Here is a 72,089-nt window from a genome sequence, read left to right as displayed (position 1 = left end):
AGACCAGGCAAGCTAAGTGTGACCTGACTAGGTAGGTGTGACCAGGCTACGTAGGTGTGACCTGGTTACCTAAGTGTGACCAGACTAGCTAAGTGTGATCAGGCTAGGAAGGTGTGTCCAAGCTTGCAATGTGTGACCAGGCTAGCTAAGTGAGACCAGTCTAGCTAAGTGTGGCCAGGCTAACTAAGTGTGACCAGAATAGCTAAGTGTGACCGGAATAGCTAGGTGTGACCAGGCCAGCTAAGTGTGACCAGGTTAGACAGGTGTGACCTTATTACCTAAGTGTGACCAGGCTAGCTAATTATGACCAAACTAATTAAGTGTGACCAGGTTAGCTGAGTGTGACCAGGCTAGCTAAGTGTGACCAGGATAGCTAAGTGTGATCAGACTAGGTAAGTGTGACCAGACTAGCTAAGAGTGACCAGGCTAACTAAGTGTGACCAGGCTACCTTAGTGTGACCAGACTAGCTAAGTGTGAACAGGCTAGCTAAGTGTGACCAGCTTAGCTAAGTGCGACCAGACTAGCTAAGTGTGACCAGGCTAGGTAAGTGTGACCAGGCAAGCAGGGTGAGACCAGTCAGCTAAGTATATCCAGGCTAGCTAAGTGTAACCAGGCTAGCTAGGTGTGACCAGGCTAGCTAAGTGACCAGGCGAGCTAAGTGTGACCGGGCTAGCTAAATGTGACCAGCGTAGCTAAGTGTGACCAGCCAAGCCAAGAGTGACTAGGTTAGCTAATTGTGATCAGGCTAGCAACGTATGACCAGGCTAGCTTAGTGTGACCTGACTAGCTAGGTGTGACCAGTCTAGCTAAGTGTGACCTGACTGTCTAGGCGTGGCCAGGCTAGCAAGGTGTGTCCAGGCTTGTTAAGTATGGCCAGGCAAGCTAAGTGTGACCTGACTAGCTGGGTGTGACCAGTCAAGCTTAGTGTGACCAGGCCAGAAAGGTGAGACCAGGCAAACTAATTGTGAACTCACTACCAAGGTGTGACCAGGCTAGCTAAGACCAGTCTTCCTTAGTGTGACCAGGCTAGCTAAGTGCGATCAGACTAGCTAAGTGTGACCAGAATAGCTAAGTGTAACCAGACTAGCTAACTGTGACCAGGCTAGCTAAGTGTGACCAGGCTAGCTAATTGTGTCCAGGCTAGCTAAGTGTGACCAGACTAGCTAAGTGTGACCAGAATAGCTAAGTGTAACCTGACTAGCTAACTGTGACCAGGCAAGCTAAGTGTGACCAGGCTAGCTAATTGTGACCAGGCTAGTTAAGTGTGACCAGACTAGCTAAGTGTGACCTGACTTGTTAAGTGTCACCAGACTAGCTAAGTGTGAAAAGACTAGCTAAGTGTGACCAGGCTAGCAAAGTGTGACCAGACTAGCTAAGTTTGACTAGGTAAGTTAAGTGTGACCAGACTAGCTAAGTGTGACCAGGCTAGCTGAGTATGACAAGACTAGTTAAGTGTGACCAGATTAGCTAAGTGTGACAAGACTAGCTAAGTATGACCAAAATAATTAGGTGTGACCAGGTATAGCTAAGTATGACCAAACTAATTAAGAGTGACCAGGCTAGCTGGGTGTGAACAGGCTAGCTATGTGTGACCAGGATAGCTAAGTGTGACCATGCTTGCAAAGTGTGACCAGACTACCTAAGTGTGACTAGGCTAGCTAAGTGTGACTAGCCTCGCTAAGTATGAACAAACTAATTAAGTGTGACCAGGCTAGCTGAGTGTGACCAGGCTAGCTAAGTGTGACCAGGATAGCTAAGTGTGACCAGGCGAGCTAAGTGTGACCAGGATAGCTAAGTATGACCAAACTAATTAGGTGTGACCAGGATAGCTAAGTATGACCAAACTAATTAAGAGTAACCAGGCTAGCTGGGTGTGAACAGGCTAGCTATGTGTGACCAGGATAGCTAAGTGTGACCAGGCTTGCAAAGTGTGACCAGACTACCTAAGTGTGACTAGGCTAGCTAAGTGTGACTAGCCTCGCTAAGTATGAACAAACTAATTAAGTGTGACCAGGCTAGCTGGGTGTGAACAGGCTAGCTATGTGTGACCAGGATAGCTAAGTGTGACCAGGCTTGCAAAGTGTGACCAGACTACCTAAGTGTGACTAGGCTAGCTAAGTGTGACTAGCCTCGCTAAGTATGAACAAACTAATTAAGTGTGACCAGGCTAGCTGAGTGTGACGAGGCTAGCTGGGTGTGACCAGGCTAGCTAAGTGTGACCAGGAGAGCTAAGTGTGACCAGGCTTGCAAATTGCGACAAGACTACCTAAGTGTGACCAGACTAGCTAAGTGTGACCAGACTAGCTAAGTGTGACCAGGCTAGGTAAGTGTGACCAGACTAGCTAAGTATGACCAGACTTGTTAAGTGTGACCAGACTAGCTAAGTGTGAAAAGACTAGATAAGTGTGACCAGGCTAGCAAAGTGTGACCAGACTAGGTAAGTTTGACTAGGTAAGCTAAGTGTGACCAGACAAGCTAAGTGTGACCAGACTAACTAAGTGTGACCAGGCTAGCTACGTATGACAAGACTAGTTAAGTGTGACCAGACTAGCTAAGTGTGACAAGACTAGCTAAGTGTGACAAGGCTAGCAAAGATGACCAGACTAGATAAGTGTGACTAGGCTAGCTAAGTGTGACTAGGCTAGCAAAGTATGACCAAGTTAATTAAGTGTGACCAGGCTAGCTGAGTGTGACCAGGCTAGCTAAGTGTGACCCGGATTGCTAAGTGTGACCAGGCTAGCAAAGTGTGACCAGGCTAGCTATGTGTGACTAGGCAAGCTAAGTGTGACCAGGATAGGTAAGTATGACCAAACTAATTAAGTTTGACCAGGCTAGCTGAGTGTGACCAGGCTTGCTAAGTGTGACCAGGATAGCTAAGTTTGACCAGGCGAGCAAAGTGTGACCAGACTAGCTAAGTGTGTCCAGGCTAGCTAAGTGTAACTAGGCTATATAAGTGTGACCAGGCTAGCAAGGTGAGACCAGGCAAGCTTAGTATGACCAAACTAATTAAGTGTGACCAGGCTAGCTGAGTGTGACCAGGCTAGCAAAGTGTTTCCAGACTAGCTAACTGTGACCAGGCTAGCTAAGTGTGACTAGGCTAGCTAAATGTGATCAGACTAGCAAAATGTGACTAGGCTTGCTGAGTGTGACCAGATTAGCTAAGTGTGACCTGACTAGCAAAGTGTGACCAGGCTAGCTAAGTGTGACTAGGGTAGCTAAGTGTGACCAGGCTAGCTATGTATGACCAAACTAATTAAGTGTGACCAATGCTAGCTGAGTGTGACCAGGTTAGCTAAGAGTGATCAGGATAGCTAAGTGTTCCCAGGCTAGCAAAGTGTGACCAGACTAGCTAAGTGTGACCAGGCTAGCTATGTGTGACCAGGCTATATAAGTGTGTGACCAGGCTAGCTAAGTGTGACCTGGATAGCTAAGTGTGACCAGGCTAGCAAAGTGTGACCAGGCTAGCTGAGTGTGACCAGGCTAGCTAAGTGAGACCAGTCTAGCTAAGTGTCTAGTCACAGCTAGACACATATTAAGTGTGACCAGGCTAGCTGAGTTTGACCAGGCTAGCCAAGTGTGACCAGGATAGCTAAGTGTGACCAGACTGGCTAAGTATGTCCAGGCAAGCTAAGTGTGACCAGGCTATATAAGTGTGACCAGGCTAGCAAGGTGAGACCAGGCAAGCTAAGTGTGACATGACTAGCTAGGTGTGACTAGGCTAACTAGGTGTGACCAAGCAAGCTAAGTGTGATCTGACTGGCTAGGTGTGACCAGGCCAGCTAAGTGTGACCAGGTTAGCTAGGTGTGACCTGGTTATCTAAGTGTGACCAGGCTAGCTGAGTGTGACCGGGCTACCTAAGTGTGACCAGGATAGCTAAGTGTGATCAGACTAGATAAGGTTAACCAGACTAGCTAAGTGTGACCAGGCTAGCTAAGTGTGACTAGGCTAGCTAAGTGTGACCAGGCTAGCTAAGTATGACCAAACTAATTAAGTGTGACCAGGCTTGCTGAGTGTGACCAGGCTAGCTAAGTGTGACCAGACTAGATAAGTGTGACCAGGCTAGCTAGGTGTGTCCAAGCTTGCAAAGTGTGACCAGACTAGCTAACTGTGACCAGGCTAGCTAAGTGTGACCAGGCTAGCTGAATGTGATCTGACTAGCTAAATGTGACTAGGCTAGCTAAGGGTGACCAGGCTAGCTAGGTATGAACAAACTAATTAAGTGAGACCAAGCTTGCTGAGTGTGACCAGGCTAGCTAAGTGTGTGACCAGGCTAGCTAAGTGTGACCCGGATAGCTAAGTGTGACCAGGCTAGCAAAGTGTGACCAGGCTAGCTGAGTGTGACCAGGCTAGCTAAGTGAGACCAGTCTAGCTAAGTGTCTAGTCACAGCTAGACACAAATTAAGTGTGACCAGGCTAGCTGAGTTTGACCAGGCTAGCTAAGTGTGACCAGGATAGCTAAGTGTGACCAGGCTAGCAAAGTGTGACCAGACTAGCTAAGTGTGTCCAGGCTAGCTAAGTGTGACCAGGCTATATAAGTGTGACCAGGCTAGCAAGGTAAGACCAGGCAAGCTAAGTGTGACCTGACTAGCTAGGTGTGACTAGGCTAGCTAGGTGTGACCAAGCAAGCTAAGTGTGATCTGACTGGCTAAGTGTGACCAGGCCAGCTAAGTGTGACCAGGTTAGCTAGGTGTGACCTGGTTATCTAAGTGTGACCAGGCTAGCTGAGTGTGACCGGGCTAGCTAAGTGTGACCAGGATAGCTAAGTGTGATCAGACTAGATAAGGTTAACCAGACAAGCTAAGTGTGACCAGGCTAGCTAAGTGTGACTAGGCTAGCTAAGTGTGACCAGGCTTGCTAAGTATGACCAAAATAATTAAGTGTGACCAGGCTTGCTGAGTGTGACCAGGCTAGCTAGGTGTGACTAGGATAGCTAAGTGTGACCAGGCTAGCAAAGTGTGACCAGACTAGATAAGTGTTTCAAGGGTAGCTAAGTGAGATCAGGCTATATAAGTGTGACCAGGCTAGCAAGGTGAGACCAGGCAAGCTAAGTGTGACCTGACTAGCTAGGTGTGACCAGGCAAGCTAAGTGTGATCTGGTTAGCTAGGTGTGACCTGGTTACCTAAGACTGACCAGGCTAGCTAAGTGTGACCTGACTAGCTGGGTGTGACCAGTCAAGCTAAGTGTGACCAGGCCAGAAAGGTGAGACCAGGCAAACTAATTGTGAACTCACTACCTAGGTGTGACCAGGCTAGCTAAGACCAGTCTACCTTAGTGTGACCAGGCTAGTTAAGTGCGATCAGACTAGCTAAGTGTGACCAGAATAGCTAAGTGTAACCAGACTAGCTAACTGTGACCAGGCTAGCTAAGTGTGACCAGGCTAGCTAATTGTGTCCAGGCTAGCTAAGTGTGACCAGACTAGCTAAGTGTGACCAGAATAGCTAAGTGTAACCAGACTAGCTAACTGTGACCAGGCTAGCTAAGTGTGACCAGGCTAGCTAATTGTGACCAGGCTAGTTAAGTGTGACCAGACTAGCTAAGTGTGACCAGACTTGTTATGTGTGACCAGACTAGCTAAGTGTGAAAAGACTAGCTAAGTGTGACCAGGCTAGCAAAGTGTGACCAGACTAGCTAAGTTTGACTAGGTAAGCTAAGTGTGACCAGACTAGCTAAGTGTGACCAGACTAGCTAAGTGTGACCGGGCTAGCTGAGTATGACAAGACTAGTTAAGTGTGACCAGATTAGCTAAGTGTGACAAGAGTAGCTAAGTATGACCAAAATAATTAGGTGTGACCAGGATAGCTAAGTATGACCAAACTAATTAAGAGTGACCAGGCTAGCTGGGTGTGACCAGGCTAGCTATGTGTGACCAGGATAGCAAAGTGTGACCAGGCTTGCAAAGTGTGACCAGACTACCTAAGTGTGACCAGGCTAGCTAAGTGTGACCAGGCTTGCAAAGTGCGACCAGACTACCTAAGTGTGACCAGACTAGCTAAGTGTGACCAGACTAGCTAAGTGTGACCAGGCTAGGTAAGTGTGACCAGACTAGCTAAGTATGACCAGACTTGTTAAGTTTGACCAGACTAGCTAAGTGTGAAAAGACTAGATAAGTGTGACCAGGCTAGCAAAGTGTGACCAGACTAGGTAAGTTTGACTAGGTAAGCTAAGTGTGACCAGACAAGCTATGTGACCAGACTAACTAAGTGTGACCAGGCTAGCTACGTATGACAAGACTAGTTAAGTGTGCCCAGACTAGCTAAGTGTGACAAGACTAGCTAAGTGTGACAATGCTAGCAAAGATGACCAGACTAGATAAGTGTGACTAGGCTAGCTAAGTGTGACTAGGCTAGCTAAGTATGACCAAACTAATTAAGTGTGACCAGGCTAGCTGAGTGTAACCAGGCTAGCTAAGTGTGACCCGGATAGCTAAGTGTGACAAGGCTAGCAAAGTGTGACCAGGCTAGCTAAGTGTGACTAGGCAAGCTAAGTGTGACCAGGATAGCTAAGTATGACCAAACTAATTAAGTTTGACCAGGCTAGCTGAGTGTGACCAGGCGAGCTAAGTGTGACCAGGATAGCTAAGTGTGAAAAGACTAGATAGGTGTTACCAGGCGAGCTAAGTGTGTCCAGGCTAGCTAAGTGTGACCAGGCTATATAAGTGTGACCAGGCTAGCAAGGTGAGACCAGGCAAGCTAAGTGTGACCTGACTAGCTAGTTGTGACCAGGCTAGCAAGGTGAGACCAGGCAAGCTAAGTATGACCAAACTAATTAATTGTGACCAGGCTAGCTGAGTGTGACCAGGCTAGCAAGGTGAGACCAGGCAAGCTAAGTATGACCAAACTAATTAAGTGTGACCAGGCTAGCTGAGTGTGACCAGGCTAGCAAAGTGTTTCCAGACTAGCTAACTGTGACCAGGCTAGCTAAGTGTGACTAGGCTAGCTAAATGTGATCAGACTAGCAAAATGTGACTAGGCTTGCTGAGTGTGACCAGATTAGCTAAGTGTGATCTGACTAGAAAAGTGTGACCAGGCTAGCTAAGTGTGACTAGGGTAGCTAAGTGTGACCAGGCTAGCTATGTATGACCAAACTAATTAAGTGTGACCAATGCTAGCTGAGTGTGACCAGGTTAGCTAAGAGTGATCAGGATAGCTAAGTGTTACCAGGCTAGCAAAGTGTGACCAGACTAGCTAAGTGTGACCAGGCTAGCTAAGTGTGACCAGGCTATACAAGTGTGTGACCAGGCTAGCTAAGTGTGACCCGGATAGCTAAGTGTGACCAGGCTAGCAAAGTGTGACCAGGCTAGCTGAGTGTGACCAGGCTAGCTAAGTGAGACCAGTCTAGCTAAGTGTCTAGTCACAGCTAGACACAAATTAAGTGTGACCAGGCTAGCTGAGTTTGACCAGGCTAGCTAAATGTGACCAGGATAGCTAAGTGTGACCAGGCTAGCAAAGTGTGACCAGACTAGCTAAGTGTGTCCAGGCTAGCTAAGTGTGACCAGGCTATATAAGTGTGACCAGGCTAGCATTTGGTGAGACCAGGCAAGCTAAGTGTGACCTGACTAGCTAGGTGTGACCAGGCCAGCTAAGTGTGACCAGGTTAGCTAGGTGTGACCTGGTTATCTAAGTGTGACCAGGCTAGCTGAGTGTGACCGGGCTACCTAAGTGTGACCAGGATAGCTAAGTGTGATCAGACTAGATAAGGTTAACCAGACTAGCTAAGTGTGACCAGGCTAGCTAAGTGTGACTAGGCTAGCTAAGTGTGACCAGGCTAGCTAAGTATGACCAAACTAATTAAGTGTGACCAGGCTTGCTGAGTGTGACCAGGCTAGCTAAGTGTGACCAGGATAGCTAAGTGTGACCAGGCTAGGTAAGTGTGACAAGGCAAGCAGGGTGAGACCAGTCAGCTAAGTATATCCAGGCTAGCTAAGTGTAACCAGGCTAGCTAGGTGTGACCAGGCTAGCTAAGTGACCAGGCGAGCTAAGTGTGACCGGGCCAGCTAAATGTGACCAGCGTAGCTAAGTGTGACCAGCCAAGCCAAGAGTGACTAGGTTAGCTAATTGTGATCAGGCTAGCAACGTATGACCAGGCTAGCTTAGTGTGACCTGACTAGCTAGGTGTGACCAGTCTAGCTAAGTGTGACCTGACTGTCTAGGCGTGGCCAGGCTAGCAAGGTGTGTCCAGGCTTGTTAAGTATGGCCAGGCAAGCTAAGTGTGACCTGACTAGCTGGGTGTGACCAGTCAAGCTTAGTGTGACCAGGCCAGAAAGGTGAGACCAGGCAAACTAATTGTGAACTCACTACCAAGGTGTGACCAGGCTAGCTAAGACCAGTCTTCCTTAGTGTGACCAGGCTAGCTAAGTGCGATCAGACTAGCTAAGTGTGACCAGAATAGCTAAGTGTAACCAGACTAGCTAACTGTGACCAGGCTAGCTAAGTGTGACCAGGCTAGCTAATTGTGTCCAGGCTAGCTAAGTGTGACCAGACTAGCTAAGTGTGACCAGAATAGCTAAGTGTAACCTGACTAGCTAACTGTGACCAGGCAAGCTAAGTGTGACCAGGCTAGCTAATTGTGACCAGGCTAGTTAAGTGTGACCAGACTAGCTAAGTGTGACCTGACTTGTTAAGTGTCACCAGACTAGCTAAGTGTGAAAAGACTAGCTAAGTGTGACCAGGCTAGCAAAGTGTGACCAGACTAGCTAAGTTTGACTAGGTAAGTTAAGTGTGACCAGACTAGCTAAGTGTGACCAGGCTAGCTGAGTATGACAAGACTAGTTAAGTGTGACCAGATTAGCTAAGTGTGACAAGACTAGCTAAGTATGACCAAAATAATTAGGTGTGACCAGGTATAGCTAAGTATGACCAAACTAATTAAGAGTGACCAGGCTAGCTGGGTGTGAACAGGCTAGCTATGTGTGACCAGGATAGCTAAGTGTGACCATGCTTGCAAAGTGTGACCAGACTACCTAAGTGTGACTAGGCTAGCTAAGTGTGACTAGCCTCGCTAAGTATGAACAAACTAATTAAGTGTGACCAGGCTAGCTGAGTGTGACCAGGCTAGCTAAGTGTGACCAGGATAGCTAAGTGTGACCAGGCGAGCTAAGTGTGACCAGGATAGCTAAGTATGACCAAACTAATTAGGTGTGACCAGGATAGCTAAGTATGACCAAACTAATTAAGAGTAACCAGGCTAGCTGGGTGTGAACAGGCTAGCTATGTGTGACCAGGATAGCTAAGTGTGACCAGGCTTGCAAAGTGTGACCAGACTACCTAAGTGTGACTAGGCTAGCTAAGTGTGACTAGCCTCGCTAAGTATGAACAAACTAATTAAGTGTGACCAGGCTAGCTGGGTGTGAACAGGCTAGCTATGTGTGACCAGGATAGCTAAGTGTGACCAGGCTTGCAAAGTGTGACCAGACTACCTAAGTGTGACTAGGCTAGCTAAGTGTGACTAGCCTCGCTAAGTATGAACAAACTAATTAAGTGTGACCAGGCTAGCTGAGTGTGACGAGGCTAGCTGGGTGTGACCAGGCTAGCTAAGTGTGACCAGGAGAGCTAAGTGTGACCAGGCTTGCAAATTGCGACAAGACTACCTAAGTGTGACCAGACTAGCTAAGTGTGACCAGACTAGCTAAGTGTGACCAGGCTAGGTAAGTGTGACCAGACTAGCTAAGTATGACCAGACTTGTTAAGTGTGACCAGACTAGCTAAGTGTGAAAAGACTAGATAAGTGTGACCAGGCTAGCAAAGTGTGACCAGACTAGGTAAGTTTGACTAGGTAAGCTAAGTGTGACCAGACAAGCTAAGTGTGACCAGACTAACTAAGTGTGACCAGGCTAGCTACGTATGACAAGACTAGTTAAGTGTGACCAGACTAGCTAAGTGTGACAAGACTAGCTAAGTGTGACAAGGCTAGCAAAGATGACCAGACTAGATAAGTGTGACTAGGCTAGCTAAGTGTGACTAGGCTAGCAAAGTATGACCAAGTTAATTAAGTGTGACCAGGCTAGCTGAGTGTGACCAGGCTAGCTAAGTGTGACCCGGATTGCTAAGTGTGACCAGGCTAGCAAAGTGTGACCAGGCTAGCTATGTGTGACTAGGCAAGCTAAGTGTGACCAGGATAGGTAAGTATGACCAAACTAATTAAGTTTGACCAGGCTAGCTGAGTGTGACCAGGCTTGCTAAGTGTGACCAGGATAGCTAAGTTTGACCAGGCGAGCAAAGTGTGACCAGACTAGCTAAGTGTGTCCAGGCTAGCTAAGTGTAACTAGGCTATATAAGTGTGACCAGGCTAGCAAGGTGAGACCAGGCAAGCTTAGTATGACCAAACTAATTAAGTGTGACCAGGCTAGCTGAGTGTGACCAGGCTAGCAAAGTGTTTCCAGACTAGCTAACTGTGACCAGGCTAGCTAAGTGTGACTAGCCTCGCTAAGTATGAACAAACTAATTAAGTGTGACCAGGCTAGCTGGGTGTGAACAGGCTAGCTATGTGTGACCAGGATAGCTAAGTGTGACCAGGCTTGCAAAGTGTGACCAGACTACCTAAGTGTGACTAGGCTAGCTAAGTGTGACTAGCCTCGCTAAGTATGAACAAACTAATTAAGTGTGACCAGGCTAGCTGAGTGTGACGAGGCTAGCTGGGTGTGACCAGGCTAGCTAAGTGTGACCAGGAGAGCTAAGTGTGACCAGGCTTGCAAATTGCGACAAGACTACCTAAGTGTGACCAGACTAGCTAAGTGTGACCAGACTAGCTAAGTGTGACCAGGCTAGGTAAGTGTGACCAGACTAGCTAAGTATGACCAGACTTGTTAAGTGTGACCAGACTAGCTAAGTGTGAAAAGACTAGATAAGTGTGACCAGGCTAGCAAAGTGTGACCAGACTAGGTAAGTTTGACTAGGTAAGCTAAGTGTGACCAGACAAGCTAAGTGTGACCAGACTAACTAAGTGTGACCAGGCTAGCTACGTATGACAAGACTAGTTAAGTGTGACCAGACTAGCTAAGTGTGACAAGACTAGCTAAGTGTGACAAGGCTAGCAAAGATGACCAGACTAGATAAGTGTGACTAGGCTAGCTAAGTGTGACTAGGCTAGCAAAGTATGACCAAGTTAATTAAGTGTGACCAGGCTAGCTGAGTGTGACCAGGCTAGCTAAGTGTGACCCGGATTGCTAAGTGTGACCAGGCTAGCAAAGTGTGACCAGGCTAGCTATGTGTGACTAGGCAAGCTAAGTGTGACCAGGATAGGTAAGTATGACCAAACTAATTAAGTTTGACCAGGCTAGCTGAGTGTGACCAGGCTTGCTAAGTGTGACCAGGATAGCTAAGTTTGACCAGGCGAGCAAAGTGTGACCAGACTAGCTAAGTGTGTCCAGGCTAGCTAAGTGTAACTAGGCTATATAAGTGTGACCAGGCTAGCAAGGTGAGACCAGGCAAGCTTAGTATGACCAAACTAATTAAGTGTGACCAGGCTAGCTGAGTGTGACCAGGCTAGCAAAGTGTTTCCAGACTAGCTAACTGTGACCAGGCTAGCTAAGTGTGACTAGCCTCGCTAAGTATGAACAAACTAATTAAGTGTGACCAGGCTAGCTGGGTGTGAACAGGCTAGCTATGTGTGACCAGGATAGCTAAGTGTGACCAGGCTTGCAAAGTGTGACCAGACTACCTAAGTGTGACTAGGCTAGCTAAGTGTGACTAGCCTCGCTAAGTATGAACAAACTAATTAAGTGTGACCAGGCTAGCTGAGTGTGACGAGGCTAGCTGGGTGTGACCAGGCTAGCTAAGTGTGACCAGGAGAGCTAAGTGTGACCAGGCTTGCAAATTGCGACAAGACTACCTAAGTGTGACCAGACTAGCTAAGTGTGACCAGACTAGCTAAGTGTGACCAGGCTAGGTAAGTGTGACCAGACTAGCTAAGTATGACCAGACTTGTTAAGTGTGACCAGACTAGCTAAGTGTGAAAAGACTAGATAAGTGTGACCAGGCTAGCAAAGTGTGACCAGACTAGGTAAGTTTGACTAGGTAAGCTAAGTGTGACCAGACAAGCTAAGTGTGACCAGACTAACTAAGTGTGACCAGGCTAGCTACGTATGACAAGACTAGTTAAGTGTGACCAGACTAGCTAAGTGTGACAAGACTAGCTAAGTGTGACAAGGCTAGCAAAGATGACCAGACTAGATAAGTGTGACTAGGCTAGCTAAGTGTGACTAGGCTAGCAAAGTATGACCAAGTTAATTAAGTGTGACCAGGCTAGCTGAGTGTGACCAGGCTAGCTAAGTGTGACCCGGATTGCTAAGTGTGACCAGGCTAGCAAAGTGTGACCAGGCTAGCTATGTGTGACTAGGCAAGCTAAGTGTGACCAGGATAGGTAAGTATGACCAAACTAATTAAGTTTGACCAGGCTAGCTGAGTGTGACCAGGCTTGCTAAGTGTGACCAGGATAGCTAAGTTTGACCAGGCGAGCAAAGTGTGACCAGACTAGCTAAGTGTGTCCAGGCTAGCTAAGTGTAACTAGGCTATATAAGTGTGACCAGGCTAGCAAGGTGAGACCAGGCAAGCTTAGTATGACCAAACTAATTAAGTGTGACCAGGCTAGCTGAGTGTGACCAGGCTAGCAAAGTGTTTCCAGACTAGCTAACTGTGACCAGGCTAGCTAAGTGTGACTAGGCTAGCTAAATGTGATCAGACTAGCAAAATGTGACTAGGCTTGCTGAGTGTGACCAGATTAGCTAAGTGTGACCTGACTAGCAAAGTGTGACCAGGCTAGCTAAGTGTGACTAGGGTAGCTAAGTGTGACCAGGCTAGCTATGTATGACCAAACTAATTAAGTGTGACCAATGCTAGCTGAGTGTGACCAGGTTAGCTAAGAGTGATCAGGATAGCTAAGTGTTCCCAGGCTAGCAAAGTGTGACCAGGCTATATAAGTGTGTGACCAGGCTAGCTAAGTGTGACCTGGATAGCTAAGTGTGACCAGGCTAGCAAAGTGTGACCAGGCTAGCTGAGTGTGACCAGGCTAGCTAAGTGAGACCAGTCTAGCTAAGTGTCTAGTCACAGCTAGACACATATTAAGTGTGACCAGGCTAGCTGAGTTTGACCAGGCTAGCCAAGTGTGACCAGGATAGCTAAGTGTGACCAGACTGGCTAAGTATGTCCAGGCAAGCTAAGTGTGACCAGGCTATATAAGTGTGACCAGGCTAGCAAGGTGAGACCAGGCAAGCTAAGTGTGACATGACTAGCTAGGTGTGACTAGGCTAACTAGGTGTGACCAAGCAAGCTAAGTGTGATCTGACTGGCTAGGTGTGACCAGGCCAGCTAAGTGTGACCAGGTTAGCTAGGTGTGACCTGGTTATCTAAGTGTGACCAGGCTAGCTGAGTGTGACCGGGCTACCTAAGTGTGACCAGGATAGCTAAGTGTGATCAGACTAGATAAGGTTAACCAGACTAGCTAAGTGTGACCAGGCTAGCTAAGTGTGACTAGGCTAGCTAAGTGTGACCAGGCTAGCTAAGTATGACCAAACTAATTAAGTGTGACCAGGCTTGCTGAGTGTGACCAGGCTAGCTAAGTGTGACCAGACTAGATAAGTGTGACCAGGCTAGCTAGGTGTGTCCAAGCTTGCAAAGTGTGACCAGACTAGCTAACTGTGACCAGGCTAGCTAAGTGTGACCAGGCTAGCTGAATGTGATCTGACTAGCTAAATGTGACTAGGCTAGCTAAGGGTGACCAGGCTAGCTAGGTATGAACAAACTAATTAAGTGAGACCAAGCTTGCTGAGTGTGACCAGGCTAGCTAAGTGTGTGACCAGGCTAGCTAAGTGTGACCCGGATAGCTAAGTGTGACCAGGCTAGCAAAGTGTGACCAGGCTAGCTGAGTGTGACCAGGCTAGCTAAGTGAGACCAGTCTAGCTAAGTGTCTAGTCACAGCTAGACACAAATTAAGTGTGACCAGGCTAGCTGAGTTTGACCAGGCTAGCTAAGTGTGACCAGGATAGCTAAGTGTGACCAGGCTAGCAAAGTGTGACCAGACTAGCTAAGTGTGTCCAGGCTAGCTAAGTGTGACCAGGCTATATAAGTGTGACCAGGCTAGCAAGGTAAGACCAGGCAAGCTAAGTGTGACCTGACTAGCTAGGTGTGACTAGGCTAGCTAGGTGTGACCAAGCAAGCTAAGTGTGATCTGACTGGCTAAGTGTGACCAGGCCAGCTAAGTGTGACCAGGTTAGCTAGGTGTGACCTGGTTATCTAAGTGTGACCAGGCTAGCTGAGTGTGACCGGGCTAGCTAAGTGTGACCAGGATAGCTAAGTGTGATCAGACTAGATAAGGTTAACCAGACAAGCTAAGTGTGACCAGGCTAGCTAAGTGTGACTAGGCTAGCTAAGTGTGACCAGGCTTGCTAAGTATGACCAAAATAATAAAGTGTGACCAGGCTTGCTGAGTGTGACCAGGCTAGCTAGGTGTGACTAGGATAGCTAAGTGTGACCAGGCTAGCAAAGTGTGACCAGACTAGATAAGTGTTTCAAGGGTAGCTAAGTGAGATCAGGCTATATAAGTGTGACCAGGCTAGCAAGGTGAGACCAGGCAAGCTAAGTGTGACCTGACTAGCTAGGTGTGACCAGGCAAGCTAAGTGTGATCTGGTTAGCTAGGTGTGACCTGGTTACCTAAGACTGACCAGGCTAGCTAAGTGTGACCTGACTAGCTGGGTGTGACCAGTCAAGCTAAGTGTGACCAGGCCAGAAAGGTGAGACCAGGCAAACTAATTGTGAACTCACTACCTAGGTGTGACCAGGCTAGCTAAGACCAGTCTACCTTAGTGTGACCAGGCTAGTTAAGTGCGATCAGACTAGCTAAGTGTGACCAGAATAGCTAAGTGTAACCAGACTAGCTAACTGTGACCAGGCTAGCTAAGTGTGACCAGGCTAGCTAATTGTGTCCAGGCTAGCTAAGTGTGACCAGACTAGCTAAGTGTGACCAGAATAGCTAAGTGTAACCAGACTAGCTAACTGTGACCAGGCTAGCTAAGTGTGACCAGGCTAGCTAATTGTGACCAGGCTAGTTAAGTGTGACCAGACTAGCTAAGTGTGACCAGACTTGTTATGTGTGACCAGACTAGCTAAGTGTGAAAAGACTAGCTAAGTGTGACCAGGCTAGCAAAGTGTGACCAGACTAGCTAAGTTTGACTAGGTAAGCTAAGTGTGACCAGACTAGCTAAGTGTGACCGGGCTAGCTGAGTATGACAAGACTAGTTAAGTGTGACCAGATTAGCTAAGTGTGACAAGAGTAGCTAAGTATGATCAAAATAATTAGGTGTGACCAGGATAGCTAAGTATGACCAAACTAATTAAGAGTGACCAGGCTAGCTGGGTGTGACCAGGCTAGCTATGTGTGACCAGGATAGCAAAGTGTGACCAGGCTTGCAAAGTGTGACCAGACTACCTAAGTGTGACCAGGCTAGCTAAGTGTGACCAGGCTTGCAAAGTGCGACCAGACTACCTAAGTGTGACCAGACTAGCTAAGTGTGACCAGACTAGCTAAGTGTGACCAGGCTAGGTAAGTGTGACCAGACTAGCTAAGTATGACCAGACTTGTTAAGTTTGACCAGACTAGCTAAGTGTGAAAAGACTAGATAAGTGTGACCAGGCTAGCAAAGTGTGACCAGACTAGGTAAGTTTGACTAGGTAAGCTAAGTGTGACCAGACAAGCTATGTGACCAGACTAACTAAGTGTGACCAGGCTAGCTACGTATGACAAGACTAGTTAAGTGTGCCCAGACTAGCTAAGTGTGACAAGACTAGCTAAGTGTGACAATGCTAGCAAAGATGACCAGACTAGATAAGTGTGACTAGGCTAGCTAAGTGTGACTAGGCTAGCTAAGTATGACCAAACTAATTAAGTGTGACCAGGCTAGCTGAGTGTAACCAGGCTAGCTAAGTGTGACCCGGATAGCTAAGTGTGACAAGGCTAGCAAAGTGTGACCAGGCTAGCTAAGTGTGACTAGGCAAGCTAAGTGTGACCAGGATAGCTAAGTATGACCAAACTAATTAAGTTTGACCAGGCTAGCTGAGTGTGACCAGGCGAGCTAAGTGTGACCAGGATAGCTAAGTGTGAAAAGACTAGATAGGTGTTACCAGGCGAGCTAAGTGTGTCCAGGCTAGCTAAGTGTGACCAGGCTATATAAGTGTGACCAGGCTAGCAAGGTGAGACCAGGCAAGCTAAGTGTGACCTGACTAGCTAGTTGTGACCAGGCTAGCAAGGTGAGACCAGGCAAGCTAAGTATGACCAAACTAATTAAGTGTGACCAGGCTAGCTGAGTGTGACCAGGCTAGCAAGGTGAGACCAGGCAAGCTAAGTATGACCAAACTAATTAAGTGTGACCAGGCTAGCTGAGTGTGACCAGGCTAGCAAAGTGTTTCCAGACTAGCTAACTGTGACCAGGCTAGCTAAGTGTGACTAGGCTAGCTAAATGTGATCAGACTAGCAAAATGTGACTAGGCTTGCTGAGTGTGACCAGATTAGCTAAGTGTGATCTGACTAGAAAAGTGTGACCAGGCTAGCTAAGTGTGACTAGGGTAGCTAAGTGTGACCAGGCTAGCTATGTATGACCAAACTAATTAAGTGTGACCAATGCTAGCTGAGTGTGACCAGGTTAGCTAAGAGTGATCAGGATAGCTAAGTGTTACCAGGCTAGCAAAGTGTGACCAGACTAGCTAAGTGTGACCAGGCTAGCTAAGTGTGACCAGGCTATACAAGTGTGTGACCAGGCTAGCTAAGTGTGACCCGGATAGCTAAGTGTGACCAGGCTAGCAAAGTGTGACCAGGCTAGCTGAGTGTGACCAGGCTAGCTAAGTGAGACCAGTCTAGCTAAGTGTCTAGTCACAGCTAGACACAAATTAAGTGTGACCAGGCTAGCTGAGTTTGACCAGGCTAGCTAAATGTGACCAGGATAGCTAAGTGTGACCAGGCTAGCAAAGTGTGACCAGACTAGCTAAGTGTGTCCAGGCTAGCTAAGTGTGACCAGGCTATATAAGTGTGACCAGGCTAGCATTTGGTGAGACCAGGCAAGCTAAGTGTGACCTGACTAGCTAGGTGTGACCAGGCCAGCTAAGTGTGACCAGGTTAGCTAGGTGTGACCTGGTTATCTAAGTGTGACCAGGCTAGCTGAGTGTGACCGGGCTACCTAAGTGTGACCAGGATAGCTAAGTGTGATCAGACTAGATAAGGTTAACCAGACTAGCTAAGTGTGACCAGGCTAGCTAAGTGTGACTAGGCTAGCTAAGTGTGACCAGGCTAGCTAAGTATGACCAAACTAATTAAGTGTGACCAGGCTTGCTGAGTGTGACCAGGCTAGCTAAGTGTGACCAGGATAGCTAAGTGTGACCAGGCTAGCAAAGTGTGACCAGACTAGATAAGTGTTTCAAGGGTAGCTAAGTGTGATCAGGCTATATAAGTGTGACCAGGCTAGCAAGGTGAGACCAGGCAAGCTAAGTGTGACCTGACCAGCTAGGTGTGACCAGGCAAGCTAAGTGTGATCTGGTTAGGTAGGTGTGACCTGGTTACCTAAGACTGACCAGGCTAGCTAATTGTGACCAGAGTAGATAAGTGTGACCAGGCTAGCTAGGTGTGTCCAAGCTTGCAAAGTGTGACCAGACTAGCTAACTGTGACCAGGCTAGATAAGTGTGACCAGGCTAGCTGAATGTGATCAGACTAGCTAAATGTGACTAGATTAGCTAAGGGTGACCAGGCTAGCTAGGTATGAACAAACTAATTCAGTGAGACCAAGCTTGCTGAGTGTGACCAGGCTAGCTAAGTGTGTGACCAGGCTAGCTAAGTGTGACCCGGATAGCTAAGTGTGACCAGGCTAGCAAAGTGTGTCCAGGCTAGCTGAGTGTGACCAGGCTAGCTAAGTGAGACCAGTCTAGCTAAGTGTCTAGTCACAGCTAGACACAAATTAAGTGTGACCAGGCTAGCTGAGTTTGACCAGGCTAGCTAAGTGTGACCAGGATAGCTAAGAGTGACCAGACTAGCTAAGTGTGTCCAGGCTAGCTAAGTGTGACCAGGCTATATAAGTGTGACCAGGCTAGCAAGGTGAGACCAGGCAAGCTAAGTGTGACCTGACTAGCTAGGTGTGACTAGGCTAGCTAGGTGTGACCAAGCAAGCTAAGTGTGATCTGACTGGCTAGGTGTGACCAGGCCAGCTAAGTGTGACCAGGCTAGCAAAATGTGACCAGGCTAGCTGAGTGTGACCAGGCTAGCTAAGTGAGACCAGTCTAGCTAAGTGTCTAGTCACAGCTAGACACAAATTAAGTGTGACCAGGCTAGCTGAGTTTGACCAGGCTAGCTAAGTGTGACCAGGATAGCTAAGTGTGACCAGGCTAGCAAAGTGTGACCAGACTAGCTAAGTGTGTCCAGGCTAGCTAAGTGTGACCAGGGTATATAAGTGTGACCAGGCTAGCAAGGTAAGACCAGGCAAGCTAAGAGTGACCTGACTAGCTAGGTGTGACTAGGCTAGCTAGGTGTGACCAAGCAAGCTAAGTGTGATCTGACTGGCTAGGTGTGACCAGGCCAGCTAAGTGTGACCAGGTTAGCTAGGTGTGACCTAATTATCTAAGTGTGACCAGGCTAGCTGAGTGTGACCGGGCTAGCTAAGTGTGACCAGGATAGCTAAGTGTGATCAGACTAGATAAGGTTAACCAGACAAGCTAAGGGTGACCAGGCTAGCTAAGTGTGACCAGGCTTGCTGAGTGTGACCAGGCTAGCTAGGTGTGACCAGGATAGCTAAGTGTGACTAGGCTAGCAAAGTGTGACCAGGCTAGATAAGTGTTTCAAGGGTAGCTAAGTGAGATCAGGCTATATAAGTGTGACCAGGCTAGCAAGGTAAGACCAGGCAAGCTAAGTGTGACCTGACTAGCTAGGTGTGACCAGGCAAGCTAAGTGTGATCTGGTTAGCTAGGTGTGACCTGGTTACCTAAGACTGACCAGGCTAGCTAAGTGTGACCTGACTAGCTGGGTGTGACCAGTCAAGCTAAGTGTGACCAGGCCAGAAAGGTGAGACCAGGCAAACTAATTGTGAACTCACTACCTAGGTGTGACCAGGCTAGCTAAGACCAGTCTACCTTAGTGTGACCAGGCTAGTTAAGTGCGATCAGACTAGCTAAGTGTGACCAGAATAGCTAAGTGTAACCAGACTAGCTAACTGTGACCAGGCTAGCTAATTGTGACCAGGCTAGTTAAGTGTGACCAGACTAGCTAAGTGTGACCAGACTTGTTATGTGTGACCAGACTAGCTAAGTGTGAAAAGACTAGCTAAGTGTGACCAGGCTAGCAAAGTGTGACCAGACTAGATAAGTTTGACTAGGTAAGCTAAGTGTGACCAGACTAGCTAAGTGTGACCAGACTAGCTAAGTGTGACCAGGCTAGCTGAGTATGACAATACTAGTTAAGTGTGACCAGATTAGCTAAGTGTGACAAGACTAGCTAAGTATGACCAAAATAATTAGGTGTGACCAGGATAGCTAAGTATGACCAAACTAATTAAGAGTGACCAGGCTAGCTGGGTGTGACCAGGCTAGCTATGTGTGACCAGGATAGCAAAGTGTGACCAGGCTTGCAAAGTGTGACCAGACTACCTAAGTGTGACCAGGCTAGCTAAGTGTGACTAGCCTCGCTAAGTATGAACAAACTAATTAAGTGTGACCAGGCTAGCTGAGTGTGACCAGGCTAGCTAAGTGTGACCAGGATAGCTAAGTGTGACCAGGCGAGCTAAGTGTGACCAGGATAGCTAAGTATGACCAAACTAATTAGGTGTGACCAGGATAGCTAAGTATGACCAAACTAATTAAGAGTGACCAGGCTTGCTGGGTGTGACCAGGCTAGCTAAGTGTGACCAGGAGAGCTAAGTGTGACCAGGCTTGCAATGTGCGACCAGACTACCTAAGTGTGACCAGACTTGCTAAGTGTGACCAGACTAGCTAAGTGTGACCAGGCTAGGTAAGTGTGACCAGACTAGCTAAGTATGACCAGACTTGTTAAGTTTGACCAGACTAGCTAAGTGTGAAAAGACTAGATAAGTGTGACCAGGCTAGCAAAGTGTGACCAGACTAGGTAAGTTTGACTAGGTAAGCTAAGTGTGACCAGACAAGCTATGTGACCAGACTAACTAAGTGTGACCAGGCTAGCTACGTATGACAAGACTATTTAAGTGTGCCCAGACTAGCTAAGTGTGACAAGACTAGCTAAGTGTGACAAGGCTAGCAAAGATGACCAGACTAGATAAGTGTGACTAGGCTAGCTAAGTGTGACTAGGCTAGCTAAGTATGACCAAACTAATTAAGTGTGACAAGGCTAGCTGAGTGTGACCAGGCTAGCTAAGTGTGACCCGGATAGCTAAGTGTGACCAGGCTAGCAAAGTGTGACCAGGCTAGCTAAGTGTGACTAGGCAAGCTAAGTGTGACCAGGATAGCTAAGTATGACCAAACTAATTAAGTTTGACCAGGCTAGCTGAGTGTGACCAGGCGAGCTAAGTGTGACCAGGATAGCTAAGTGTGAAAAGACTAGATAAGTGTGACCAGGCGAGCTAAGTGTGTCCAGGCTAGCTAAGTGTGACCAGGCTATATAAGTGTGACCAGGCAAGCAAGGTGAGACCAGGCAAGCTAAGTGTGACCTGACTAGCTAGTTGTGACCAGGCTAGCAAGGTGAGACCAGGCAAGCTAAGTATGACCAAACTAATTAAGTGTGACCAGGCTAGCTGAGTGTGACCAGGCTAGCAAAGTGTTTCCAGACTAGCTAACTGTGACCAGGCTAGCTAAGTGTGACTAGGCTAGCTAAATGTGATCAGACTAGCAAAATGTGACTAGGCTTGCTGAGTGTGACCAGATTAGCTAAGTGTGACCTGACTAGAAAAGTGTGACCAGGCTAGCTAAGTGTGACTAGGGTAGCTAAGTGTGACCAGGCTAGCTATGTATGACCAAACTAATTAAGTGTGACCAATGCTAGCTGAGTGTGACCAGGTTAGCTAAGAGTGATCAGGATAGCTAAGTGTTACCAGGCTAGCAAAGTGTGACCAGACTAGCTAAGTGTGACCAGGCTAGCTAAGTGTGACCAGGCTATACAAGTGTGTGACCAGGCTAGCTAAGTGTGACCCGGATAGCTAAGTGTGACCAGGCTAGCAAAGTGTGACCAGGCTAGCTGAGTGTGACCAGGCTAGCTAAGTGAGACCAGTCTAGCTAAGTGTCTAGTCACAGCTAGACACAAATTAAGTGTGACCAGGCTAGCTGAGTTTGACCAGGCTAGCTAAGTGTGACCAGGATAGCTAAGTGTGACCAGGCTAGGAAAGTGTGACCAGACTAGCTAAGTGTGTCCAGGCTAGCTAAGTGTGACCAGGCTATATAAGAGTGACCAGGCTAGCATTTGGTGAGACCAGGCAAGCTAAGTGTGACCTGACTAGCTAGGTGTGACCAGGCCAGCTAAGTGTGACCAGGTTAGCTAGGTGTGACCTGGTTATCTAAGTGTGACCAGGCTAGCTGAGTGTGACCGGGCTACCTAAGTGTGACCAGGATAGCTAAGTGTGATCAGACAAGATAAGGTTAACCAGACTAGCTAAGTGTGACCAGGCTAGCTAAGTGTGACTAGGCTAGCTAAGTGTGACCAGGCTAGCTAAGTATGACCAAACTAATTAAGTGTGACCAGGCTTGCTGACTGTGACCAGGCTAGCTAAGTGTGACCAGGATAGCTAAGTGTGACCAGGCTAGCAAAGTGTGACCAGACTAGATAAGTGTTTCAAGGGTAGCTAAGTGTGATCAGGCTATATAAGTGTGACCAGGCTAGCAAGGTGAGACCAGGCAAGCTAAGTGTGACCTGACCAGCTAGGTGTGACCAGGCAAGCTAAGTGTGATCTGGTTAGGTAGGTGTGACCTGGTTACCTAAGACTGACCAGGCTAGCTAATTGTGACCAGAGTAGATAAGTGTGACCAGGCTAGCTAGGTGTGTCCAAGCTTGCAAAGTGTGACCAGACTAGCTAACTGTGACCAGGCTAGATAAGTGTGACCAGGCTAGCTGAATGTGATCAGACTAGCTAAATGTGACTAGGCTAGCTAAGGGTGACCAGGCTAGCTAGGTATGAACAAACTAATTCAGTGAGACCAAGCTTGCTGAGTGTGACCAGGCTAGCTAAGTGTGTGACCAGGCTAGCTAAGTGTGACCCGGATAGCTAAGTGTGACCAGGCTAGCAAAGTGTGTCCAGGCTAGCTGAGTGTGACCAGGCAAGCTAAGTGAGACCAGTCTAGCTAAGTGTCTAGTCACAGCTAGACACAAATTAAGTGTGACCAGGCTAGCTGAGTTTGACCAGGCTAGCTAAGTGTGACCAGGATAGCTAAGTGTGACCAGACTAGCTAAGTGTGTCCAGGCTAGCTAAGTGTGACCAGGCTATATAAGTGTGACCAGGCTAGCAAGGTGAGACCAGGCAAGCTAAGTGTGACCTGACTAGCTAGGTGTGACTAGGCTAGCTAGGTGTGACCAAGCAAGCTAAGTGTGATCTGACTGGCTAGGTGTGACCAGGCCAGCTAAGTGTGACCAGGTTAGCTAGGTGTGACCTGGTTATCTAAGTGTGACCAGGCTAGCTGAGTGTGACCGGGCTAGCTAAGTGTGACCAGGATAGCTAAGTGTGATCAGACTAGATAAGGTTAACCACACAAGCTAAGTGTGACCAGGCTAGCTAAGTGTGACTAGGCTAGTTAAGTGTGACCAGGCTAGCTAAGTATGACCAAAATAATTAAGTGTGACCAGGCTTGCTGAGTGTGACCAGGCAAGCTAAGTGTGACCAGGATAGCTAAGTGTGACCAGGCAAGCAAAGTGTGACCAGACTAGATAAGTGTTTCAAGGGTAGCTAAGTGTGATCAGGCTATATAAGTGTGACCAGGCTAGCAAGGTGAGACCAGGCAAGCTAAGAGTGACCTGACTAGCTAGGTGTGACCAGGCAAGCTAAGTGTGATCTGGTTAGCTAGGTGTGACCTGGTTACCTAAGACTGACCAGGCTAGCTATGTGTGACCAGACTAGATAAGTGTGACCAGGCTAGCTAGGTGTGTCCAAGCTTGGAAAGTGTGACCAGACTCGCTAACTGTGACCAGGCTAGCTAAGTGTGACCAGGCTAGCTAAATGTGATCAGACTAGCTAAATGTGACTAGGCTAGCTAAGGGTGACCAGGCTAGTTAGGTATGAACAAACTAATTGAGACCAGGCTTGCTGAGTGTGACCAGGCTATCTAAGTGTGACCAGGCTAGCAAAGTGTGACCAGACTAGATAAGTGTTTCCAGGGTAGCTAAGTGTGATCAGACTATATAAGTGTGACCAGGCTAGCAAGGTGAGACCAGGCAAGCTAAGTGTGACCTGACAAGCTAGGTGTGACCAGGCTAGCTAAGTGTGACCAGGCTAGCTAAGTGTGACCAGGCTAGCAAAGAGTGACAAGACTAGATTAGTGTTTCCAGTGTAGCTAAGTGTGATCAGACTATATAAGTGTGAGCAGACTAGCTAAGTATGACCAGGTTAGCAAGGTGAGACCAGGCAAGCTAAGTGTGACCTGACTAGCTAGGTGTGACCAGGCCAGCTAAGTATGACCAGTTTAGCTTTGTGTGACCTGGTTACCTAAGTGTGACCAGGCTAGTTAATGTGACCAGGCTAGCTAGGTGTGTCCAAGCTTGCAATGTGTGATCAGGCTAGCTAAGTGTGACCAGGATAGGTAAGTGTGACCAGGTTAGCAAAGTGTGACCAGACTAGATAAGTGTTTCAAGGGTAGCTAAGTGTGACCAGGCTAGCAAGGTGAGACCAGGCAAACTAAGTGTGACCTGACTAGCTAGGTGTGACCAGGCAAGCTAAGTGTGATCTGGTTAGCTAGGTGTGACCTGGTTACCTAAGACTGACCAGGCTATCTAAGTGTGATCAGACTAGATAAGTGTGACCAGGCTAGGTAGGTGTGTCCACGCTTGCAAAGTGTGACCAGACTAGCTAACTGTGACCAGGCTAGCTAAGTGTGACCAGGCTAGCTAAATGTGATCACACTAGCTAAATGTGACTAGGCTTGCTGAGTGTGACCAGGCTAGCTAAGAGTGACCAGGCTAGCTAAATGTGATCAGACTAACTAAATGTGACTAGGCTTGCTGAGTGTGACCAGATTAGCTAAGTGTATCCTGACTAGCAAAGTGTGACCAAGCTAGCTAAGTGTGACTAGGCTAGCTAAGTGTGACCAGGCTAGCTATGTATGACCAAACTAATTAAGTGTGACCAGCCTAGCTGAGTGTGACCAGGCTAGCTAAGTGTGACCAGGATAGCTAAGTGTGACCAGGCCCGGAAAGTGTGACCAGACTAGCTAAGTGTGTCCAGGCTAGCTAAGTGTGACCAGGCTATATAAGTATGACCAGGCTAGCAAGGTGAGACCAGGCAAGCTAAGTGTGACCTGACTAGCTAGGTGTGACCAAGCAAGCTAGGTGTGACCTGGTTACCAAAGTGTGACCAGGCTAGCTGAGTGTGACCAAGCTAGCTAAGTGTGACCAGGATAGCTAAGTGTGATCAGACTAGGTAAGGTTGACCAGACTAGCTAAGTGTGACCAGGCTAGGTAAGTGTGACTAGGCTAGCTAAGTGTGACCATGCTAGCTAAGTGTAACTAGGCTAGCTAAGTGTGACCATGCTAGCTAAGTATGACGAAACTAATTAAGTGAGACCAGGCTTGCTAAGTGTGACGAGGCTAGTTAAGAATGGCCACGCAAGCTAAGTGTGACCTGACTACCTGGGTGTGACCAGTCAAGCTAAGTGTGACCAGGCCAGAAAGGTGAGACCAGGCAAACTAATTGTGAACTCACTACCTAGGTGTGACCAGGCTAGCTAAGACCAGTCTACCTTAGTGTGACCAGGCTAGCTAAGTGCGATCAGACTAGCTAAGTGTGACCAGAATAGCTAAGTGTAACCAGACTAGTTAACTGTGACCAGGCTAGCTAAGTGTGACCAGGCTAGCTAATTGTGACCATTCTAGTTAAGTGTGACCAGACTAGCTAAGTGTGACCAGACTTGTTAAGTGTGACCAGACTAGCTAAGTGTGAAAAGACTAGCTAAGTGTGACCAGGCTAGCAAAGTGTGACCAGACTAGCTAAGTGTGAACAGACTAGCTAAGTGTGACCAGGCTAGCTGAGTATGACAAGACTATTTAAGTGTGACCAGATTAGCTAAGTGTGACAAGACCAGCTAAGTATGACCAAAATAATTAGGTGTGACCAGGATAGCTAAGTATGACCAAACTAATTAGGAGTGACCAGGCTAGCTGGGTGTGACCAGGCTAGCTAAGTGTGACCAGGATAGCTAAGTGTGACCAGGCTTGCAAAGTGTGACCAGACTACCTAAGTGTGACCAGGCTAGCTAAGTGTGACTAGCCTCGCTAAGTATGAACAAACTAATTAAGTGTGACCAGGTTAGCTGAGTGTGACCAGGCTAGCTAAGTGTGACCAGGATAGCTAAGTGTGACCAGGCGAGCTAAGTGTGACCAGGATAGCTAAGTATGACCAAACTAATTAAGTGTGACCAGGATAGCTAAGTATGACCAAACTAATTAAGAGTGTCCAGGCTAGCTGGGTGTGACCAGGCTAGCTAAGTGTGACCAGGAGAGCTAAGTGTGACCAGGCTTGCAAAGTGCGACCAGACTACCTAAGTGTGACCAGACTAGCTAAGTGTGACCAGACTAGCTAAGTGTGACCAGGCTAGGTAAGTGTGACCAGACTAGCTAAGTATGACCAGACTTGTTAAGTGTGACCAGACTAGCTAAGTGTGAAAAGACTAGATAAGTGTGACCAGGCTAGCAAAGTGTGACCAGACTAGGTAAGTTTGACTAGGTAAGCTAAGTGTGACCAAACAAGCTAAGTGTGACCAGACTAGCTAAGTGTGACCAGGCTAGCTACGTATGACAAGACTAGTTAAGTGTGACCAGACTAGCTAAGTGTGACAAGGCTAGCTAAGTGTGACAAGGCTAGCAAAGATGACCAGACTAGATAAGTGTGACTAGGCTAGCTAAGTATGACCAAACTAATTAAGTGTGACCAGGCTAGCTGAGTGTGACCAGGCTAGCTAAGTGTGACCCGGATAGCTAAGTGTGACCAGGCTAGCAAAGTGTGACCAGGCTAGCTAAGTGTGACTAGGCAAGCTAAGTGTGACCAGGATAGCTAAGTATGACCAAACTAATTAAGTTTGACCAGGCTAGCTGAGTGTGACCAGGCGAGCTAAGTGTGACCAGGATAGCTAAGTGTGACCAGGCGAGCAAAGTGTGACCAGACAAGCTAAGTGTGTCCAGGCTAGCTAAGTGTGACCAGGCTATATAAGTGTGACCAGGCTAGCAAGGTGAGACCAGGCAAGCTAAGTGTGACCTGACTAGCTAGTTGTGACCAGGCTAGCAAGGTGAGACCAGGCAAGCTAAGTATGACCAAACTAATTAAGTGTGACCAGGCTAGCTGAGTGTGACCAGGCTAGCAAAGTGTTTCCAGACTAGCTAACTGTGACCAGGCTAGCTAAGTGTGACTAGGCTAGCTAAATGTGATCAGACTAGCAAAATGTGACTAGGCTTGCTGAGTGTGACCAGATTAGCTAAGTGTGACCTGACTAGCAAAGTGTGACCAGGCTAGCTAAGTGTGACTAGGGTAGCTAAGTGTGACCAGGCTAGCTATGTATGACCAAACTAATAAGGTGTGACCAATGCTAGCTGAGTGTGACCAGGTTAGCTAAGAGTGATCAGGATAGCTAAGTGTTACCAGGCTAGCAAAGTGTGACCAGACTAGCTAAGTGTGACCAGGCTAGCTAAGTGTGACCAGGCTATATAAGTGTGTGACCAGGCTAGCTAAGTGTGACCCAGATAGCTAAGTGTGACCAGGCTAGCAAAGTGTGACCAGGCTAGCTAGGTGTGTTCAAGCTTGCAAAGTGTGACCAGACTAGCTAACTGTGACCAGGCTAGCTAAGTGTGACCAGGCTAGCTAAGTGTGACCAGGCTAGCTGAATGTGATCAGACTAGCTAAATGTGACTAGGCTAGCTAAGGGTGACCAGGCTAGCTAGGTATGAACAAACTAATTAAGTGAGACCAAGCTTGCTGAGTGTGACCAGGCTAGCTAAGTGTGTGACCAGGCTAGCTAAGTGTGACCCGGATAGCTAAATGTGACCAGGCTAGCAAAGTGTGACCAGGCTAGCTGAGTGTGACCAGGCTAGCTAAGTGAGACCAGTCTAGCTAAGTGTCTAGTCACAGCTAGACACAAATTAAGTGTGACCAGGCTAGCTGAGTTTGACCAGGCTAGCTAAGTGTGACTAGGATAGCTAAGTGTGACCAGGCTAGCAAAGTGTGACTAGACTAGCTAAGTGTGTCCAGGCTAGCTAAGTGTGACCAGGCTATATAAGTGTGACCAGGCTAGCAAGGTGAGACCAGGCAAGCTAAGTGTGACCTGACTAGCTCGGTGTGACTAGGCTAGCTAGGTGTGACCAAGCAAGCTAAGTGTGATCTGACTGGCTTGGTGTGACCAGGCCAGCTAAGTGTGACCAGCCCAGCAAACACAAATCATCTACACAACGTTCGCCTATCTCTTCCCATAGGTGTGGGAATGATTTGCATTGAGAATGGTGCAGGAGAGCCTTTGAGAAACTTTTACTCAAAAAATTCAAACACAAAGGTTTAATTATAAATTGTTTTTCTACAATTATTTTCTTCCAAATGTAAAACAAATAGTTTTTACATGTTTAAATATAAAATTTATGGTGTTTTTTTGTAAAATTCATTAATAAATTGTGAATGATATATATATTGGCTGAGTGAAACCTTTAAAATCCATTTAGTTATAATTTGAACAGAAAAAAGTAGTTTTCCAAATTTTCTAAAAATCGCTCTTTTTAACACAATTTGACTCCTTATGCATTCCACTAAACACTATATCATGTTTAAATATATAATTTATGTATTATTCCCTAAAATAATTTATATAAATTATATAAGTTGCTGGAAAGTGGTGTTAAAGATTCTGAAAACTTTTTGTTGTGTTATAATTGGAATGTTCTTATTAACTATGTCTCAAGTTCACAGTTTATCAAACAAGAATATTAACATTCATCAACTCTTAAAATCTTATATGTTATCTTGCTGGTGCAAAATGGGTGAATCTTTAGGAACAGCTATAGTATCTATATATCACAAATGGTGTTTTCCCTAACTCAAACAATGTAGGGTTTATTATTCTACACATATTTCTAATGACTCTTAGATGTTTACATTCTCTGAAGTATAATTGTGAAGGCTGTGTCCATCACTCTCAACACAGATTCTTAAACTCCTCTCTGCAGGTTCAACTATATAATTAGTTTCCATTTTGAATCTCCATGGACATTTGTATCCAAAATGAAACCAATGTGGTTTCCTTCAGCCAGCACATTTGCTCATTCATTTCCACAGATTCCAACATGGTAGGGGATTTACAGAAATTTGTATATTCATATTGTTATATATTAAAAATATGAATGCAGTTCAATATGATAAGACAAATACATGAGTTTATGATAAATTCGTTTTCTGTGATATACCATTGATATGCTCTTTTTTTCTTTAAACGGCAGACTAAACTAAAGTGCTCACATCAACAGATTTGATGTATAAATGGTCAACGCTCAACAGAGTTAGTATAAATGTATTAGTATAAATCTTACTTGTCTCATTGTTAATTCACATTCAATGTCAACTTGTGGTTTTGATGTGGCACGTTTGGCCAAGACACCCCACCCCATTATGCACCCCATACCCATCTTGTGGGCGGTTGTGGAAAGGGTTACAGAGGCACATAATGGGCTCAGGGACTGAACCCCACAATTCATTTAGCTAAGCAAGTTACAATCTTGATGAGCTAGTTACAAAATTCAATATGTCATCACATCAACAATGGGTTCGAGATCGACCTCAAGTACAGGTTCTAAATTAAGCAACTGACATATGTGGAGAGCTAGTATCAAAATTTATATGTTTGTCCTGCACCCCCCCCCCCCCCCCCATCCAGTGGGCAGCGGTGGATAGGTTACAATCACTTAGTTGTTATCTACAGTTAGCAAACTGGGGATATTTGGCTAAAATTTCTGGTAGCAGATCATTTTGAATGAAATATTGACACATCGCTGGAACATTGGTTATAGAATTGTCTCTAAATTCATGTATCTTTTCGCACTCCATCACATAGTGACGGAGGGTGTGCGAATAATTTTGTTGACACAGTTTACATTTGGTCAGGTCTACATCAGCAGATAATGAGAATTCCCAGAGATACTTGTAACCGAGTCTAAGCCGAGCAGTAGTAACATCTAGAAGTCTGCCGATTTTATTGGATGATCCATAGATGTGTGGCTCCTCTTGTATGATAGTATGATGATAGATGGAATTACTAGTTCCAGTTTCTAGGCAGGCGATGAGTACTCACAATAACCTTAATTAAGTGTCAAAACAAAAATGTGTATACTCTTTTTACTCTCCTGACCTTAGTTCTCGAGCTATGTATTTCATTTTGGTACCAACGTGTTCGCAATAACATTCTCTAGAAGAACATCAGCAAAAACGGTCACCAAAAGTTATATGAATACCAGCACCCAATAAATACCTACGTAGATGACTCGCCGTGAGTGCCCAAGAGCAGCAAAATGTTTTTACTCTTGGGATTGTTATCACTTCCACACTTGTCCTACAGCGTTAATTTTGGTATCAATGTACTCGCAATGAAATTCCCAACACGGTGATATGAATATAAACGTAGAATAATGGTCGCTGCCCACCCGCAAGAGTGTGGGAAGTGGCGGAACTGTTACCCAGTATTGGTGACAAGACGACACATGGGCGATACAGTGCTTTGAAAGTTTATAATTATTTCACTGTCCTGACATTATTATTGTATGTACGTCATTCATTTTTGTGCCAATGTTTTCGCAATAGAATGTTCTATGAGGCCGTAGGTAAAAAAGAGCAACAAAGCGTAAGATAGAATAGCACCATATATAAAACAACGCTGGTACATATCAGTGAGCGTCAAACACACACGAAATGTGTGTGTTTGATGGTGGTCAAACGATGTTTGATGTGTTTGATCAGGTGATGTCCTGATCTGCCTAATTAAAGTATGAATTATGTTGAGAAAAAATAAGAAAAAAGGGAAAAAACAGGGGGGGGGAGAAACATGACAAAAAGAGTAAAAATACAATTTGGTCAACAAAACAGCATTGTTTAAAATAAAAGATATGGATTGACATTTTGGTGGTTAGGTAGGTTACATTGAGTTAATTAGGTAGTACTTAGTGTTTATCTGTTATAGATAGGAGCTGCATGCCTGGTATGGGCCAATAGGCCTTCTGCAGTTACCTTTGTTTTTATGTTTTTGCCCTGTAACCTAAATGGTTAGAGAGGCAAATATATGGGCTTAGGGACTGAACCCCACACTACATTTAGCTAAGCTGGTTACAATCTTGATGATATAGTTACAAAATTCTGTATAAGTCGTCACATTATCAATGGGTCAACCACATTTTCCTGAATGGATATAACAAAGGGGATATTAATAGGTTATTAAAATTGTTAACACACGATAGAACACGAAACAATGGGTATAAATTGGATAAGTTTAGATTTAGGAAAGACTTGGGTAAATACTGGGTCAGTAACAGGGTTGTTGATTTGTGGAATTTTTCTTAACTTATAAATTTATCTTTATTTATCTTAAACTGGTTGGGAGAGGTACAGTTTTTAACATAATTGGGAAGGTCATTCCACATTCGAGGTCCCTTGATTTGTAAAGCATTTCTAGTTTGACTAAGTCGTACTCTTGGAATATCAAATAGGTATTTGTTTCTGGTGTGGTGGTCATGGGATCTGTTACAACCTTCTAGGAAGCTTTTAAGGTCAGGATTGACATTACAGTGCAGCGTTTTATATATATAAAATACACATGAGAGTATGTGCAGGGACTTAATATCTAACATATTCAGAGATTTGAGTAAGGGGTCCACATATACTGCCCGGTTGCCTGAAATGCTATATGCCTACTATATTGGCTTTAGGTATTGTATGCACTAGCTCTATCTATAAATCCAACATTATGTTTGTAAATCAACTATGTATGTACTTTCCTGAATAAAATTGACTTTACTGTACACTTATATGCTCTGTGGATTTGTTATCCCCTATCGTTTGGGAGAAAAAAAATGACTAATACGTTCGGCGAATGACTTTGACTTCAACTTCACTTTGACTTCGTTCATGTCATCGTATTTTCCGTAATATATAAAGGTTATGACAATGCAATTATATTATTGTGTGCAAATAAGTTGGAAATTTCATGTACCCTAAAAATAGTAAAATAAAGAATAAGAATAATTAAATAATTGTTGTAGTAAATTGTCACACGTTCATCATACGCAAACGAACACACAGTGTGGAGCGTCAGTACAACAAGATCCCCGCCATTTTAAAACACGGCTTCGAATGTAAGTAATGTTTTTCTCGTACTAACACTGTATTATGCAATAGATTAGGTCTTGAATTCACAAATTTAGTTGTTACATCTGACAGAGTATGTTAGACTGTGTAATGCTGGTCCATGTTGAGGTATTTGTGGGCTTGGTTGGTTTAAATGTGATGGCACACAATATGGGCACCCCACAACTGCTGCATATTCTAGCTTTGGACTAGCAAAAGTGGTGAACAATTTCTTTAGTATTTCGCCATCCATGTATTTAAAAGCAATTCTGAAGTTGGAATGCATGGCATAGGCTCCTCACACAATGTTCTTTATGTGGTCCTCAGGTGATAGTTTTCTATTTAGAACCACCCCTAGATCTCTTTCTTTATCAGAATTCCTTAAAGATTTCTCACATGGTTTTCCTAATGATAGATTGTGGGCTGTAAGGGACAGGTTTGATGTATGGATTAGTTGATAGAAGTTCCAGTCCACCTGTAGACAGGGATCTTACATCAGCTTGTATATTATACAAGGATAAGATTTGATAAATTCAGTTATTTGACTGAACACTGGCTCTGTTTAAATCAGAGATTTAAACATACATAGTCTAACCTAGCTCCTTTCTTTTTTACCTAGCTTTTACCAAGCCTAACCTAGCTTTTTTTTCCCAAGCCGGTCTATGGCCCCGGGTTTTACGAACTTTTTTTTCCCAAGCCGGTCTATGGCGTGTATGTTAAATAAACCAAATTTTTCACTTTTGACAATTGAGCACCTGCTACATCCAGATTCTAGGGAGGAAAGGAATATAATATAATATCTAATATATCTATCTGTGTGAAATAGATTAAATCCATTTATTTGATATTCAGCTAATAGTTCTGTATTTTCTACATTCATCCATGTTTTGGTAAGTGCAATAATATGTATTGTTTCATTGCAGGTTAGAGATTCAAGATAGTTCTAGATTTCCGAAGTACTGAAACGCGCGCCATACAGGCTTGGTGGATCTAGGTGCAAGGTAAAATTATTTACATTCACTTGTTTTGTATTTATATGCATATATGCATTTATATGCATTATTCTATAGAATAATAGATCTCGTAATAATTTTGCAAAAATAGTGGCATTTACTATTTTTAAAAGATTATTAAAAAATTTACTGATATGGTGCATTCGGAAGACAAACCAAATTTTTCACTTTTGACAATTGAGCTCGGGTGCGAGGGGGGGGGGGTTGTGTAAAAGCCTGGTTTGTGCCTCGGAGAGGCTATGGGATCCAGTAAGATCGTCCTTCCTTTCCTCCCTAGAATCTGGATGTAGCAGGTGCTCAATTGTCAAAAGTGAAAAATTGGATTTGTCTTCCGAATGCACCATATCAGTAAATTTTTTAATAATCTTTTAAAAATAGTAAATGCCACTATTTTTGCAAAATTATTACGAGATCTATTATTCTAATAAGGGTTTGATAAAATACAGTAGACTGCCTACTGGTTTTACCTGTAATAAGGTTTGATACAGATGATTATCCGTTCAAGGGGATTAAATAGCCGTTCTATGGCCCCAGGGTTTTCTCAAATTTTCTTTCATAGCCGGTCTATGGCCCCTGGGTTTTACGAACTTTTTTTTCCCAAGCCGGTCTATGGCGTGTATGTTAAATAAACCCAATTTTTCACTTTTGACAATTGAGCACCTGCTACATCCAGATTCTAGGGAGGAAAGGAATATAATATAATATCTAATATATCTATCTGTGTGAAATAGATTAAATCCATTTATTTGATATTCAGCTAATAGTTCTGTATTTTCTACATTCATCCATGTTTTGGTAAGTGCAATAATATGTATTGTTTCATTGCAGGTTAGAGATTCAAGATAGTTCTAGATTTCCGAAGTACTGAAACGCGCGCCATACAGGCTTGGTGGATCTAGGTGCAAGGTAAAATTATTTACATTTACTTGTTTTGTATTTATATGCATATATATGCATTTATATGCATTATTCTATAGAATAATAGATCTCGTAATAATTTTGCAAAAATAGTGGCATTTACTATTTTTAAAAGATTATTAAAAAATTTACTGATATGGTGCATTCGGAAGACAAACCCAATTTTTCACTTTTGACAATTGAGCTCGGGTGCAGGGGGGGGGGGTTATGTAAAGCCTGGTTTGTGCCTCGGAGAGGCTATGGGATCCAGTAAGATCGTCCTTCCTTTGCTCCCTAGAATCTGGATGTAGCAGGTGCTCAATTGTCAAAAGTGAAAAATTGGGTTTGTCTTCCGAATGCACCATATCAGTAAATTTTTTAATAATCTTTTAAAAATAGTAAATGCCACTATTTTTGCAAAATTATTACGAGATCTATTATTCTAATAAGGGTTTGATAAAATACAGTAGACTGCCTACTGGTTTTACCTGTAATAAGGTTTGATACAGATGATTACCCGTTCAAGGGGATTAAATAGCCGTTCTATGGCCCCAGGGTTTTCTCAAATTTTCTTTCATAGCCGGTCTATGGCCCCTGGGTTTTACGAACTTTTTTTTCCCAATCGGGTCTATGGCGTGTATGTTAAATAAACCAAATTTTTCACTTTTGACAATTGAGCACCTGCTTCATCCAGATTCTAGGGAGGAAAGGAAGGACGATCTTACTGGATCCCATAGCCTCTCCGAGGCACAAACCAGGCTTGTACACAACCCTCCCCCTGCACCCGAGCTATGTCAACAGGTCGTTCTTTCTCTTCGCCCTTACATCATCACACACAGAGATCACAATAACGTGATGCATCAAATGAACAAATCCACAAGGGCCGTGACGAGGATTTGAACCTGCATCCGGGAGCATCCCAGACACTGCCTAAATCGACTGAGCTACAACAGGGTAAAAGGATCCAGGAAGTTCAGTAGAAGTTTGGTTTCAACCCTTTTACCCTGTCGTAGCTCAGTCGATTAAGGCAGTGACTGGGATGCTCCCGGACACAGGTTTGAATCCTCATCACGGCCCTTGTGGATTTGTTCATTTGATGAATCACGTTATTGTGATCTGTGTGTGTAATTCTTCACTTGCTTGATTCCATTTGTGTGTGTTTGGGTCTCAGGCCCTCTCGCAATTTCTGTTGAACAAACCCCTTTTCCTAGTTCTGCATCTCTCCTTTGGTACAAATTTTGTTGTGCTTTTTTCATATATTTCACAAAACTTGACATACATTTCATTTACTTCATGTCCTATCAGCAAGTGTTTGTCAAATTCTTTAAGGAAAGTTTATCATCCTGATTGCAGATCTCTAGCGCTATTATGTCAACTTCTTGTGGATTCGCAATCATTATTTAATTTACCTTTAGGTGTTCTTTCACCAGCACAGCAACACTGTACCTCTCCCAACCAGTTTAAGATAAAAACTAAGTACTAACTAATTAACTCAATGTAACCTACCTTACCCCCAAAATGTCAACCCATGTCTTCTATTTTAAACAATGCTGTTTTGTTGACCAAATTGTATTTTTGTTTTTTTCTGCAATGTTCCCCCCCCCCACCACTCTACCACCACATTGAGTTTAGTAGCTCTGTGCACGTCAGGTGCTGTTTAATATACAGACCTACTCCTCCATTTGACCTAGTTTCTCTATCACATCTATATCACTTTGTGCTTTAGGCCTGGTGGAGCTTGGTCCACCAGGCTGTTGTTTGGAGTGGCCCGCAGATCCACATACAGTCTGCATATGATATACAGTCTGTTGATCAATTGAACTACAGTAGTTAGTTTTTATCATCCGAATGCACCAATATGTGTTCATTCTTCCCAGATGAAGGAACTAGGTAATATTCATCATCTGAATGCACCATCTGAAGCTTTAACACACTCATGATACACGAGAGGTTTAAAAAACTTTTAAAACTTTTAAAACTTTTTGACCTATGTATTTAAAAGCAATTCTAAAGTTAAAAAGTGTAGCATAGGCCCCTCGCAGAATGTTCTTAATATGATCCTCAGGTTATAGTTTTCTATCTAAAACCACCCCTAGATCTCTTTCTTGATCAGAATTCTTTATAGATCTCTGTGGCTCGATCATAGAAACTGAGTAAATTCGTTACACTGTACCTTCCAGATCGAATACCATGCTGACAGTCTGATATATCATTCAGTACGTCTGCATCTGAAATTGAGCAATACCGGATTTATTATTTGGTTTTATAAATTTTATACTTATAATCTTAACTTATTTCAGAGACCACGAGTAATCTGGGCTTCGAACTCAACAGAAAAGCCTTCCGTAGACCTGCTTCTTTGCTACATAATAGACAAAATTTAGTAAGTATTGATTTATTATGTGTTTGTTTATTTATTTATTTTTTCTTTATATACAAGAAGGTACATTGGGGGAGAGTACAATGACTTGAAGTTATACATTCTTGTAAAGCAACTAGCACTCATAGCGTTTCGGGCAGATCTAAGTATAGACCAAGGAACTTACCATCTTTTTTATTTCTGATGTTAACATTGTGTAACTGTAGATGAATTGCATTTGTTGATTTGCTCCCAAGTAAGATGTTGTAGGTCCTTTCTATGTTTAGTGGGAGTTTGTTGGTTGACATTAATAAGTGGATTTTTTTTTAATTTATTGTTTACATCATTATTTAATATGAGTGGGTTGGAGTCTGAGTAGATGAGGTTAGTGTCATCATTATCTCATATCTCAGTGATTTTGTCGTAATGGTCAAGTAGCTGTACTGTACAAGTCTGAGGACATGAGAGATAGCTGTAAGAGGTATTTCAATATCTTCCTGCTCTAAATCCTTGTTGGCATGGATTGTGGAGGTCATTGGTCTCTATAAAACTAGTAACCTGACTCCTGATCACTCTCAAATAATTTTATTATGTGGGATGTTAGTGCAACTGGTCTATAATTCTTTGCCAATGCTTGTGTTGTGTTGTGTTGTTTTGGTAGTGATGTGCAATGTGTTGTTTTGGTAGTGATTCGTCCAGTTCTGGTAGTAGTGCGGTTGTTGTGTGGTGTAGTACTTGTGTGCTTGTTAATGACTTGTATTCCAGTCTTGTGGGTATCTCCTTTCCCCTACGGGCCAACTGCTTTGTTCTTACCTAGCATTTTGCTTTGTTTGGGTATGAATGTTTGTGTGCCGTATATTTTGCAAAATTTGCCATATATCTCATTATTTACTCCTCTGCCTAGCAACAAGTCTGTCTAATTATACTCATTAACTGTTTTTCAAAGTTCCCCATAGTGTCCTTTATTGAAATCGAGTTCATGAACCGTTTCAATGTTCTTATTTTCTTCTAGATTATATCTTAAAGTATATTTAAATGTTATTGTTATTATTGTTATTAAATGTTATTGTGACATTGCATTGCAATTGAGCTATGTTGTTTACCATACCGTTCATTTCGTGAGTATAAGTATAGATGCCACACTTGTGACAGGTAAAACCATGCCTTTTTTGAAAAACAGCACCGTCTGTTGCACGTAAGAGCAACCCACACTCTATTATGTTGCGATATTATTTCAATATTTCCGATTGCATTGATAATTTGAATTTTCATAGATTTCAATTTATTTTCATTTCGATTTAATAATTTTGTGTAACATTGCATTGAAATTGAGCTGTGTTGTTTACCATACTGTTCATTTCATGAGTATAGTTTATTTTTTTATTAGTTTCATTTCATTTTTTTAGCTGTTCTTATTTTTCAGTGATGGGAATATCAGATCATTTGATGTTCCCAATTTTCTGATGGAAGCATCAGACCATTATAGAATGCATCGGATGAGGTAGTTTGAAATGGTGGGGAGGACGAGAGGGGGGGATGGTGGGGAAGACGAGGGGACAGAGGAGAGGGTAATGGTGGGGAGGATGAGGGGACTGGGGAGTTGGGGATGGTGGGGACAGGGGAATGCTGGGGAGGACAAAGGGACAGGTGAATGGGAGATGGTGGGGGAGGAAGAAGGACAGGGGAGGGGAAAATGGTAAGGAGGACGATGGGACAGGGAAGTGGGAATAGTGGGGATGATGTGGGGACGGGGAAGTGGGAAGGACGAGAGGACTGTGGAATGGGGAATGGCAAAGTGAATTATAATTATATATATTAATTAATTCTTATAAATTTCCAGAAGCCTGTATCAACACCCACACTAATGCAACTGAAAGAGATGTTGAGACAAGTATTGCTGATATGTTGAAGAACGCCCCAAACAAACTCGGTGGAAACAGATACAAGGTAAAGTTTGCCAATTTGCTGTAGTCTAATTCAATTTCTTTTTAGTAATCTTTGAGAACATTTATGCTATGAATAAGATAAAATAATGTAACTGATTTTGACTAAATATGTAGATATATTTAATTTTCTGAGCACTAATAATGAAAGAAAACCAAAATAAGAGGTGGCTACTATCTCTAATAATGGGCTGGAATAATGCAGGATATAATAATATATATATATAAATATGACAATGTCAGACCATGGAGGAAGAATGAAACAGGAATTTCCTTAAGTACTTTTGTATATTAAATACATCTTCAGAAGGTCCTTCTGAAGATGTATTTAATATACAAAAGTACTTAAGGAAATTCCTGTTTCATTCTTCCTCCGTGGTCTGACATTGTCACATTCTTAATCACGTGTTTATTTTCGTGATATACACACATATATATAAATATATATATATATATATATATATATATATATATATATATATATATATATATATATATATATATATATATATATATATATATATATATATTTATATATATATATTTATTTTATAAATATATATATGATATATAGATTTTATATAGATTCTATTCTATTATTCTATTCTATTCTATTCTATAGTTTTATATAGATTCTTGTTTTAGTTTTTTTTTCTATAATATGGAAACGGTTTTTAATTAATAAATTAAATATTATATAATAAAATAATGTATTATTGAAAACAATTAGTAACAAACAATATTTCATTTCAGGGTGGTGAAGCAAGAAGACATGTGCATCACACAGCAGACTTGGATATGACGAATACTGAAAATGGCTAATGTCTATATAGAAGAATCTATATGTGTCTATATATAGACACATATAGATTCCTATATATAACCTATATATATATGTGTGTGTATATATATTATAATATATATATATATATATATATATATATATATATATATATATATATATATATATATATATATATATATATATATATATATATATATATATAATATATATATATATATATATATATATATATGTATATATATATATATATATATATATATATATATATATATATTATAATATATATATATATATAGGTTAGGTTTGGTAGGGTTGGTTAGTTATCATATATCTACGTATAACTAGCTAGTTTTACCTTTATATATATATTATTTATATATTGTGACGATAATCTCCTTCAAGAGATTGAGCCTGCTCTTCCCTCTACAATTACGTCGTAACAAACTATATAAAACTACTAGGGAAGAAATGTCCAACAACGACAACAACATCTCCAAGGTTTGCCAGAGCGCAAAACGTTGCAGCCAGAGACACCTGTTCAGACTCAAACCGCCAAACTACCTGTTGATCGCTACCGGCTCCGCTGATTGGTCGCCGGCCGGGCTGCAACTGCACTCCACCCCCCCATACTACTTGATGTCTGGGGTCGCCACGACCTCAGACCTCAGAATATTCTGTGCTTTCGCAGTTATCACTCCTCCCGGCTAGACGTTAGCGTGTACTGAGAGAGGTGGTAGCTTAAAGCCAATATTCCAGCACCTCCCTTTAATTTTGTGTTGCACTTCTTGTTATTTTATCTTAACATAACTTTTCATTGTGTCATTTAATTATTCTTATTATTTTGATTGATTGATTTTATTATACAAATTTGTTTGTCCATTTTTTCATGTTTTGATTTATTTAACGTAATTAAAATTTCATTGTTAAAGTTTACTTGTGTTTTGTGTGTCTTCTCCTTACCTTACCACAGACGAAGTTCCAGTTTTTCTATTTTTTTTTTTGATAACTATGTGACGAGGCCATACCCCTAGCCTTAAACAGCCGAACACCAACGCGTTACCGTCACAAGTTATATGGGGGCCTGTCCTAGGAGCTTCACTCAGGTACTGGTGCCAAGTGGTAATTTATGGTAAGCGTATTTAACTTTGTTAACGTAGCTTTACTATTTTTCATATTCAATTTCATTTTTTATAAGGTGCGGTGTATTGTGCATTACGATAGTAACATATAGTGAAGGTGAGACAACTTTGGATTACGTGGTGACTGTAGGCCGCAGTCATACTCTTAATTGGTCATCTCTCCCTCCTTGTTATTACTCGTGTTTACCATCTTTGTCCCTTGAATATTTCTCATTTCTGACAGATCATCATATTGGTACCCTGGTACTGTGGTCTGCCCCGGGTCAGGAGTACCCAATCTTCTGCAATCTGACTGTAGGAGGACAAAGAGGGCCATAGTTCCTCTAGCTCGAACTTTAGTTGCTGAATTGGGACCTCAGCAGCAGTTCTCGTCACCAGTTGACACCTCGCACCCCTACACGTCAGTCAGAGATGATGATACATACAACGGTAGGGAATTAGCTTACTTTTCAGAGCACAAAAGTTCGCTAATTCTGTAAGTATCATATTAAATTCAGTAGGAAAAACTTGCTTTATGTCCTATAGAGACTTGGCAAGGTATGCCTACATCCTTGGACTACCAATTTTACTTTTGAGACAATTTACTGTTTCATTTGTTTTCGAAACTCTGTTTCATTTGTTAGTAGGATTTTCTTGCCCTTATCCTCTTACATGAGTACCGGGTACAAGATTTCCTGCGCCCTTGATTTAATTTAATCATTTAACATCTTTTTACTTAACTTTAATTGTTAAAGATCTCACAGGATAGGTATCAGTTGCCACGTTGTCCTGTTTCTGACATTCACTATTGAATATTCGTGTACCTTTATTTGCTAATTTCACCATGTTTCGTCTCCAAGCTTTCCGTGCAAATCCAGCAGGTGAAATAGGGACTTTAAGTCGTGCCAAGAGGACTGAATTACAAACTCTTGCACATGAGTATCAACTAGAAGTTCCCTACCAAGCCAACAAAAATGACCTACACAACCTGTTGCTGGATTACTATTTAGAGCAAGGTAAGATAGACTCTGAAACTCATGAAACTTACTATATTGCAGATAAAACTGAATTGGCAACGATGAAACTTAAACTAGAGCTGGCCAAGATTGAACGTGAGCAGCAAAGAGAAGCAGCTGCCATACGAAGGGAAGAACATGAACGTGAGGCTGCCTTAAGAAGGGAAGAACAAGACCGTGAGGCTGCCTTAAGAAGGGAAGAAATCGCCCTCAAGGAACGTGAGTTTGCAATGCTCTGTGAGCGGGAACGAGTACAGCTTGAAACACTCCAGGAGCGGGAACGCTTACAGCTTGAAACCAAACAACGCGAGTTGGAGATGCAACGCGAACATGACAAGCAACAAGCGACTCTGGCTCTAGAGTGTCTGTCATGTTCACAGAAAATGGTACCATCCGTTTTCTATGTGCGGCGGCTGGGACGCCAGAGAGAGGTTGGAGGTAAACAAGAGAGCATACAGGATGCCAGCCAAGCTTGGTAGCTACTACTCATGTAATCATATTAAGTATTAAAGTCAGTAACCAAGTCATGACTTTACATCAACCCTACAACCAAGACTTCCTCAGTAACACACAAACACCACATTGGCGACGAGGATGAACTGTGAACGCAGGTATTTGTTCAGTTTCAAACACAAGGGAGAAGCATGCTGCCTGGAGGAGGAAGAGAAGCTGTGAGCGCCATACCCGATGCTGTATGCTAACCGATGCTCCAATGCTGTGTGCTAAACGATGCTGTGTGCTAACCGATGCTGTGTGCTACCCAAGCTGTGTGCTACCCAAGCTGTGTGCTACCCAAGCTGTGCTGAAGAAACTGTACTGAGGAATCTGCCGACGTTGTGTACGAAACGACGCATTGATGTGTACAAAACCTGATGTTTTGGTTACGAAATGACGCTTCGTGCTACAAAATTCATCACACTGAACTGACTGCTGTACCAACTGCTGTACCAACTGCTGCTGTACCAACTGCTGCTGTACCAACTGCTGTGCCAACTGCTGTGCTGCTGCTGTGAGTAGGAACAACACATGTACACAAGGGCTAGGTAAGAAGTCAGTTGCTGCTATAGTGTGCACTGTTGTGAACTTTTGCATTAAAATGCTTGTGTGCTTTGCAAAATTAAAGTAATTACAGTGAATTCTTGACTAACATATACAGTGCAGTAAGTGTTTAATATTCTGAGGAACATTTAAGTGATAAGTTACATTTATTCAGTAAAAATGGCAAATATACCTCAGTTTCCTGCATTTGATCCTGACTGTGACCAGACAAACCTGTCACAGAGGTGGGTCAAATGGCTTAAAAAGTTTGAAAATTTGTTGATAGTTTCTGACATCAAAAGTGCTGAAAGAAAACGTGCCTTTCTACTTCATTATGCAGGTGATAGAGTTTGTGACATCTTTGACACACTGAAAGACACTGGTGGTGCCAAAGATTATGACACTGCCAAAGCCAAACTAACAGAGCATTTCAAACCAAGGCAAAATACTGCTATGGAAATTATGCATTTCAGGAGAGCAAAACAACTCTCTAATGAAACTGTGGATCAATACCACACACGTCTGCAGGGTTTAGCAGCCCATTGTGAGTTTGCTGATGTTGACAAAGAAATCAAACAGCAAATAATTGAAACATGCACATCTACACGTCTCCGTCGAAGAGCTCTAGAACTTGTTGATGATGAAAGTTCTCTTACCAAGATACTGGATATGGCTCGTCGAATGGAAGATGCTGCACGTGATGCTCGTGTCATGGAGTGCAGTGCCAATAACGGTTCTGCCACTGTTACTAACAGTGATGAGGTATGTAAGGTTCAGGGAGGACATCGTAATCAAAGAAGATATCATGGCAAACCTAACAGTAAATTTAGCCGAGAACCACGTCACAACTGGGGTCAAGGAACAAGGCTCAAGCAGTCACAACGACCCACATCAGAGGGTGTCAACAATAAATGTTACAATTGTGGAGGAGACTACCCACACCAAGATAATGTTTGTCCTGCTCAAGGTAAGAAGTGCTATGAGTGTGGAAAACTAGGTCATTTTGGTGCTATGTGTCGTTCTGCACTAAAGAAACCACAGTCAATGAATAAAAGCACTGTACGAGGATCAGGTCATAGGGGTCGAGGTGGTAAACACAATATTGCACCTCAAATCAAGAATGTTAACAATGTACAAGACAACATTTCATTACAACCAGTCTCAGATGACAGTGAATGTGATTATACTTATGGAGTACAAGCAATCACAGAATGGAATGATCTTCCAAACAACCCAGAGACATGTGTATACATTGCTGGTATTTGTCTCAAGGTTCTCATTGACACTGGATCAAACATTGATACCATTGCTGAGTGCCACTATGAAAAATTTAGAAAACAGTTCCCAAAGCTAGAAAAATACAATGGTAAAGCCACTGCCTATGCTTCGAAGTTAGCCTTGCCAGTGATTGGAACTTTAACTGCAGAGATTAAGTCAAAGAATGCAATGCTCATTACTACATTCCATGTTGTTAGGAATGCAAAGGAGTCTTTACTCAGTTACAAGACTTCAACCAAATTGGGGCTACTTCAGCTTTCTAATGCTGTAGCAGTGGAATCTGCAAACAATGTTGATGGTATTGTTGCTGAATTCTCTGATCGATTTAAATCCATAGGTTGTTATACTGATAGCAAAGTACATCTGTATATCAACCCAGATGTAATTCCAGTTGCCCAACCACATCGCCGACAACCATTCCATACTCGCAAGAAAGTCGATGCCGAACTGGATAGGCTGATAGAACTAGATATCATTGAACCAGTAACAGGCCCAACACCATGGGTAAGCCCAATTGTCACTCCACCAAAGCCGAAGAATCCAGATGAGATACGCATTTGTGTGGACATGCGTGTTCCCAACAAGGCAATAATTCGTGAACGCCATCCTACACCCACTGTAGATGATATGATTTACCGCTTGAATGGTGCAACTGTATTCAGCAAGTTAGATTTAAACAAGGGCTATCATCAGCTTGAACTTGATGAGGAGAGTCGATTCATCACAACGTTTACGACACATCGAGGTCTGTATAGGTACAAGCGCCTGAGTTTTGGTATCAACAGTGCTGCCGAGGTATTCCAGCACATCATCAGCCAGGTATTGCAAGACATACCTAATGCTGACAACATGTCTGATGACATCATTGTTTATGGCCGTACCCAAGCTGAACACGACAAAGCTCTTCGTGCAACATTGCAACGCTTACGAGAAAAGAATCTGACGTTAAGCCGAGCAAAGTGTGAGTTCAATCAACATAAAATTGAATTCTTTGGACATGTACTTAGTGACAAAGGTCTGTCTCCAGATCCTAAGAAAGTTGCAGATATCAAGAATACTGCACCTCCTTCAACGTCCACTGAAGTACATAGTTTTCTGGGAATGGCAAACTACTGTTCTCGCTTCATTCCAGATTTTGCTACCATTACGAAGCCTCTACGTGAGCTCCTGAAGAAAAACGCATCATGGTACTGGAGCGATATCGAGCAAAATGCATTTGATGCTGTGAAAGATGCACTAGTAGAGAATGCGACTGCTGCGTATTTTGATCCATCAATGGACACTGAATTAACGGTGGATGCTAGTCCTGTTGGATTAGGTGCTGTTTTAGCCCAACACAAACCTGGTCAACCAGATTCCCGAGTAGTAATTGCCTACGCCAGCCGTTCTCTCACAGATGTTGAGCAACGATACAGTCAGACAGAGAAGGAAGCTCTTGCTCTTGTATGGGGCTGTGAACACTTCAATGTGTATCTGCTTGGTGCGCCCTTCACCACGATGGTCACTGACCACAAACCGTTGGAGACCATCTTCAATAATCCAAAGTCCAAACCACCAGCTCGCATTGAGAGATGGGCTCTTCGTCTGCAACCATACAACTTTACGGTGAAATACAAGCCGGGTGCAGGCAATCCCGCTGATTACATCAGTCGACATCCTGCAAACAGTTTCACCATCACCAAGCATCAGCAAGTTGCCGAGGAATATGTACACTCTGTAACCTGTGATGCAGTCCCTAAGGCTCTTACTCTTGATGAAATCCGTACTGCAACCCTAGAGGACCCAACTCTGCAAGCAACAGTGGATGCATTGACTAAGAAAAAGTTTCCACGCATCCCACCCTCAGGAGTTGACCAAGATGCATTCAAAGCACTTGAACGCATCCAGACAGAATTAAGTGTTACGCAACAACGCGACACTGTGCTGCGAGGTACTCGTATCGTGATTCCAGCTGTTCTCCAGCAACGTGCTCTGAAGCTTGCACATCAAGGACACCAAGGTCTTGTTAGGACGAAACAGCTGCTACGAGAAAAGGTGTGGTTTCCTGGCATTGATCGTCAAGCAAAGGATATGCATGATGCCTGTGTCCCTTGCCAAGCTGCAGTGGATACTTCAAGACCAACACCTCTACAACCTTCACCACTACCTGCTGCACCATGGACGGAAGTATCAATGGACTTCTGCGGACCACTACCAACTGGAGAGTACTTGATGGTAGTCATTGATGATCACTCACGTTATCCAGAAGTAGAAATCATCAATTCCACATCTGCAAAGGCCGTCATCCCGAAACTTGACAAGATCTTTTCAAACTTTGGCATTCCTGAAGTTGTCAAGACAGACAATGGACCGCCATTCAATGGACAAGACTTCGTCAACTTTTCTGAGCATATTGGATTCAAACACCGCCGTGTGATGCCACTACATCCTCAAGCAAATGGAGAAGTTGAGAGATTCATGCAACCTCTCATGAAAGCGGTACGCTGTGCTCATGCCGAAGGACGATCCTGGAAACAAGCTATGTATGCTTTTCTCAGGAACTACCGTGCAACACCACATGGAACACTGGGCAAGTCGCCTGGCGAACTTTTATTTGGACGTCCTATGAGAATCGCACTACCCGTCATGCCAGCCGAGGTAACGGATAAACGTCTCGCTCAGAAGGATGCATTAGCCAAGGGCAAAATGAAAATTGCTCATGATCAACGTGCAAAGGAACAGTTCATAAAGGTTGGTGACACTGTTCTCGTTAAAAAGAAAAAAGAGGGAAAGTTAGATATGCCGTATGATACAAAACCATATAAAGTGATTAGTGTAAAAGGAACTATGGTAACAGCTAGTAATAGAGATCATAGTATAACACGTAATATGGCTTATTTCAAAGTGATTCCAACTAGTGTAGAAAATGATGAAGTGCAAAGTCGTGCAAAAGAAAAAGAAAAAAATAGTTATAACCCGACAAACAATTCATCAAGGGATGTTATTGCATTTAAGGACTCTCGTCCTAAACGTCATGTTAAACGCCCTACACGATTTGATGATTAATTGTGTTCCTATGTAATGAAAAGTATTTACTTATTATGCTAAACTAAATTTAATATTGTTTGAATAATGCAGATATCTCATTCAATATTTTGTAACTTTGTAGTACAGTTTCTTTCATGTTTGTTTAACATTGCATATGTATTTTTAACATTGAAATCCTTTGTGGAAAAGATTAAGTTGTTTAAAGTCTTTGTGTGCTTAATTAATGTTAAATGTATGCAGTATCTCTTGATATGGTAATAACTTACTTTGTGTCAATAACTTTGCTTTGTGCTACAAGCATGGTAGACATCCTGTATTCATTCTTTTTAAAGAAAAGGAGGGATGTCATGTTCACAGAAAATGGTACCATCCGTTTTCTATGTGCGGCGGCTGGGACGCCAGAGAGAGATTGGAGGTAAACAAGAGAGCATACAGGACGCCAGCCAAGCTTGGTAGCTACTAGTCATGTAATCATATTAAGTATTAAAGTCAGTAACCAAGTCATGACTTTACATCAACCCTACAACCAAGACTTCCTCAGTAACACACAAACACCACAGTGTCGTCAACGCGAAATCGCCTTGGAAACTTCCCACTTCACTCAACGCCAGCAAGCTACTGCCAATCTTCCCGTCAGTTTTAATATATCACATGCAAGTAAGTTAATGCCATCCTTTGTAGAAGCAGAAGTTGATGTGTTTTTCACCACCTTTGAAACCCTTGCTAATCAACTCAGTTGGCCTGTCGACCAATGGGCCACACTTCTCAGAGTCCATCTTACAGGTAGAGCTGCAGTCACACTCAGTACTTTGGCGTCTGAGAATGACTACCACACTCTGAAACAAGCAGTGTTGGACGCCTACCTACTTTCCACCGAAAGTTATAGAAGGAAATTCCGTGACCACCTGAAGGCAAGTACCACTACCTTCCTTGAGTTTGCTAACACGAAACGTAGATATTTCATGAAAAGGCTGGAAGCAGCACATGTCTCTACTTTTACAGAACTCGTCAACCTGATGCTTGTTGAAGAATTCTTGAGACGTGTGCCGCCTCCTGTCCGCCTCTACTTAGCAGATAAAGAAGAAACCGACTACCTGAAGTGTGCTAAGTCGGCTGACACTTACAGCCTCATCCACCGGCTGACACCTGAACCATCCTCCAGTAAGAAGTCGTGGTACAGTTACGAGAAGGTGAGCCCCGATCAAGCTGGTTCACAACTGTACTGCAAGTATTGTAGACTCTATGGACATACCATAGACAAGTGTGGTAAGTCTCAATACAAGGGAACCACTGACCAACAAAAACCCAAACCAACTCCTCCTAAGTCCGGTAAGCCTGTGATGAATGTTGGTGTTGATGTTAATGATCTTTCTCTTTTCAGTAACCACCTGTATACTGGAACTGTCTCTGCCAACGGTTCAAATCCGGAGGGACGTTGCAAATTGAAGATCTTGAGGGACACAGCGGCTCTACAATCGATCATCTTGAAGTCGGCTGTGCCCAACGTCGTCTACACCGGAGAAACTGTCTTCATCACTGACCTCACTGCTACCACTCCATACCCTCTCGCCAGAGTCCACCTGGATTGTCCCTACGTGAACGGGGAAGTCCAAGTCGCCGTCAGGGAAAAGCCTTTTCCCATGCCTGGAGTGCAACTTCTCCTAGGCAACGACTTGGCAGAAGACCTGCAACCGACCAACCTGATCGTCATGGACAAACCCCAGGTGTGTAACTCTGTGCCACTAAACCCTATTCTAGAGTATGTTCCAGCAGAGGTTCAAGAGAGTGATGAAGTTTCTCCTCCGGTTCTCGTGACCACCCGTGCACAAGCCGCACGTCCACAGCCAGCTGACTCTACTGCTACCACTGTCCCTCAAGACCCTCAGAAACTACCCCCGCATCTGACCAAGTTGGAGTTCCGTAAGTTGCAGAGGGAAGATCTTACTTTAACACCATTGTTTTTCCAGGCTGAGACTCAACCCGACAGTATTCCTGGGTTCTTCCTAGAGAACGACTTGCTCTACCGCAGATATAGACCCAGTAAACTGAAGGAGGAGGACGATTGGGCCAACATCGAACAACTTGTGATTCCCACCAGCCTGCGGCCCACTATTCTACACCTGGCCCATGGAGCGTTCTCCCACTACGGCTTCAACAAGACTTACCATGGGATTCGTCAAGACTACTACGGGCCAGGTATGGTAAATAACGTCAAACAGTACGTAAAACAGTGTCATACATGTCAGATGGCAGGCAAACCGAACATCTCCATTCCCAGAGCGCCACTGATTCCCATACAGGTGCCTGCGGAACCTTTCCACAGACTCATAATAGACTGTGTTGGTCCTTTACCTCGGACCAGTTCAGGTAACGCCTACATCCTAACCATCCTGTGTCCTACCACCAGATTTCCCATAGCAGTTCCAGTGAAGAACATCACGGCTGCTACGGTTATCAAACATCTATTGAAGATCTTCACTCAATACGGATTTCCCAGGGAGATTCAAAGTGACTGTGGTACCAACTTCACCAGTGATCTCTTCAAAAGGACACTGGAGGAGTTCAACATCAAACAGGTATTGTCCAGCCCCTATCATCCTGCTTCACAGGGTTCTCTTGAACGTAGTCATCAGACCATCAAAGCACTCTTGAAAAAGTTTTGTAGTGAAACCTCGAAGGATTGGGATAAGCAGATTGACCTTATAATGTGTATTTTCAGAAGTCTCCCCAATGAGTCCCTAGGAGTATCTCCTTATGAGATGCTCTACGGCCGTAAGTGCCGTACTCCCCTTAAGGCTTTCAAAGACTCTCTCAGAGATGCCACCTTCAGTGAGCAGCAGAATGTGCCCCAGTTTCTTCAAAACCTTCAACACATTCTAGAGAGAGTCCACCGTTTTGCCCATAATAATCTATTGAAAGCCCAGGAGAGAATGAAGACTCATTACGACCAGACCAGCAAGGTAAGAAAATTCAAGCCGGGAGACTTCGTCCTTGCCTACTTCCCTATCCCAGGTTCACCTTTACAAAACAGGTTTTCAGGACCCTACTGCGTCAAAGAGTGCAGGAATAATAACAACTACGTAATAGAGACTCCAGATAGGCGGCGGAAGACCCAGCTGTGCCACGTCAACCTCCTGAAGCAATATAATGGTACTCCTCCCACTGTCCTGACTAATTATTCCACCTTCACAGAACCCTACATCCACAGTGAGACCATCCCAGCTTCTCCTCCCGAAAGCACTGACAAGGAGTCAGCGCTTTCTAATTCCAGAATCCTTAATGATCTTCCCAAATGCTTTCAGGATAATAATCGTGCTCCTTTGCCCTCTTCTAATTCCACTCTCACCTCGTCAGATAAGCCCTTCATCCTCCATGTCGACGCCAATGGTACCGACGATGGTGGTGTCGTGATGCAGCAACGAGGCGAGAAGAATACACCTGTCAGCAACTACTGCTACAAGGAACTACGGAACAATTGGCAAGGAGCTACTCTTCCTCATCCTGAAGCTTCAGCACTTCACTCCACACCTGAAAAGTGCTCGGTCCACCATCAATACGGACCACACCACCCTACACCACCTGCAGCACGCCCACTTCCCATCTCAACGTCTTCTACTATGGGCTTGCTACCTGCAGAAATTCAACCTGGAGACACGCTATACCAAGAGTCTGACAACATCTTAGCCCATGATCTCTCCAGAGTTTATGAAGTAGAAGCGACTCCATCCATTACTCCACCACATAACGACGTACTTCTTCCAGAACCGCAGGCTTCGGGGGAGAGTTGTGACGATAATCTCCTTCAAGAGATTGAGCCTGCTCTTCCCTCTACAATTACGTCGTAACAAACTATATAAAACTACTAGGGAAGAAATGTCCAACAACGACAACAACATCTCCAAGGTTTGCCAGAGCGCAAAACGTTGCAGCCAGAGACACCTGTTCAGACTCAAACCGCCAAACTACCTGTTGATCGCTACCGGCTCCGCTGATTGGTCGCCGGCCGGGCTGCAACTGCACTCCACCCCCCCATACTACTTGATGTCTGGGGTCGCCACGACCTCAGACCTCAGAATATTCTGTGCTTTCGCAGTTATCACTCCTCCCGGCTAGACGTTAGCGTGTTCTGAGAGAGGTGGTAGCTGAAAGCCAATATTCCAGCACCTCCCTTTAATTTTGTGTTGCACTTCTTGTTATTTTATCTTAACGTAACTTTTCATTGTGTCATTTAATTATTCTTATTATTTTGATTGATTGATTTTATTATACAAATTTGTTTGTCCATTTTTTCATGTTTTGATTTATTTAACGTAATTAAAATTTCATTGTTAAAGTTTACTTGTGTTTTGTGTGTCTTCTCCTTACCTTACCACAGACGAAGTTCCAGTTTTTCTATTTTTTTTTTATAACTATGTGACGAGGCCATACCCCTAGCCTTAAACAGCCGAACACCAACGCGTTACCGTCACAATATATATATATATTATATAAAAAGTTTGTGAGGAAGACCTCTGGTGCCAATGTGGGGACCCATAGCCTCGGAGAAGAAAATAAAAAGTATTCAGAGGAGACCTTGTGGTCACTCAGTAAACACTAATATTATCTTCTACCACCCCCATTCTTTTGTATGTACACATATATATTTGCTTTATTTGAACTTTGTTACAAAGAGGGAGTTACATATAGGTTACAAAGATGGTTATCATATATATATTATTTATATATATATATATTATTTATATATATATATATATATTATTTATATATATATATATTATTTATATATATATATATTATTTATATATATATATATATATATTATTTGTTTGACTTGCAACAATGATCGAACCCGTCTGTGACATTCATCAATGTTTCCCATTGTTGTGTTCTTCAAGAGATCCATAACCTTTAAGCACCTTTTTGCATTATTATTTTTGTATCAACCCATGTATATCTTGTAACCATCAAATGCATAATAAAGCACAAAAAATATTCAAGGAAGGGGGTGGTAGGAGAAAAGCACACAGAAACTGTATTGGAAGGGATCTAAACATTCCCTCTAATGCGTTATGCGTGGTTTCCTCCGAGGCTATGGGTCCCCCTTCTTCCAGCTAGAGGTGGTACTCCCTTCCTATTATTATTTATATATATATATTATTTATATATAAATATATTATTTATATATAAATATATTATTTATATATAAATATATTATTTATATATAAATATATTATTTATATATAAATATATTATTTATATGTAAATATATTATTTATATATAAATATATTATTTATATATAAATATATATATATATAAATATATATATATATATATATATATATATATATATATATATATATATATATAATATATATTATATAAATTATTTATATATATATATATTTTATATATATATTATATATATAATTATATAGGTCATATGTTTTTGTATTTTTGCTGATTTGTTAGTAAATAATAAAAGAAATATAAATTATTTGATTTTTTTACCCTTTAATTGGTTTTAATATTTAAATTGAAAACAATAATATAATATAAAAAAATATAAGAAAAATAATAATACATTATAAAATATGTTACTTACCCGGATCCAGCGTCCGAGTCTGGAGCAGTGACAATCACGCCATCTGTGGGTCAGCTCCCGAAACCCCCCGCCAAACGGACGACGACACCTAGTGAGGACAGCGAGTACTGGCCTCGAGGACCAGTTTCCAGTCTGGTTCAGCGCTCAACACCGCCGCTCCTGACCTCTGGTGAGGTGGTGCTCCGACGACAGCGCCATCTATGGACTGGATACGTCAGGTGTTTGTGCCCGAGCCCGTAAGTGAGATGTATTAGTGTCCCGGTTATTGATGACGTGTCTGTTTACAGAGTCGACCTGGGACCACTGTGTTGAAGGTTGAGTCAGTCTACCCGAGGCAGCCAGTCTCCATACTGTGAAGTTTACTGCAGCTGTTGTGACGTCGTCCCCCCGGAAGAACACTGTGGTGTGTTAGCCTGCCAGTGGAGTGGCATTGAAAGGATTTACCCGGGACCGACTGTTGGAGACGATCATCCACTGGGGTATTGAGGACAGGAGGGTGATTTGTGATATCACACGAGACTCCTGTCTAGGGCGTACCCCTTATATCGTTCGTGGAGTGGCCGTACCAGCCTTGGTGGCTCAGTACCTGCCAGCAGACCAGCTGGACGTGTGGTTGACGGCCTCCACAACGGTGCCCCCAGTGGACCTGCGTTTTGGCTGACCTGTGGCCCGGGTAGGCTCGGCATTCTCAGAGGACACGTCGTGAGGCCACGAAGAAGGCACCGAGAGTTATGGCACCAGCGTCTTCAGTAGAAGACATCGATTGAGGATTAATCCCCTTGGAAAGTGTTAATACCCCTCCCCTTTGTGCACTTATTTATTCTTTATATTTAAACGGTGATGGTAATTATAATATTAAGTTCTTAGCTTTCTTTCCCTACTCCCTTTAAGTTACTTGCGTCACGGATCTCATCCCTTGATAGCCACTACTGGCTCGGGAACGGATACATTATATCTTCCTCTAACAACATCAGAGTAAGGACCCCGTTGCGTCCCGAGAGGGCCGTAACATAATTGGCATCCCCAGCGGGATCCGTCCCCTTGTTAAGTATGTTTGACAGGGGTGGTGAAGTGGCGTAATCCCTGTAAATAATTCCCCCTGTGTGACGATTGTGACGTTATACGTCCTGTGCGGTGCTCAGAGTGACTAAGTGCGATATTGTGCAGTGCGGTGCTCGCTGTGATTAAGCGATTAAGTGCAATATTGACTAGTGCGGTGCTCAGTGATTTAGTGCAATATTGTAGAGCGAAGTGTTCGCTTGGACTCAGTGCAATATTGGGTAGTGTGGTGCCCGAAGTGATTACGTGCAATATTGGCAAGTGCAGTGTTTGGTGCGATAAAGTGCAATATTGGCGTAGAACAGTGCTCAGTGTGTTAAGTGCTAAGTGTTCCATCTGTGACAATGGCAGACAAAGCTACCATCGACGATCTGGACGAGGTTCAGGCTTTTCTGAACAGAGAGGATTGTCTTGCCAGATTAAAATATCTGAGCAAACCAGAGCTTGTACTAGTGAGCGCCTACCTGGAGATCAAGATCCGTGCCAGTGATTCCCGTGTGGAGATCTTGTCCAAGGTTCACCGGCACCTGAAGGCAGAAGAGAAACAGGAAGGCGAGACTCCTAGTACAAAGGAAAGTGCAGACATAGCTTCCACGGAAAAAGAAGATAAGGGCAGCGACGTTGACAGTGATGCAGGCGAGCTTAATATCAGCTTCCTAACAGTCAAAATGCGTGCCCTAGAGATCAATCGTGAAATAGAATGGAAGAAATTAGAAATGGAACGAGAGAGACAAGATAAAGAAATGGAGATGAAAGAAAAAGAATTGGCGATGAGGCGTTTAGAATTAGAAAGAGAAGAGAAACGAGAGAGAGAAGAGAGAGAAAGAGAAGAAAGAAGAGAAGAACGAGAAAGAGAAGAGAGACGAGAGAGAGAAGAACGAGAGCGAGAAAGAGAGGAACGAGACAGACAAGAACGACGAGACAAAGAGGAAAGAGAGAGACAACATGAACTAGAAGTTTTGCGATTAGGCGGTGGTCGGAGGCAAACAACGGACACCAGTAGCTTCGATCCGGTACGCAACATCAAAATGGTCCCCAAATTCCATGAGAAGGAAGTGTCAAAATTCTTTGCAGCCTTCGAGAAAGTCGCTGCCTCTTTGGAGTGGCCAAGGGAGAATTGGGCCATCATGATACAGTCAGTCTTGACTGGGAAGGCCCAAATCGCCTACTCTACGTTATCCCTTGACGACTCCAGCGATTATGACAAGGTGAAGAAAGTGGTGCTCATGGCGTACCAATTGGTACCTGAGGCATATAGGCAAAAGTTCAGAAACCTGAAGAAGACCTCGGAGCACACTTTCACAGAGTTCGCCACGATCAAGGAGCGACTTTTCCAAGAATGGTGTACCTCTCGGAAGGTGGAGACCAAGGAAGACCTCGAGCAGCTGATTCTGCTCGAGGACTTCAAGGATTGTTTGTCTGGAGACCTCAAGACGTACTTAGAGGAACAGCAGGTGGAGACCTTGAGTGCAGCAGCCACCATGGCTGAAGAGTACATCCTGACTCATAGGCCGTCTGCTAAGTACGTCCCGAGGAATTACCAGCGCCGGTTTGACAGACCTCACGACGAAGAAGAAGACCCGTCCCACAAAGTGCTAAGAAGACTCCCCCAGGTAGCCCACGAAGAACAAGTCCTAGTAGTCCGAAACACCGGAGCCCGAGGAGGAATATGGTGTGCTGGACTTGTGGGCAGAAAGGGCACGTAGCTGCTAGGTGCCGAGGCAGAAGAGGTGGCAGCGCACGAAGGGAGGTGATGTTGATGAGCTGTGGAACATCACCAGCAGGAAACCAGTCTACGACGACGCAGAAAGGACCAAGTTTGTTGGCCCCCTCACACTTCAACCGGGTATGTAACGAGTGATCATACTGGTAGATCAATTGTAGTGCTCAGAGATAGTGGAGCAGCCCAGTCCCTGATCGTGAAGAGCTCGTTACCCGAGGGAGTAAGTGTGGATGGGCGACAAAAGGTTGTCCTGGTTGGGTTTCCTAGGACGCAGTTCATCGCCCCCTTAGTGCCAGTACATCTTGACTCGCCTTATTTCAGCGGCACATGTGAGTTGGCAGTAGTCAATACCCTCCCTGTGGCTGGGATTGACGTGGTACTAGCCAACGACTTGGTGACCGATTGGAGCACCAATCATCCCAAGATAGCGGACGAGTCGGCCAGAACATCAAAGTCTGAGGTGTCTACAGGCAATGGTAATGTCCAGGTAAAGACAGACCCGGATGTAAACATATTTAATTTGTCCTCTCACCCGCAGATCGACGATATTCTAGCAGTGTCTCCTGATTCTCTCGACGAGGAACATGAAGTTAAGAAGGCAGAGGTACCTGAGCTAGAAGAGAGGCCTTGTGTGCAGACACCCACGGATACCAACGAGTCTGGAGCGAAGGCTGAGGTGTGCTTGCGGTATGGCAAGTTACAGCGTGTAGTGGACCAGCCAGAGATTCCCCAGACGTCAGAGGTATGTGAGGTGTGTTCAAAAGGTCTAGTGCCCTCTTTGGTCCAAGCCAGGCTAATGGATGGTGCCGGCTATGGACATGACAAGCTCAGGAAACTTATCCCTCGACTTACCAAATGTTTCCTATCGGTATTTTGTTTGTTTTTCGTATGTGTTCTCGTTTGTGCTCTCAGTGAGGACCGGTGGACGACCCGACGAATGATGGCTCCCATGAACATCGTGAAGAGGTCCCAGGGATTGGAGATTTGTACTGCAGGTGTTGCAGTTGAAGAAGGGACCTGGAAGGTGATGGTTGATACAGGAGGTACGACATATGATAATATGAGTGACTGTTTCCGACAGGTTGACACCCCCCGCGTGATTGCTGAGCCTCAACACAGCGTTATACGGAACGTTGGTCGACCTGACGGTGGCAGAGCGAATGCCATCTGCAACGTACGAGCAGCCCTGTGGAAACTAGGTTTAAGCCTAGTAGAAGAGTATGCAGTAAGTACTGACTTGCCCACTGTCGCAATCACTCTGAATTATCAGACTCCTGTATTCCAGGTTCCTGTCTCCCTGAAGGACCATCGGACCGGTACCAGAAATGCCGTCTGTGATCAGCCATCATCGGTGCCACGACGCAGAGAAGTGTCAAGTCACCCCAGATCGTGTCTACACGGATCCTTACTAGAGAGGTGTGAGATGATGCCCCTGTTTGCCATCGCAGAGGAGGTGTGGAAGATTACGTCAGGCAGGTCATCGCCTGCCATTTTCAAGCTCCCTTTGTGCCAGAGTTTCTCGGTAGAAAAGTTCTGTGGACAAGACAGCCTCATCACTCCAGTTCATAGTATAAGTAAGTCCATTTGGAGTTGTGTCGCCCTGCTAATTTGGTTTGTGCTTTTTATAGAACCTCAAACCAAATTCTTTTTGGTGGGGAGGTGTTACGAACCCGGATCCAGCGTCCGAGTCTGGAGCAGTGACAATCACGCCATCTGTGGGTCAGCTCCCGAAACCCCCCGCCAAACGGACGACGACACCTAGTGAGGACAGCGAGTACTGGCCTCGAGGACCAGTTTCCAGTCTGGTTCAGCGCTCAACACCGCCGCTCCTGACCTCTGGTGAGGTGGTGCTCCGACGACAGCGCCATCTATGGACTGGATACGTCAGGTGTTTGTGCCCGAGCCCGTAAGTGAGATGTATTAGTGTCCCGGTTATTGATGACGTGTCTGTTTACAGAGTCGACCTGGGACCACTGTGTTGAAGGTTGAGTCAGTCTACCCGAGGCAGCCAGTCTCCATACTGTGAAGTTTACTGCAGCTGTTGTGACGTCGTCCCCCCGGAAGAACACTGTGGTGTGTTAGCCTGCCAGTGGAGTGGCATTGAAAGGATTTACCCGGGACCGACTGTTGGAGACGATCATCCACTGGGGTATTGAGGACAGGAGGGTGATTTGTGATATCACACGAGACTCCTGTCTAGGGCGTACCCCTTATATCGTTCGTGGAGTGGCCGTACCAGCCTTGGTGGCTCAGTACCTGCCAGCAGACCAGCTGGACGTGTGGTTGACGGCCTCCACAATGGTGCCCCCAGTGGACCTGCGTTTTGGCTGACCTGTGGCCCGAGTAGGCTCGGCATTCTCAGAGGACACGTCGTGAGGCCACGAAGAAGGCACCGAGAGTTATGGCACCAGCGTCTTCAGTAGAAGACATCGATTGAGGATTAATCCCCTTGCAAAGTGTTAATACCCCTCCCCTTTGTGCACTTATTTATTCTTTATATTTAAACGGTGATGGTAATTATAATATTAAGTTCTTAGCTTTCTTTCCCTACTCCCTTTAAGTTACTTGCGTCACGGATCTCATCCCTTGATAGCCACTACTGGCTCGGGAACGGATACATTATATCTTCCTCTAACAACATCAGAGTAAGGACCCCGTTGCGTCCCGAGAGGGCCGTAACAAAATAAAATATAATAAAAATAATATAATATAATATAAAATAATATAATTAAATTTCAAGAAATTTAACTTTAAACACAAAGATGTGAAAAGGGTGCAGATAAGGCTCAAACTTTTCACAAGAGATTCATATTGGTGTATGAATGGATTATGAATGACTCATGTTAGGAGTGTAAAGTTGCCACAACATCTCAAATTAGTGTTAGATACATATGTCTTGGTTATAAGTTTTGGAAACCTATTTAAGTCCACACACAATATCGTATCTGATACGATAAAACAAACGTTTCCAATCCTTTCAAATACTTTCCAGATATGTTGTGGCAACCTAAAATTGTTTGCTGGGAGGTTAGCTTGGTGTGACCTGGTTATCTAAGTGTGACCAGGCTAGCTAAGTGTGACCAGGATAGCTAAGTATGATCAGACTAGATAAGGTTAACCAGACAAGCTAAGTGTGAGCAGGCTAGCTAAGTGTGACTAGGCTAGCTAAGTGTGACCAGGCTAGCTATGACCAAAATAATTAAGTGTGACCAGGCTTGCTGAGTGTGACCAGGCTAGCTAAGTGTGATCAGGATAGCTAAGTGTGACCAGGCTAGCAAAGTGTGACCAGACTAGATAAGTGTTTCAAGGGTAGCTAAGTGTGAACAGGCTATATAAGTGTGACCAGGCTAGCAAGGTGAGACCAGGCAAGCTAAGTGTGACCTGACTAGCTAGGTGTGACCAGGCAAGCTAAGTGTGATCTGGTTAGCTAGGTGTGACCTGGTTACCTAAGACTAACCAGGCTAGCTAAGTGTGACCAGAGTAGATAAGTGTGACCAGGCTAGCTAGGTGTGTCCAAGCTTGCAAAGTGTGACCAGACTAGCTAACTGTGACCAGGCTAGCTAAGTGTGACCAGGCTAGCTAAATGTGATCAGACTAGCTAAATGTGACTAGGCTAGCTAAGGGTGACCAGGCTAGCTAGGTATGAACAAACTAATTGAGACCAGGCTTGCTGAGTGTGACCAGGCTAGCTAAGTGTGACCAGGCTAGCAAAGTGTGACCAGACTAGATAAGTGTTTCCAGGGTAGCTAAGTGTGATCAGACTATATAAGTGTGACCAGGCTAGCAAGGTGAGACCAGGCAAGCTAAGTGTGACCTGACAAGCTAGGTGTGACCAGGCTAGCTAAGTGTGACCAGGCTAGCAAAGTGTGACCAGGCTAGCAAAGTGTGACAAGACTAGATTAGTGTTTCCAGGGTAGCTAAGTGTGATCAGACTATATAAGTGTGACCAGACTAGCTAAGTATGACCAGGTTAGCAAGGTGAGACCAGGCAAGCTAAGTGTGACCTGACTAGTTAGGTGTGACCAGGCTACCTAGGTGTGACCAAGCAAGCTAAGTGTGACCTGACTAGCTAGGTGTGACCAGGCCAGCTAAGTATGACCAGGTTAGCTAGGTGTGACCTGGTTACCAAAGTGTGACCAGGCTAGCTAAGTGTGACCAGGCTAGCTAGGTGTGTCCAAGCTTGCAATGTGTGATCAGGCTAGCTAAGTGTGACCAGGATAGCTAAGTGTGACCAGGCTAGCAAAGTGTGACCAGGCAAGCTAAGTGTGATCTGGTTAGCTAGGTGTGACCTGGTTACCTAAGACTGACCAGGCTATCTAAGTGTGATCAGACTAGATAAGTGTGACCAGGCTAGCTAGGTGTGTCCAAGCTTGCAAAGTGTGACCAGACTAGCTAACTGTGACCAGGCTAGCTAAGTGTGACCAGGCTAGCTAAATGTGATCAGACTAGCTAAATGTGACTAGGCTTGCTGAGTGTGACCAGGCAAGCTAAGTGTGACCAGACTAGCTAAATGTGATCAGACTAGCTAAATGTGACTAGGCTTGCTGAGTGTGACCAGATTAGCTAATTGTGTCCTGACTAGCAAAGTGTGACAAGGCTAGCTAAGTGTGACCAGGCTAGCTATGTATGACCAAACTAATTAAGAGTGACCAGACAAGCTAAGTGTGACCAGGATAGCTAAGTGTGACCAGGCCAGCAAAGTGTGACCAGACTTGCTAAGTGTGTCCAGGCTAGCTATGTGTGACCAGGCTAGCAAGGTGAGACCAGGCATGCTAAGTGTGACCTGACTAGCTAGGTGTGACCAGGCTAGCTAGGTGTTACCAGGCAAGCTAAGTGTGACAAGGTTAGCTAGGTGTGACCTGGTTAGCTAAGTGTGACCAGGCTAGCTGAGTGTGACAATGCAAGCTAAGTGTGACCAGGATAGCTAAGTGTGATCACACTAGGTAAGGTTGACCAGACTAGCTAAGTGTGACTAGGCTAGCTAAGTGTGACTAGGCTAGATAAGTGTGACCAGGCTAGCTAGGTATGAACAAACTAATTAAGTGAGACCAGGCTTGCTGAGTGTGACCAGGCTAGCTAAGTGTGACCAGTCTAGCTAAGTGTGACCAGGCTAGCAAAGTGTGACCAGACTAGATAAGTGTTTCCAGGGTAGCTAAGTGTGATCAGACTATATAAGTGTGACCAGGCTTGCAAGGTGAGACCAGGCAAGCTAAGTGTGACCTGACAAGCTAGGTGTGACCAGGCAAGCTAAGTGTGACCTGGTTAGCTAGGTGTGACCTGGTTACCTAAGAGTGACCAGGCTATCTAAGTATGAACAATCTAATTAAGTGAGACCAGGCTTGCTGAGTGTGACCAGGCTAGCTAAGTGTGACCAGGATAGCTAAGTGTGACCAGGCTAAATAAGTGTGACCAGACTAGATAAGTGTGACCAGGCTAGCTAGGTGTGTCCAAGCTTGTAAAGTGTGACCAAGCTAGCTAAGTGTGACCAGGCTAACTAAGTGTGACCAGAATAGCTATGTGTGTCCAGACTAGCTAAGTGTGACCAGGCTAGTTAAGTGTGACCAGACTAGCTAAGTATGACCTGGTTAGCAAGGTGAGACCAGGCAAGCTAAGTGTGACCTGACTAGGTAGGTGTGACCAGGCTACCTAGGTGTGACCTGGTTACCTAAGTGTGACCAGACTAGCTAAGTGTGACCAGGCTAGGAAGGTGTGTCCAAGCTTGCAATGTTTGACCAGGCTAGCTAAGTGAGACCAGTCTAGCTAAGTGTGGCCAGGCTAACTAAGTGTGACCAGAATAGCTAAGTGTGACCGGAATAGCTAGGTGTGACCAGGCCAGCTAAGTGTGACCAGGTTAGACAGGTGTGACCTTATTACCTAAGTGTGACCAGGCTAGCTAATTATGACCAAACTAATTAAGTGTGACCAGGCTAGCTGAGTGTGACCAGGTTAGCTAAGTGTGACCAGGATAGCTAAGTGTGATCAGACTAGGTAAGTGTGACCAGACTAGCTAAGTGTGACCAGGCTAACTAAGTGTGACCAGGCTACCTTAGTGTGACCAGACTAGCTAAGTGTGAACAGGCTAGCTAAGTGTGACCAGCTTAGCTAAGTGCGACCAGACTAGCTAAGTGTGACCAGGCTAGGTAAGTGTGACCAGGCATGCAGGGTGAGACCAGGTAAGCTAAGTATATCCAGGCTAGCTAAGTGTGACCAGGCTAGCTAGGTGTGACCAGTCTTGCTAAGTGACCAGGCGAGCTAAGTGTGACCGGGCTAGCTAAATGTGACCAGCGTAGCTAAGTGTGACCAGCCAAGCCAAGAGTGACTAGGTTAGCTAATTGTGATCAGGCTAGCAAGGTGTGACCAGGCTAGCTTAGTGTGACCTGACTAGCTAGGTGTGACCAGTCTAGCTAAGTGTGACCTGACTGTCTAGGCGTGGCCAGGCTAGCAAGGTGTGTCCAGGCTTGTTAAGTATGGCCAGGCAAGGTAAGTGTGACCTGACTAGCTGGGTGTGACCAGTCAAGCTAAGTGTGACCAGGCCAGAAAGGTGAGACCAGGCAAAATAATTGTGAACTCACTACCTAGGTGTGACCAGGCTAGCTAAGACCAGTCTTCGTTAGTGTGACCAGGCTAGCTAAGTGCGATCAGACTAGCTAAGTGTGACCAGAATAGCTAAGTGTAACCAGACTAGCTAACTGTGACCAGGCTAGCTAAGTGTGACCAGGCTAGCTAATTGTGTCCAGGCCAGCTAAGTGTGACCAGACTAGCTAAGTGTGACTAGGCTAGCTAAGTGTGACCAGACAAGCTAAGTGTGACCAGACTAGCTAAGTGTGACCAGGCTAGTTAAGTGTGACCAGACTAGCTAAGTATGACCAGACTTGTTAAGTGTGACCAGACTAGCTAAGTGTGAAAAGACTAGCTAAGTGTGACCAGGCTAGCAAAGTGTGACCAGACTAGCTAAGTTTGACTAGGTAAGCTAAGTGTGACCAGACTAGCTAAGTGTGACCAGACTAGCTAAGTGTGCCCAGGCTAGGTAAGTATGACAAGACTAGTTAAGTGTGACCAGACTAGCTAAGTGTGACAAGACTAGCTAAGTGTGACAAGGCTAGCAAAGATGACCAGACTAGCTAAGTGTGACTAGGCAAGCAAAGTGTGACCAGGATAGCTAAGTATGACCAAACGAATTAGATGTGACCAGGAAAGCTAAGTATGACCAAACTAATTAAGAGTGACCAGGCTAGCTGGGTGTGACCAGGCTAGCTAAGTGTGACCAGGATAGCTAAGTGTGACCAGGCTTGCAAAGTGTGACCAGACTACCTAAGTGTGACCAGGCTTGCTAGGTGTGACTAGCCTAGCTAAGTATGACCAAACTAATTAAGTGTGAACAGGCTAGCTGAGTGTGCCCAGGCTAGCTAAGTGTAACCAGGATAGCTAAGTGTGACCAGGATAGCTAAGTGTGACCAGGCGAGCTAAGTGTGACCAGGATAGCTAAGTATGTCCAAACTAATTAGGTGTGACCAGAATAGCTAAGTATGACCAAACTAATTAAGAGTGACCAGGCTAGCTGGGTGTGACCAGGCTAGCTAAGTGTGACCAGGATAGCTAAGTGTGACCAGGCTTGCAAAGTGTGACCAGACTACCTAAGTGTGACCAGACTAGCTAAGTGTGACTAGGCTAGCTAAGTGTGACCAGACTAGCTAAGTGTGACCAGACTAGCTAAGTGTGACCAGACTAGCTAAGTATGACCAGACTTGTTAAGTGTGACCATACTAGCTAAGTGTGAAAAGACTAGACAAGTGTGACCAGGCTAGCAAAGTGTGACCAGACTATCTAAGTGTGACCAGGCTAGCTAAGTATGACAAGACTAGTTAAGTGTGACCAGACTAGCTAAGTGAGACAAGACTAGCTAAGTGTGACAAGGCTTGCAAAGATGACCAGACTAGCTAAGTGTGACTAGGCTAGCTAAGTGTGACTAGGCTAGCTAAGTATGACCAAACTAATTAAGTGTGACCAGGCTAGCTGAGTGTGACCAGGCTAGCTGAGTGTGACCAGGCTAGCTGAGTGTGACCAGGCTAGCTAAGTGTGACCCGGATAGCTAAGTGTGACCAGGCTAGCTAAGTGTGACCATGATACCTAAGTGTGACCAGGCGAGCCAAGTGTGACCAGACTAGCTAAGTGTATCTAGGCTAGCTAAGTGTGACCAGGCTATATAAGTGTGACCATGCTAGCAAGGTGAGACCAGGCAAGCTAAGTGTGACCTGACTAGCTAGGTGTGACCAGGCTAGCTAGGTGTGACCAAGCAAGCTAAGTGTGACCTGACTAGCTAGGTGTGACCAGGCCAGCAAAGTATGACCAGGTTAGCTAGGTGTGACCTGGTTACCTAAGTGTGACCAGGCTAGCTAAGTGTGACCAAACTAATTAAGTGTGACCAGGCTAGCTGAGTGTGACCAGGCTAGCTAAGTGTGACCAGAATAGCTAAGTGTGACCGGAATAGCTAGGTGTGACCAGGCCAGCTAAGTGTGACCAGGTTAGACAGGTGTGACCTGGTTACCTAAGTGTGACAAGGCTAGCTAATTATGACTAAACTAATTAAGTGTGACCAGGCTAGCTGAGTGTGACCAGGCTAGCTAAGTGTGACCAGAATAGCTAAGTGTGATCAGACTAGCTAAGTGTGACCAGGCTAACTAAGTGAGACCAGGCGACCTTAGTGTGACCAGAATAGCTAAGTGTGAACAGCTTAGCTAAGTGTGACCAGGCTAGATAAGTGTGACCAGGCTAGCAGGGTGAGACCAGGTAAGCTAAGTGTATTCGGGCTAGCTAAGTGTCACCAGGCTAGCTAGGTGTGACCAGGCTAGCTAAGTAACCAGGCGAGCAAAGTGTGACCGGGCTAGCTAAGTGTGACCAGCGTAGCTAAGTAATACCAGCCAAGCCAAGTGTGACTAGGCGAGCTAATTGTGACCAGGCTAGCAAGATGTGACCAGGCAAGCTAAGTGTGACCTGACTAGCTAGGTGTGACCAGTCTAGCTAAGTGTGACCTGACTGTCTAGGTGTGACTAGGCTAGCAAGGTGTGTCCAGGCTAGTTAAGTGTGGCCAGGCAAGCTAAGTTTGACCTGACTATCTGGGTGTGACCAGTCAAGATAAGTGTGACCAGGCTAGAAAGGTGAGACCAGGCAAACTAATTGAGAACTCACTACCTAGGTGTGACCAGGCTAGCTAAGTGAGACCAGTCTACCTAAGTGTGACCAGGCTAGCTAAGTGCGATCAGACTAGCTAAGTGTGACCAGAATAGCTAACTGTGACCAGGCTAGCTATGTGTGACCAGGCTAGCTAAGTGTGACCTGGCTAGCAAAGTGTGACCAGACTAGTTAAGTGTGACCAGACTAGCTAAGTGTGACCAGACTAGCTAAGTGTGATCAGACTAGTTAAGTATGACCAGACTTGTTAAGTGTGACCAGACTAGCAAAGTGTGAAAGGACTAGCTAAGTGTTACCAGGCTAGCAAAGTGTGACAAGACTAGCAAAGTGTGACCAGACTAGCTAAGTTTGACTAGGTAAGCTAAGTGTGACCAGACTAGCTAAGTGTGACCAGGCTAGCTAAGTATGACAAGACTAGTTAAGTGTGACCAGACTAGCTAAGTGTGACAAGACTAGCTAAGTGTGACAAGGCTAGCAAAGATGACCAGACTAGCTAATTGTGACTAGGCAAGCTAAGAGTGACCAGGATAGCTAAGTATGGCCAAACTAATTAAGAGTGACCAGGCTAGCTAAGTATGACAAGACTAGTTAAGTGTGACCAGACTAGCTAAGTGTGACAAGACTAGCTAAGTGTGACAAGGCTAGCAAAGATGACCAGACTAGCTAAGTGTGACCAGGCTAGCTAAGTGTGACCAGGATAGCTAAGTGTGACCAGGCTTGCAAAGTGTGACCAGACTACCTAAGTGTGACCAGGCTAGTTAAGTGTGACTAGGCTAGCTAAGTGTGACTAGGCTAGCTAGGTGTGACCAGGCTAGCAAGGTGAGACCAGGCAAGCTAAGTATGACCAAACTAATTAATTGTGACCAGGCTAGCTAAGTGTGACCAGGCTAGCTAAATGTGATCAGTCTAGCTAAATGTGACTAGGCTTGCTTAGTGTGACCAGATTAGCTAAGTGTGACCTGACTCGCTAAGTGTGAACAGGCTAGCTAAGTGTGACTAGGCTAGCTAAGTGTAACCAGGCTAGCTATGTATGACCAAACTAATTAAGTGTGACTAGGTTAGTTGAATGTGACCAGGTTAGATAAGTGTGACCAGGATAGTTAAGTGTGACCAGGCTAGCAAAGTGTGACCAGACTAGCTAAGTGTGACTTGGCTAGCTAAGTGTGACCAGGCTATATAAGTGTGACCAGGCTAGCAAGGTAAGACCAGGCAAGCTAAGTGTGACCTGACTAGCTAGGTGTGACCAAGCAAGCGAAGTGTGACCTGACTAGCTACGTGTGACCAGGCCAGCTAAGTGTGACCAGGTTAGCTAGGTGTGACCTGGTTACCTAAGTGTGACCAGGCTAGCTAAGTGTGGCCAGGCTAGCTAAGTGTGACCAGGATAGATAAGTGTGACCAGGCTAGCTAGGTGTGTTCAAGCTTGCAATGTGTGACCAGGCTAGCTAAGTGTGACCAGGGTAGCAGGGTGAGACCAGGTAAGCTAAGTGTATTCGGGCTAGCTAAGTGTCACCAGGCTAGCTAGGTGTGACCAGGCTAGCTAAGTAACCAGGCGAGCAAAGTGTGACCGGGCTAGCTAAGTGTGACCAGCGTAGCTAAGTAAGACCAGCCAAGCCAAGTGTGACTAGGCTAGCTAATTGTGACCAGGCTAGCAAGGTGTGACCAGGCAAGCTAAGTGTGACCTGACTAGCTAGGTGTGACCAGTCTAGCTAAGTGTGACCTGACTGTCTAGGTGTGACTAGGCTAGCAAGGTGTGTCCAGGCTAGTTAAGTGTGGCCAGGCAAGCTAAGTGTGACCTGACTATCTGAGTGTGACCAGTCAAGATAAGTGTGACCAGGCTAGAAAGGTGAGGCCAGGCAAACTAATTGTGAACGCACTACCTAGGTGTGACCAGGCTAGCTAAGTGAGACCAGTCTACCTAAGTGTGACCAGGCTAGCTAAGTACGATCAGACTAGCTAAGTGTGACCAGAATAGCTAAGTATGACCAGACTAGCTAACTGTGACCAGGCTAGCTAAGTGTGACCAGGCTAGCTAAGTGTGACCAGGCTAGCAAAGTGTGACCAGACTAGCTAATTGTGACCAGACTAGCTAAGTGTGACCAGACTAGCTAAGTGTGATCAGACTAGTTAAGTATGACTAGACTTGTTAAGTGTGACCAGACTAGCAAAGTGTGAAAGGACTAGCTAAGTGTTACCAGGCTAGCAAAGTGTGACCAGACTAGCTAAGTTTGACTAGGTAAGCTAAGTGTGACCAGGCTAGCTAAGTATGACAAGACTAGTTAAGTGTGACCAGACTAGCTAAGTGTGACAAGACTAGCTAAGTGTGACAAGGCTAGCAAAGATGACCAGACTAGCTAAGTGTGACTAGGCAAGCTAAGTGTGACCAGGATAGCTAAGTATGACCAAACTAATTAAGAGTGACCAGGCTAGCTAAGTATGACAAGACTAGTTAAGTGTAACCAGACTAGCTAAGTGTGACAAGACTAGCTAAGTGTGACAAGTCTAGCAAAGATGACCAGACTAGCTAAGTGTGACCAGGCTAGCTAAGTGTGACCAGGATAGCTAAGTGTGACCAGGCTTGCAAAGTGTGACCAGACTACCTAAGTGTGACCAGGCTAGCTAAGTGTGACTAGGCTAGCTAAGTGTGACTAGGCTAGCTAAGTATGACCAAACTAATTAAGTGTGACCAGACTAGCTGAGTGTGACCAGGCTAGCTAAGTGTGACCCGGATAGCTAAGTTTGACCAGTCTAGCTAAGTGTGACTAGGCAAGCAAAGTGTGACCAGGATAGCTAAGTATGACCAAACTAATTAAGTGTGACCAGGCTAGCTGAGTGTGATCATGCTTGGTAAGTGTGAACAGGATAGCTAAATGTGACCAGGCGAGCAAAGTGTGACCAGACTAGCTAAGTGTGTCCAGGCTAGCTAAGTGTGACCAGGCTATATAAGTGTGACCAGGCTAGCAAGGTGAGACCAGGCAAGCTAAGTGTGACCTGACTAGCTAGGTGTGACCAGGCTAGCAAGGTGAGACCAGGCAAGCTAAGTATGACCAAACTAATTAATTGTGACCAGGCTAGCTGAGTGTAAGCAGGCTAGCAAAGTGTGACCAGACTAGCTAACTGTGACCAGGCTAGCTAAGTGTGACCAGGCTAGCTAAATGTGATCAGACTAGCTAATTGTGACTAGGCTTGCTTAGTGTGACCAGATTAGCTAAGTGTGACCTGACTAGCTAAGTGTGAACAGGCTAGCTAAGTGTGACTAGGCTAGCTAAGTGTGACCAGACTAGCTATGAATGACCAAACTAATTAAGTGTGACTAGGCTAGTTGAATGTGACCAGGTTAGATAAGTGTGACCAGACTAGCAAAGTGTGACCAGGCTAGCTAAGTGTGGCCAGGCTAGCTAAGTGTGACCAGAATAGATAAGTGTGACCAGGCTAGCTAGGTGTGTTCAAGCTTGCAATGTGTGACCAGGCTAGCTAAGTGAGATCAGTCTAGCTAAGTGTGACCAGGCTAACTAAGTGTGACCAGAATAGCTAAGTGTGACCAGAATAGCTAGGTGTGACCAGAATAGCTAGGTGTGACCAGGCCAGCTAAGTGTGATCAGGTTAGCTAGGTGTGACCTGGTTACCTAAGTGTGACCAGGCTAGCTAAGTGTGGCCAGGCTAGCTAAGTGTGACCAGAATAGATAAGTGTGACCAGGCTAGCTAGGTGTGTTCAAGCTTGCAATGTGTGACCAGGCTAGCTAAGTGTGACCAGGCTAGCAGGGTGAGACCTGGTAAGCTAAGTGTATTCGGGCTAGCTAAGTGTCACCAGGCTAGCTAGGTGTGACCAGGCTAGCTAAGTAACCAGGCGAGCAAAGTGTGACCGGGCTAGCTAAGTGTGACCAGCGTAGCTAAGTAAGACCAGCCAAGCCAAATGTGACTAGGCTAGATAATTGTGACCAGGCTAGCAAGGTGTGACCAGGCAAGCTAAGTGTGACCTGACTAGCTAGGTGTGACCAGTCTAGCTAAGTGTGACCTGACTGTGTAGGTGTGACTAGGCTAGCAAGGTGTGTCCAGGCTAGTTAAGTGTGGCCAGGCAAGCTAAGTGTGACCTGACTATCTGGGTGTGATCAGTCAAGATAAGTGTGACCAGGCTAGAAAGGTGAGACCAGGCAAACTAATTGAGAACTCACTACCTAGGTGTGACCAGGCTAGCTAAGTGAGACCAGTCTACCTAAGTGTGACCAGGCTAGCTAAGTGCGATCAGACTAGCTAAGTGTGACCAGAATAGTTAACTGTGACCAGGCTAGCTATGTGTGACCAGGCTAGCTAAGTGTGACCTGGCTAGCAAAGATTGACCAGACTAGTTAAGTGTGACCAGACTAGCTAAGTGTGACCAGCCTAGCTAAGTGTGATCAGATTAGTTAAGTATGACCAGACTTGTTAAGTGTGACCAGACTAGCAAAGTGTGAAAGGACTAGCTAAGTGTTACCAGGCTAGCAAAGTGTGACCAGACTAGCTAAGTTTGAGTAGGTAAGCTAAGTGTGACCAGACTAGCTAAGTGTGACCAGGCTAGCTAAGTATGACAAGACTAGTTAAGTGTGACCAGACTAGCTAAGTGTGACAAGACTAGCTAAGTGTGACAAGGCTAGCAAAGATGACCAGACTAGCTAAGTGTGACTAGGCAAGCTAAGAGTGACCAGGATAGCTAAGTATGGCCAAACTAATTAAGAGTGACCAGGCTAGCTAAGTATGACAAGACTAGTTAAGTGTGACCAGACTAGCTAAGTGTGACAAGACTAGCTAAGTGTGACAAGGCTAGCAAAGATGACAAGACTAGCTAAGTGTGACCAGGCTAGCTAAGTGTGACCAGGATAGCTAAGTGTGACCAGGCTTGCAAAGTGTGACCAGACTACCTAAGTGTGACCAGGCTACCTAAGTGTGACCAGGCTAGCTAAGTGTGACTAGGCTAGCTAAGTGTGACTAGGCTAGCTAGGTGTGACCAGGCTAGCAAGGTGAGACCAGGCAAGCTAAGTATGACCAAACTAATTAATTGTGACCAGGCTAGCTAAGTGTGACCAGGCTAGCTAAATGTGATCAGTCTAGCTAAATGTGACTAGGCTTGCTTAGTGTGACCAGATTAGCTAAGTGTGACCTGACTCGCTAAGTGTGAACAGGCTAGCTAAGTGTGACTAGGCTAGCTAAGTGTAACCAGGCTAGCTATGTATGACCAAACTAATTAAGTGTGACTAGGCTAGTTGAATGTGACCAGGTTAGATAAGTGTGACCAGGATAGTTAAGTGTGACCAGGCTAGCAAAGTGTGACCAGACTAGCTAAGTGTGACTTGGCTAGCTAAGTGTGACCAGGCTATATAAGTGTGACCAGGCTAGCAAGGTAAGACCAGGCAAGCTAAGTGTGACCTGACTAGCTAGGTGTGACCAAGCAAGCGAAGTGTGACCTGACTAGCTACGTGTGACCAGGCCAGCTAAGTGTGACCAGGTTAGCTAGGTGTGACCTGGTTACCTAAGTGTAACCAGGCTAGCTAAGTGTGGCCAGGCTAGCTAAGTGTGACCAGGATAGATAAGTGTGACCAGGCTAGCTAGGTGTGTTCAAGCTTGCAATGTGTGACCAGGCTAGCTAAGTGTGACCAGGCTAGCAGGGTGAGACCAGGTAAGCTAAGTGTATTCGGGCTAGCTAAGTGTCACCAGGCTAGCTAGGTGTGACCAGGCTAGCTAAGTAACCAGGCGAGCAAAGTGTGACCGGGCTAGCTAAGTGTGACCAGCGTAGCTAAGTAAGACCAGCCAAGCCAAGTGTGACTAGGCTAGCTAATTGTGACCAGGCTAGCAAGGTGTGACCAGGCAAGCTAAGTGTGACCTGACTGTCTAGGTGTGACTAGGCTAGCAAGGTGTGTCCAGGCTAGTTAAGTGTGGCCAGGCAAGCTAATTGTGACCTGACTATCTGAGTGTGACCAGTCAAGATAAGTGTGACCAGGCTAGAAAGGTGAGGCCAGGCAAACTAATTGTGAACGCACTACCTAGGTGTGACCAGGCTAGCTAAGTGAGACCAGTCTACCTAAGTGTGACCAGGCTAGCTAAGTACGATCAGACTAGCTAAGTGTGACCAGAATAGCTAAGTATGACCAGACTAGCTAACTGTGACCAGGCTAGCTAAGTGTGACCAGGCTAGCTAAGTGTGACCAGGCTAGCAAAGTGTGACCAGACTAGCTAATTGTGACCAGACTAGCTAAGTGTGACCAGACTAGCTAAGTGTGATCAGACTAGTTAAGTATGACTAGACTTGTTAAGTGTGACCAGACTATAGCAAAGTGTGAAAGGACTAGCTAAGTGTTACCAGGCTAGCAAAGTGTGACCAGACTAGCTAAGTTTGACTAGGTAAGCTAAGTGTGACCAGGCTAGCTAAGTATGACAAGACTAGTTAAGTGTGACCAGACTAGCTAAGTGTGACAAGACTAGCTAAGTGTGACAAGGCTAGCAAAGATGACCAGACTAGCTAAGTGTGACTAGGCAAGCTAAGTGTGACCAGGATAGCTAAGTATGACCAAACTAATTAAGAGTGACCAGGCTAGCTAAGTATGACAAGACTAGTTAAGTGTGACCAGACTAGCTAAGTGTGACAAGACTAGCTAAGTGTGACAAGTCTAGCAAAGATGACCAGACTAGCTAAGTGTGACCAGGCTAGCTAAGTGTGACCAGGATAGCTAAGTGTGACCAGGCTTGCAAAGTGTGACCAGACTACCTAAGTGTGACCAGGCTAGCTAAGTGTGACTAGGCTAGCTAAGTGGGACTAGGCTAGCTAAGTATGACCAAACTAATTAAGTGTGACCAGACTAGCTGAGTGTGACCAGGCTAGCTAAGTGTGACCCGGATAGCTAAGTTTGACCAGTCTAGCTAAGTGTGACTAGGCAAGCTAAGTGTGACCAGGATAGCTAAGTATGACCAAAGTAATTAAGTGTGACAAGGCTAGCTGAGTGTGATCATGCTTGGTAAGTGTGAACAGGATAGCTAAGTGTGACCAGGCGAGCAAAGTGTGACCAGACTAGCTAAGTGTGTCCAGGCTAGCTAAGTGTGACCAGGCTATATAAGTGTGACCAGTCTAGCAAGGTGAGACCAGGCAAGCTAAGTGTGACCTGACTAGCTAGGTGTGACCAGGCTAGCAAGGTGAGACCAGGCAAGCTAAGTATGACCAAACTAATTAATTGTGACCAGGCTAGCTGAGTGTAACCAGGCTAGCAAAGTGTGACCAGACTAGCTAACTGTGACCAGGCTAGCTAAGTGTGACCAGGCTAGCTAAATGTGATCAGACTAGCTAATTGTGACTAGGCTTGCTTAGTGTGACCAGATTAGCTAAGTGTGACCTGACTAGCTAAGTGTGAACAGGCTAGCTAAGTGTGACTAGGCTAGCTAAGTGTGACCAGACTAGCTATGAATGACCAAACTAATTAAGTGTGACTAGGCTAGTTGAATGTGACCAGGTTAGATAAGTGTGACCAGGCTAGCAAAGTGTGACCAGGCTAGCTAAGTGTGGCCAGGCTAGCTAAGTGTGACCAGAATAGATAAGTGTGACCAGGCTAGCTAGGTGTGTTCAAGCTTGCAATGTGTGACCAGGCTAGCTAAGTGAGATCAGTCTAGCTAAGTGTGACCAGGCTAACTAAGTGTGACCAGAATAGCTAAGTGTGACCAGAATAGCTAGGTGTGACCAGAATAGCTAGGTGTGACCAGGCCAGCTAAGTGTGATCAGGTTAGCTAGGTGTGACCTGGTTACCTAAGTGTGACCAGGCTAGCTAAGTGTGGCCAGGCTAGCTAAGTGTGACCAGAATAGATAAGTGTGACCAGGCTAGCTAGGTGTGTTCAAGCTTGCAATGTGTGACCAGGCTAGCTAAGTGTGACCAGGCTAGCAGGGTGAGACCTGGTAAGCTAAGTGTATTCGGGCTAGCTAAGTGTCACCAGGCTAGCTAGGTGTGACCAGGCTAGCTAAGTAACCAGGCGAGCAAAGTGTGACCGGGCTAGCTAAGTGTGACCAGCGTAGCTAAGTAAGACCAGCCAAGCCAAATGTGACTAGGCTAGCAAATTGTGACCAGGCTAGCAAGGTGTGACCAGGCAAGCTAAGTGTGACCTGACTAGCTAGGTGTGACCAGTCTAGCTAAGTGTGACCTGACTGTCTAGGTGTGACTAGGCTAGCAAGGTGTGTCCAGGCTAGTTAAGTGTGGCCAGGCAAACTAAGTGTGACCTGACTATCTGGGTGTGACCAGTCAAGATAAGTGTGACCAGGCTAGAAAGGTGAGACCAGGCAAACTAATTGAGAACTCACTACCTAGGTGTGACCAGGCTAGCTAAGTGAGACCAGTCTACCTAAGTGTGACCAGGCTAGCTAAGTGCGATCAGACTAGCTAAGTGTGACCAGAATAGCTAACTGTGACCAGGCTAGCTATGTGTGACCAGGCTAGCTAAGTGTGACCTGGCTAGCAAAGATTGACCAGACTAGTTAAGTGTGACCAGACTAGCTAAGTGTGACCAGCCTAGCTAAGTGTGATCA

The 72,089-nt window shown here is 44.8% G+C and overlaps 1 long non-coding RNA gene across 1 annotated transcript; it reads left to right on the top strand.

The window, feature by feature from the left end:
• Nucleotides 1–35,699: 35,699 nt before the first annotated feature.
• Nucleotides 35,700–38,522, top strand: LOC138362065 (uncharacterized). Its single transcript, XR_011227392.1, has 3 exons — nt 35,700–35,784; nt 37,601–37,707; nt 38,457–38,522. It is a non-coding gene; the product is annotated as an uncharacterized lncRNA (long non-coding RNA).
• The last annotated feature ends 33,567 nt before the right edge of the window (nt 38,523–72,089 follow it).

This window comes from Procambarus clarkii, chromosome 8 (assembly GCF_040958095.1).
Source record: "Procambarus clarkii isolate CNS0578487 chromosome 8, FALCON_Pclarkii_2.0, whole genome shotgun sequence".
In the NCBI taxonomy this organism is placed as follows: Eukaryota; Metazoa; Arthropoda; class Malacostraca; order Decapoda; family Cambaridae; genus Procambarus; species Procambarus clarkii.
Note: the sequence above shows the minus strand (reverse complement) of the source record. Positions and strands in the feature narration are given on the sequence as shown.